Source organism: Mauremys reevesii, unplaced genomic scaffold, assembly GCF_016161935.1.
Source record: "Mauremys reevesii isolate NIE-2019 unplaced genomic scaffold, ASM1616193v1 Contig15, whole genome shotgun sequence".
NCBI classification, from domain to species: domain Eukaryota; kingdom Metazoa; phylum Chordata; order Testudines; family Geoemydidae; genus Mauremys; species Mauremys reevesii.
Window position 1 is genome coordinate 686,507 of NW_024100771.1, and position 71,199 is coordinate 757,705.

Below are 71,199 nucleotides of genomic sequence, written 5' to 3' on the forward strand. Positions count from 1 at the left end.
GCCTGGGCTCACAGCCTTGGGTGGTGGGAGGGATGAGGCAGCAAAAGATACTAAGATGCCTGGCCCATCTCACGGCGGTGGAGAGTCACAGTTCCCCGCAGAGACCCCCCAGACCCTCTCCCTCACACAGAATGCGCGGCGCTGGTGCATTCGGCTCTGTGACTATGGCCCCTACCTAAGCAGACTGCAATGCGAGCTGGGTGTGTGGGAGCCAACCCACTCTTACCTGCTGTCATGGGTGGTGTGTGAAGCTGCAGCTTGGGGAGGCCAGCTCCCCCAACTACCTCTTCTGCCTGTGGCCCCGCCCATATTCCACCCCTGCTCCACCCCAGATCCTGCCCTCTCCCCACTGTCTCCCTCCTTTCTTCACTCCCCCACCCTGCTCACCCCCTTCCAGCCAAATGAAGCAAATGACATTGGGGAAAAAAACACACTCTTCTGCAATTTCTTTCTAAAGAAAACAGAATATGTTTTCCACTGCATGCCAGAAGGTGAAGACTGGACATGCAGAAGGCATCTAATTAAAAGCACTAAATTTGGGAATAAAAAAAATCTCAATCACAGGTTTTTTTATATAACCTGAAGTTTGTCAGAGATTTATTTGCAAAAACTTTGTAGTAAGGGCAAGTCAGCTGTCCTGCTGAACACAACATTAAATATTATGGAATACATGATGCAGCTCTTCTCTGTTTTACATTTCCTTAATCAGTATTTCTAAGCTGATTTTATATTTTAAATGTACTCTTAAGCCTTCATAAAGTAATCATTCCAGATTACTACATATTTAACTCACTGAAACAAAGACATTATTTTAAATTAATCAGTCACAGAGGTTTAGTGTTCATAACAATGTTAATTGCTTTTAGAAAAAGAGAACACTAATTACCGTAACTTTGTGTGATCTCCATAACAATAGCCATGTTTATGAAATTTCACCAACTTAAAAAAATATGCCTAAAGTCTTTGGAAACATAACAAAGGATTTTATATCTTACTAGGTACTGATTTTTCTGGAGGGTTCTCTTAAAATTAGTTCATCAGATCGTCAGAAGTAAGGAAAGGGAAACTCTTTGTCCAGCTATCTGGAAGGAAATGGGGTGTTGTCCCTTTAAGGGCTATCTTCAACTGGGGCGGGGAGGGGGCAGGATGTATGTGAAGGGAGAAAGGGATGGACAGAAAGACTTTGGAACCAAGTTTTTTTTTTTAGTATAGTGATTAAAATTAAAATGTGTATTTTAGTTAAAGGTGGTATTTTGTATGTCTGAAGATCCAAGCATTTAAGGTTAAAGATGATTGTGCATCTAAAAATCTATGCAAGGATTTTTTAGAGATGTGATTTTATAATCTTCACCAACTCACTAATGAAATATTTTTAAAGCAAATTTTAAACTAAAGGTCCTGTAGACTGACATGCTCCGAGTAAATATTACAGTCCTGCACAACTGGTTTTGTCAGTAAATTCAGAAACTGACAGTAGATACCTGGGGTTTGGCAAATGTCTGTTAAATGGCATCATTACCACTTGAATGGCTCTCTAACCGTTTCAATGTTGTGCTAATAAGTCTGGCAGGCTGGAGGCTTTTTCACTTTTAAGGCCTTATCTACACTACGAAATTAGGTCGATTTTATAGAAAACCATTTTATACAGTCGATTGCATATGTCCACACTAAGCACATTAAGTCTGCAGAGTGCGTCCTCACTACCGTGGCTAGCATCGACTTACAGAGGCAGCAGTGCACTGTGGGTAGCTATCCCACAGTTCCTGCAGTCTCCACTGTCCATTGGAATTCTGGGTTAAGCTCTCAATGCCTGATGGGGCAAAAACATTGTCACAGGTGATTTTGGGTACATGTCATGAGGCCCCCCTCCCTCCCTCGACCTAACGCAGCTAAATTCGACCTAACCCCATAGTGTAGACCAGGCCTTAGTTACTAGATCCCTTCCAGAGCAGCAGCCAGCTGTGGAGGGAGCCTGCAGGAAGGGTCAGAACAAGGATAGGAAGAACCGGAAGGGTGGACACTAAGACCCAGTGGTGCCCCAAATTTTCAGGTGCCGTTCCCAGCCTTGCATGCTGCATATGCCTAAGGATGGCCCTGCCAACACTGGCAGTCAACCCTCTCATGAAGAGACGTTATACGGCTAGTATCTTAAGTCTTTTTAGTTCACTAAACTTCTACAACACATCCCTAAGAGTGGCCTTGTTTTGTTACAGCTCAGTCAATACAGCTCAGTCAATACTGCTTTTTCATGTTAAACTTAAAAAAAACCCTAATGCTTCAAATAGGCCTCACTGCATACAGAATATCCTTTAAAAAGGACATGTTATGTTACATCTCAGTCAATGCTGTATTTTCATGTTAAAAAACCTTTTATTTCATGTTAAATGTTAAGAAAACCATTATATAATGAAACACAGCGTGTTTACCAAGTGTTAAAAGTATGGGGGAAAGTCGAGGGGTGGGGTGTTCTTCAGATAGGCTACAGAAAAAAATCATACTTAAATCTAAAGTCCTAAGAAAATGAAGGCTCAATATAACTTTTGCATGGATTTGTTAAAAAGTGGGGAGGGAAATAAACTTCTCTGTGATCCACTGGATTTCAGAATAAGGGGAATCTAAACTAGCTGTTATTAAGATTCTGTGGTTTTCAATCTGGGGTGTTTCTGCATGCTCATTTTTTTAAATTGAAACACATGTAAAATGTTAAATAAAGGGCTCTGTCTTCATTTAGGATTGTCTTTGAAAGTGTTTAGTCCTTTACAAAACATAATATAACTTTCACTAGTGTTTATTAAAAAGTGGGGGAAGAAGCAGCCTTCTTATCTCTGATCCACAGACTCACAGATGCTGTTTTTGCTGACAGTGGCTTTGCTCCAGCTTCAAATTGTCCTCACTAAAAAATGACCAATGTTTGTTACTAAGGGCTTATGGTTTTAACCTTTATTAAAGCACCTATGTAAAAGTGCTAGATGGTGGAAAAGATGCTTGGGGTCTGTTTTTTTAGATCAGAATAAGGCAGTTAAAAGGGGGAGGGGAGCAGTGAGGGAGGGGAGGGAGATGGCCCTTGTTTAAAAATCTTGGAACTATAGGATTGGTTCAGAAAAAATGTATTCTATGACACAGCTGTAGAACAGCATCTGATTGGTCTGACCCAAAGGCGGTGATAACTAGCCCGAGGGGTTGAGAGCCTTGGGAGCTCCCTCTTTCCCCAGGAACAGCTGCAAGGGTAAGATATCTCTCTCTCTGACTCAACCACGTGCTATCTTTGTCCTTTGCAAAGGGTCTTTCTTTTTCCTTTTCTTGCCCTGTTCTCTCTTTTAACCTATTGTTATATGTTTCTCTTTTATTTAATGTTTTTAAATGCGCTTTTCTTAACCTACCCTTATATTTAATATTGTGATACAGCATGGCCAGAGGGCAGCAGGAGAGTGTTAGCAGGGATCCTTATTCCCTGCAAGGGGAGGAAGGTTTGCTATAGATTAACTAGAGCACCTGAAGCCAATTAGAGCACCTGAAGCCAATTAGAGCACCAGCAGTCAGTCACATGATATAAACCCCCTGCTTCAGTCAGACAGTGTGGGGGTTGGAGCAGGAAGGTTTGGTTGAAGCAGAGAACAGTTTTGAAGAGAGACAAAAGGAAAGTTTGGGAGAGTGCTGCGGTGGGCTGAGAAGTCCAAAAACCCTTGGTAAGGGGCACCTGGCTTATGTAGAAGGAAGGCAAGAAGCCCCTCCACAAGCTGAAGGGCAGGAGAGGGAAGTAGCCCAGGGGAAGGAACCACCAGTTCAAGTGATTCGCCACTAACCTCAGGGCCCCTGGGTTGGGACCTGGAGTAGAGGGCGGGCCCAGGTCTCTCCCTCTCCACTCCACTCCTCAAGGACACTAGTGGGGTAATTAAAAATACTGGTTCAGAGGCAAGCAATGGCGCCCTGAACCTTCCCCAAAGAAGAGAAAGCGTGAGACCCAGCATAACTGTACTGGCAATTTGCCACAATATTTTGAATGTTTCTTTGGCTTGTGCCACAGATCAGACTAGATGATCTAATGGTCCCCTCAGACCTTAGTCTATGAATATGCAGAGATATGCTAATGTAAACATAACTGATCAATGGACCAGGTCTTTGAAAGTCAGACACCCTGGCACTATCACTACATTCCACTCACTCGCCGTCTGGCTTCTTATTTCTCCTGTTCCCCAGACCCAGCTACGATGACAGGGAAGGTTCTCTTGTTCTCCCCCGGCTCCACAGCGAGCTCCTCTCTGCCGGGCTACGTCGCTCTCTGCCTCGCTCTACAGGTTACCAGTCTGGTGTCAGGTAGAAGCTCCAGCCTCATCGCTGGGTTTGCTGCTGTTGCTATTGCTGGTCATCACCGTCCATCTCACATCACTGCCTTGTCTTGTAAACCACTGCTCAACCTGCCAATAACCAGCAACATGGAGAAATCACAGGGCACTGCTGGGTCCCCAGTAACCATGCTTAGTATCTATACACCATCTTGTCAGGCCTATATACTGCATACATCCTACTGCTTTGGCTGATTTCTGACAGCTTCTGAAACATAGAACACAGTGAGCACCACTACAGGGCTTGCAAACTATTTAAAAGGACACTACCCAATCCTATACACTCCACTGACAGACCGTATACATCACAAATCAGACTCTTCAGCCACGAAGGAGTCCTGAATCCTAGACTTGCCAGTTTAGAAGTAACTACTCACAAGTCATTCATGCTGCACTAGGCACATCTGACTGGGGCTCAGAGCTAGACCTCATCTCACAGTGAGGAGGTGAGGATATTTGCTGGCTTCTTCATTCTGTGCCCTCAGTGAAGCCCTGAGAGTGACCCACTCCACCCCAGGGCTGGCTCTATAGTTACCTGGGCATTTTGGTTCCCTACTGCTGTGGTTTTCATCCTGTTAATTTAACCAGCTCTCTCGGTCTCTCCTGATGCTGAGTCTCTGCACCAAGACCCCCATGTCCTGTGCACTTCCACAGTGACCAGTTCCCTGTCTCTTGCACTTTTCTATCTGCCTCCTTTTCCCTCTCCATTATCTGACCTCTGACTTTACCTTTAAAGCCATCACCTGCATAGCGGTGATCTGTTCTCATATCTTTACACCTTGTCAGCCTTTACACCACCCGTCCTGCAGCTAACAAGGCCCCTGTGCTGGAGCAGCACGAAAAGGCCTTAGTGTATCAGCAAACCGGGCCCTCAGTACCATTATCCCCAGGGTGTCCATGAGAACCCTGTGTGACAGATGTGGCATTCTGAGGACTATCAAATTCACCTTATGCATGTTCTATTTGTGTACCCCCTTTATCAATGGTATCTATACATGTTATATGTATTTTTGTGGGTTTGGGATTGTAATCTATGCCATGGGGGAGGGTTACCTCATCTCCTTGAGAATTTGCAAACCATGAGGGGTAATTACTTGAGGGACAGGTAACAGCTCCAGAGAATTGCCACCCCTAGGGAGAGTTGCATAAACTGGGTTAGACCAAGTCCCAGAAGCCCAAGAGAACAAAGATTTTTGGTATAAAAGCTGGATTTGAACTGACCAAAGGCCCAAGATTTTGGGCTGCAAAGTGACAGGACCTGTTAACCAAGAGGGCAAACCCTTAGAGAAAGGTTTGAAAGACTTTGGAACCTACCAGAGAGTCCCATGTGCCAGATGAGAATCCTTTGGAATAAGTGTAACGTGTTCAGACCTTTGATTGGTTTATGGTAAATTTGCTCTGTCAGGCTTTTGTCTTTAAATAATCTCACTTCTAACGCAGGGCGCTCTCTTTCTCTGTGTCTTACTGCTGAATTAATGCCACCCCTAGCCCCTCGCTGATTTAATTTCCCTTTTTCATTGTACATTTCACAGCACAATTCACAGTGACGGGACCTGACCATCCGATCACTGCCTCCCTAGTGTGCTGGCTTTTGTGAATGACAGTCTAGAGCACCTACCTCTCCCCGTTCATTGTATGGGATCCTGGGCACTGTCACGATGCTGCTGTGCTCACAACGCCGAACTCCAGCCTGCGTCACTAAACTGAAGTTCCAGAGCGAGGGGCTGAAAGAGGAGAAGAGAAAAACATGGGTCCAGATTCAGTGAATCCCTCCCAGCCCCACACAAGTCTTCAGAGCCATTGCCCTGAGGGATGGCAGGTTCTGTTACTGCTGCCATACTCCCCACGGGTGTCTGCCAGGCCAGGAGGTGCTTCACCTCCCCTAGAGCTCTGTCAGTGGGAGTCATGGAGAGGCCGTGAGTCTGCACCCTGGAGCCCTGGTCAGGCTCCCTTCCTGGACAGAGCTGGCTGCGCTGTGGGCAGAGCTGGCCCTGGTGGCTGTCCCAGTGTAGGGGAAGTTCCAGGGAGGGCTTAACACCACTGCACAGCCTGGCAGGGGCTGAATGGTTGGGTGCAGCATGAGCCTGAGTGTCTCTAACACTTTATCTAAAGCTCTTTGTCTGTCAGAGCGGTTTGGATGTTGCAGATCCCAGGGCCACAGCCGTGCCTCATGGAATTCATCCCTGACATTGCACCAACGCTGGAGACAATGAGGGTGGGTCACCGACATGCAAAATCACCACAGCCACGTAGGGAGTTCCCCAGAGAGCCCTCACCTGGGACAGGTGTGGCTGGGAGGTGGGGCCACTTTGCCCCAACAATAACTTTATATTGAATATTGAAACAACCCCTCCACTTCCAGCTCTGGCTACTGCTCCCTCAGGCCTTGTCTACATTGGTTTTGTCTCTTAACGTGTCCCTGGATTGCTGCCATTGGTTTCCACAGGTGGTAGCCATGGTGCAAGCACTAATGAAGACAAACAGCCACTGAATGTGGCATTTTAACCACCATGTCATCTAACCCTGGTCAGAGCAGGTGCAGACAACGCCGGTTTCTCTGAATCTGTTCCCTTCTGGTTCAGCACATCTGACCTCTTCTCCACTGCTCTGTGGCGCTGTCATTGCATCCCACTCACTCGCCGTCTGGCTTGTTAGTTCTCCTGTTCCCCAGACCAAGCTACGATGACAGGGAAGTTTCCCTCATTCTCCCCCGGCTCCACAGTGAGCTCCGCTCTGCCCAGCTATGTCATTCTCTGCCTCGCTCTACAGGTTCCCAGGCTGGTGTCAGGTAGGAGCTCCAGCCTCCTCGCTGGGTTTGCTGCTGCTGTTTGTCATCACCGTCCATCTCACATCACTGCCTTATCTTATAAACAGCGTCTGCTCAGCCCGCCGTCTGGTGTGTCTTGTGCTCGTTACACAACAATCAGCAACATGAGAAACCACAGGGCACAGCTGGGTCCCCAGGAACCATGGTTACTATCTATACACAATCTCGTCAGGCCTACTACACACAGGCTGCTGCTCTGACTGGTGGCTTCTAAAGCATAGCACATGGTGAGCACCATTACAGATCTCATAGACTATTTAAAGGGACACTACCCAATTCCTGTGCACTGCACTGCTGGACCGTATAAGTCACAGATCAGACTCTACAGCCACAAACAAGTCATGAATCCCTGACTCTCCAGTTATGAAGTAACAACCCACAAGTCATTCACACTGCGCTAGGGCTAAGTGCTAAATCTCATCTCAGAATGGGGATCTGAGGGTATTTGCCAGCTTCTTCATTCTGTGCTCTTGGTGCAGCTCATTTCGTGATCCACTCCACACCTGGGGCTGCCTCCACAGCTACTCGGGCTCTCTGGTTCCCCCCCTGCTGTGGTTTCCAACCTGCTAATTTAACCAGCTCTCTCTGTGTCTCCTGATGCTGAGTCTCTGCCCTGAGACCCCCCTTTCTGTGCAGTTCCAGAATGGCTGGTTCTCTGCCTCCTGCACTTTTCTATCTGCCTCCTCCCCACTCTCCATTATCTCACCTCTGACTTGCCTATAAAGCCACCACCTGCAGAGTGGTGATAATTATTTTTTTTCACATCTTTACACCTTGCAGCCCCTTACACCATCCCTACACCAGCTAGGGAGGGCCCCGCACTGGAGCAGCATGAAAAGATCTTGGTGTATCAGAGAATCAGTCCTCCCAGTATCCATTATCCCCAAAATGCCCTTGAGAAAAGTTGAGCCCTATTCAGATATAATCGGGAAATTGTATAAAGTTCACATGTGAACTCTGTGTGACAGATATTGCAGCCACATGCGGCATTTAGGGGACTATCAAATTCACTTTATGAATGTTCTGTGTATTTTTCTACCCCCATCTATAAATAGACTTCGGACTTGCATCCGAAGAAGTGGGTATTCACCCACGAAAGCTCATGCTGCAAAACGTCTGTTAGTCTATAAGATGCCACAGGATTCTTTGTTGCATCTATAAATAGTATCTATACCTGCTATGTGTAACTTTGTGGGCTCGGGATTGTAATCTACTCCACGGGGAGGGTTACCCCATCTCCAGGGTTTACACACCATGGGGAGTAATTACTTCTGGGACAGGTAACAGCTCCAGAGAAGTGCCACCTCTAGGGAGAATTGCACAGACTAGTTCAGACCAGGTCCATAGAAGCCAAAGAGAACAAAGATTTTTTGGTACAAATCCTTGAGGCCTGGGATCTTTGGCTACAAACCGACAGGACCTGTTAACCAAGTGGACAAACCCTTAGAGAAAGGTTTGAAAGACTTTGGACCCTACCAGAGTGTCCCATTTGCCAGATGAGAATCCTTTGGGACAAGTGTAACATGTTCAGACCTTCAGTTGATTTATGGTAACTTTTCTCTGTCAAGCTTTTATACTTCTATGTTCTGTGCTTTGGAAGAGCCATTTGGTTACTGGTAGCCGCTGGCACATGCTGTTCATAGCCCTGGAAGGGAAAGCAAAGCGCAGGTGCTGGTGTTTGGTCAGGCCTGCTGGGAAAACCACAGTGAATTTCAGGGAAGGTGCAAGTGTAAAACCCCAGTGTGGAGGGAGAGGGATGTGGGTCCCTGCCAAGGAAGAGGTGATGGCTGGAGGTCTGAGACCTAAGGGGACGTTCCTTGAGCAGGCCACAGAGGGAGTCAGAGGTGCAGATACCCCAAGCCTGTGACTCTCTGCACTCACAGACATGTGTAGGGCACTGCCTGGATATGGGGTGTTCACTTCTTACAAGGTGTTCTCTTACTGTGTGTCTTACTGCTGAATTAATGCCACCCCAGCTCCTCACCAGTTTAACTTCCATTTTTTATTGTACAATTTCACAGCACAATTCACAGTGGCTGGACCTGACCATCCAATCACTGCCTCCCTAGGTGGGAGGGCCGTCCTGTCCTGCCACCTCTCCCCTAGGATGAGCGCTGAGAACATGGAGGTGAGGTGGTTCCGATCCAAGTACTCGCCAGTTGTGCACCTGTACCGTGATGGGCAGGATCAGTACGGTGAGCAGATGCTGGAATATCGAGAAAGAACTGAGCTCTTGAAAGACAACATCACCACTGGGAGAATTTCCCTGAGAATACGCAATATTCAACTCTCAGACGATGGGCAGTACAAGTGTTTTTTTAAATCCAATGTGTCTTACGAAGAAGCTTTATTGGAACTGCAGGTGGCAGGTCAGTAACTTGTTCTGATACTTTGATGTCTTCAACAGGGTAATAAGTGGAGTCAGAGGGGTCATTGTGAGATGACAGCTGATTTTTCTCATTATAGTGGGGCAGTAGCTCTGCTCTGGTTAAGGTTGATTCTAGTTTGCTGTATAACACAGGCATGCACAACTCGTAAAGCGGCAAGGGCCATATTACTCCAAAGGAAACAGCTGAGGGTCGAACCCCCCCCGGCCCCGCCGACCCCAGCGCTGCCAAACCTCCCCTACCAGCTGGGATTGATCTTGGCTGGTGCCTGGCACCTACAGGGTTATAATGGTTGATGCACAGGGTTCTGTAGCCCAGAGCCTGGTATAAGAGTGGGAGAGTTGGAGAATCCCCTCCCCCGATGGTTATAGGCAGGTGGCCTGAGCCCTGAACCAGAGAGACCAGAAGGGGACAGGTGTAGCTAGTTCTGTAATGGTGACGTGAGGTTTAGGTCAGGTGCAGCAAACACCAGACTGCTGACAATCCCCATGGCAAGGAGACACCTCTGTGCACTTCTACTGACACAGCCTACAGACCTCAGCACTGAAATGTGGCAAATGTAATCCCTCTCCTCACATTGCAGTGACAGCTCTGCCAGCCTGCTCGAATAAATCCCTCCTCCAGTCACTATAGCGACTGTGAACACGGGGGAGGCAGAGGGAGCGCAGGCAGAGAGATGCTAGAATCCAAATCCGAGAAACACAACACCAGCAATGGCACCTTCTCACAGCCCTTCCTCATGCCTGTGTATTATGGCACCGCTCTCACTGAACCGTGCCCAGCGCCTGTTGCCAGCCCAGGAGGCAGAGCTAAGGTTGCAGGGCTGGGGCACTGTGAGCCGTTACTTTGTATCTCTTGGGTTTCAGACATTTACGTTTAGCCGCTCTCTGCATTTGGGAAGTCACCAGGCCCTGCCGGGCAACCGTCATTCTGCATTGACGAGTATCTGTTGGGAACTAATATGTAATTATAGAGCCCCTGTGGCCGAGATGGAGTCTGCTCTGCAGAGCGGCTCCAGCCAGGAACAGGGGCACAATGGAGCACAGCAGGGTAACTCCCTTCCAACCCAGGGCACAGGTGATGCATTAGGGAGCGTGCAGGGTCATGTGCTCACCCAGATTTGCTGCCTGGCTTGTACTGAGCATGCCTAGTAATACTGGTGAAGCCAGCTGCCCTCTCTCTGACTCCCCCCTCCCACACACACACTGTTGGCAGGCACGAGTCATCCCAGCCCCAGAGACACCTGCTCGAAATCCTCTGGGTAAGCGCACGCATGGGAATATTACAACAAATATAGGAAGGGGAAATATTTATTTACAGAGGGGCGAAGGTAGAAAAACAACTGGAGGAACATAGGGGTGGGGGTGATAAAACAGGCTGAGATCCAACACGAGGCCCCAGTGGTACCACAACATACAAGGGTAGGCACCAAGCACTACGTCTACTCAGAGTTCAGAAGTTCTGGGCAGAGTTCCAGTCCAGTAGTGAGACTTGGGTGCTCCTGATGGTCTTTGGTGCCAGTAAACTTTCCCCAGCAAACCCCTCCGGTGCCCTTTTCTGCTGCTCTCTGCAAAGCCACACAGGTGAGTCTTGCCCACATGCTCAGGGTTTAACTGATGGCCATATCTGGGGTCGGGAAGGAATTTTCCTCCAGGGCAGATTGGCAGAGGCCCTGGAGGTTTTTCGCCTTCCTCTGCAGCATGGGGCATGGGTCACTTGCTGGAGGATTCACTGCAGCTTGAGGTCTTCAAACCACAATCTGAGGACTTCAATAACTCAGACATAGGTTAGGGGTTTGTTATTGAAGCGGGTGGGTGAGATTCTGTGGCCTGTATTGTGCAGGAGGTCAGACTAGATGATTATAATGGTCCCTTCTGACCTTAAAGTCTATGAGTCTATGAGCTACAACCTCCCCACTTACCTGCCTACAGCCTCCCTCTTTATTCCCAATGCAAGGTCACAAGCCCCAGTACTCAGGGCCTCACACAGCTCTGGGTGACAGGGATACTGGGTCCAGCTCTGGTTTGTCCTTTTCAGGTGATTCCTTCCTGTCACAATGCTCCTCCTGGCTCCTGTCCTGGGGTGTCCCCAGTCAGCTGCTCTGTCCCTCCTGGGCTTTGGACAGGTTCTCAGCTGCTTCGCTTGTTGGGAGCTACAGACACACGCCCTGTCACTGTTCCTCTCTCCACCCTCCTCCCCATAGGCACCAACTCCATGGGTGCTCCAGGGCTTGAGCACCCATGGAAAAAAATTAGCGGGTGCTTAGCACCTACTGGCAGCCATCTACCCCCTTCCCCCAGCGCCTGCCATCTGCCGGTGGCCCCACTGATCAATTCCTCCCCCTCCCTCCCAGCGCCTACTGCCCAATGCCATCAGCTGTTCCATGGTGTGCAGGCGGCGCGGGGAGGGAGGGGGCGGAGTAATGGTGGGGAGTGCTCAGGGGAGGGGGCGGGGCAAGAAGAGGTGAGGTGGGGGTGGGGACTTGGGAGAAGGTGTGGGGTGGGGGTGGGTCCTGGGGTAGAGCCGGAGGTTGAGCACCCCTCACGGAGCCTGGAGGAAGCCAGTGCCCCAGGACAGGTTTTAAAGGGGCCGTGCTCTCTAAACCCCAAGCGGGGGGTACAAATATGTTTCTAAAATTAGCTTTGTAAGTGAAAGGAGTGGAAGAGTTTAGCCTTCCTGCTCATCCGTTAAGCAGTGCTCAGCTCCTTCCAATGGTTTTTATTCAACCCTTTGTCCCTGCTGCACAGTGTATGGGAGACGCATCGTCTGTGATCTTCAAAGGGAGAACCAATCCCTTGTCCCCCCTCTCCCTCCCGCTCAGGAAACTGCAGGATTATGGAGCAGCTCATCCACCATCACTAGAGAAAATGAAGTATATGCACATAAGCTAGAACAGCACTGAATGAGAGGCAGGGTTGCCTAGTGGATAGTGCAGTGGACTGCTGCCTGGTCTACACTACAGAGTTGGGTCGATGTAAGACAGCTTACGTCAACCTAGTTATGTCAGTGTCCACACGACAGCCTTCTCCTGCGGATGTAAGTGCTGTACTACAGCTCCACGAGAGGTGTAGGGCTTATGTCTGTGTAGTTAGGGAGAGGCAGTGTCCATGCAGACAGTGGGGTTACTTACATCGACTGTTGCCTGTCTTGTCAATTTCACGGTTTCATGCTGGAGTCGTAAAATTGACAAGAAAGTCCTCACAGCTTGGGCTGTCACCCGGGGCAGGAGGGGACTCCAAATAGAGCCAAGCTGCCCCCAGGCTCCCAGCTCCCCCCTCCCAGATGGGCTTGTGCCCGGTTTTCCTATCCAGAGCCAAGCTGTCGCCAGGATCCCCACTCCCTGGGGGGTGGGGGGGTGGGGCTGCTGCTCCCTAGGACCCTGCTGTGATCCGGGCTGCTGCATGGACTCTGGGCTTCCTGCTCCCTGCTGGGAGCCCGGGTGCTGCCTGAATTGGAGCCTCGGTGCAGCTGGGCTCCCAGCAGGGAGTCAAGGGCCCAGGGTGGGGGCAGCCAGACTCACAGCAGGGAGCCGAGAGTCCAGGAGACACCCAGGCTCCGAGCGTGGGGATCCTGGTGGGGAGCTGGGAACCTCAGTGCAGTCAGGCTCTGGGCAGGCAATAGGGAGCCCGTAGCCCAGGTGGCACCTGGACTCCTGCAGGGAGCAGGGAGTCTGGACAGCCGCCTGGCTCAGATCAGGGAGCCTGGGGGTCAGCTGGGTTCCCAGTGGGGAGCTGTACATGGAGCTGTGTGCGGAGCTGAGAGCCCAGGCTCTCAGCCCTCCCCTCATTGCTCCCCTTAAGAGAGTGGAAGCACTCTTGCGGAGGACGTGCACCACCGACGGACCTTAACCCTGCATTTCCTTGTTATTCAGGGTTTGTGTTTCTGTTTTGCTGAGTGTATTCCCTGGCTTTCAGAGGTACCCAGGGTAACTGGAACAGTGTGTATAGTGGGGGTGCTGAGATCCACTGAAACAAATTGTGAACACTGTATAAGATGGAAACCACTACAGCACCTCTGGAGGTACCAGTTTTCTGCTACCCACTTATGCATTCTGGAAGGGCACAAGGCACTGCCAAGGCAACCCGAACTCCCCTATAATAAGGTTTTTATTAGTGAATTAATTTAAGGCTTCTCTACACATACATGTGCACTGGTTTCAATGCATGATGCAAACCTCTGCATCGACACTTTTAAATGCATTTGGAAATGGCTTATATTGATTTATCTTGAGTCAGTTCCTTCCTGATCTCAGAGTGTCCACACAGGGATTTGCTATTGATTAACTAAATCATTTTAGCTAAATTGGAGCAAATTTGTGCATAGAAAAGCCCTGACATTAACATTAAATCTACATGCTGTACATTAAATAGGAATCTGACCAGATTAACTAGCCAGCTGCATGCGTGGACTCACATTCAATTATTAGTTTAATAGGAAATGGCTTTTGATAACGGTGTAATGAAGCTGTTTCCTCATTATTTGGCACTGTAGAATTATCACAAGTTCATTTATTTCTTCTGTAGGGTTGGGCTCTGCTCCTGTCATCTCTGTGGAGGGACATCAGGACGGAGGGATCCGAATTGTCTGTCGATCATCTGGATGGTACCCACAGCCCAAAGCTCAGTGGAGAGATCTCCAGAGGCAGCTCTTACCATCAGCCTCTGAAAAAATATCCCCAGAGGCCAATGGCCTGTTTCAAACAGAGATTGCCATTGTTATAACGGAAGAGTCCAACCAGAAAGTGTCCTGCTTTGTCAGGAACCCCCGTCTCAACCAGGAGAGAGAGTCAGTGATTTCCATTGCAGGTCAGTGCCCGTCCATGCCACACATGGGTAGACTGAGATGCTGCAGACATGTCCAGAGAGTATTTATCATTGTGTCTCCTGTTTATTGGCCTGGACCTTCAAGGTGCTGAGCACGTCTTGTAAAGTTCTGAGCAATCTCAGTTCTCTTTGGATGTATCTACACTGCAATTAGACACCCGCGGGTGGCTTGTGCCAGCTGGCTCAGGCTAAGGGCCTCAGTCTAAGGGGCTGTTAAATTCCAGTGTAGACATTTGGGCTGGGGCTGGAGTCCAGGCTTCAGACCCCTGTGAGGTGGGAAGGTCCCAAAGCTTGGGCTTCAGCTTGAGCCCAAATATCTACACTGCAGTTAAACAGCCCCTTGGCCTGAACCCCATGAGCCTGCGTCAGTTGGCAGGGGCCAGTAGAGGGTGCTAATTACAGTGTAGACGTGCCCTTTGACTCCAGTAGGAGCTGAGGGTGTTTAGCACCTGCAGGCGGGGATGTCATTGGCAAGACTGTCATAACAGCTCAGTACCCAGCAATCATCATTCTTCTCGTTGGGGCTGGAGGAGGGAATTCTCCTTTGTTCTTGTGGTATAGAGAGGACTGTGTTGGAATTGCAAGCTATTGCTTTAAGAGAGGGGGGATTAAAGGGCTCTGTAGGAAAGTGTGTGAGCAGAATCAGGGCTTGTCTACAGGAACAGTTAGTTCACGGGGAGCTGGGGTGTAAATCTGTCTCACACTGGCCTGCTGGCCACTCTCTGTATGTGTGGACCCTGCTACATGCACTAATAATTCCATAGTGCGCTTTGATCTACTCTCCTTTGAAACAGGAACAGAGCAACGTGCACCAAGAAACGTTCAGTGCATGCCAGCAGGGTCCATATGGATAGTTAGTGGCAGCAGGCTAGTGTGAGGTGGATTTACATCCCAGCCTGCTGTTCACAAACTGTTCCTATAGATGAGCCAACATAAAGCAAGGTGGGGTGAGTTGTGCCCACTGCCTTGGGGAGCAGTGTTAGGATATAGATATTCAGGCCTGTCTGCAAAGGCCTATACTTTAAGAATGTAGGTGTATTCTTATCACTTAGCTAGTTATAGAGGTATAAAAGAAAGAATCAAAGATCAGTGTCTGTGGAATGGCCTTCTCTTACTGTGACAGGCTAAGGCCTTCAGCTAAGATGTAGTTAGGCAGCCATGAGCTGGGAAGTGTATGGTCACATCCTCACATTCCAAACTAGTCACATTGAAATAAGGTGCTATTGGGCTATTAGGAATACAATCCTGCCCTGGTATTCCTGTCACCTCCAGAGAAAGGGAAGAGCCTAGAAGCTGTAAAAGGAAACTTGGTTTGATAGCATCCTGTCTGGCAAGAACTCACTTATCAATAGACACAGCTGGAAAACCCTTATGTCTGTATAGATGTAGTTGTGAAATCCTCGCTTCTGTATTGTTTTGTATGTTTATTTGCACGGTCTTAGTCTGGTTCTGTGATTGCTTCTGTCTGCTATATAATTAATTTTGTTGGGTGTAAACCAATGAAGGTGGTGGAATATAATTGGTTAAATAACCATGTTACAATATGTTAGGATTTGTTAGTTAATTTTCAGTAAAATGATTGGTTAAGGTATAGCTAAGCAAAAGTCAGGTTTTACTATATAGTTTGCAGTTTATCAGAAAGTGGGGTGGGGTGGGGGGAATGGGAACACGGACTGGGGATGGGGGAATTAAAATCATGTCTTGCTAAAGGGGAAAATGGGAACAGGGGATGGGAACAGGAACAGGGACACAGGCAAGGCTCTGTGGTGTCAGAGCTGGGAAGGGGGACATTAAGGAAGGAAACTGGACTCATGCTTGCTGGACGTTCACCCCAATAAACATCAAATTGTTTGTGCCTTTGGACTTTGGGTATTGTTGCTCTCTGTTCATGCGAGAAGGACCAGGGAAGTGAGACGGTGAAGGAATAACCCCCCTAACAAGCAGCTCTCCCCCCACCCTCTGGTTTGGGTTCTTGTGCGTTGAGGTTCTGGATTCTAAGACATAAAGTCGTGTTATGCTGCAACCTTCCAGCAGGAGTATTTATGTTTGTGTCTAACTTCTGTGTGTGCTGTGACCATCACAGTTCTCAGTGGGGGTGGCGGAGGGAATTTGCCTTTGTTCTCAGTGAGAGCTGCAGGGTACTGAGTATTTATGGAAATCTGGCTAATGAAGTCATTTTTCCTGACTAGCACAAGAGCCCCGGTTATGCTTTGCTTAGGTGACATCTGAAAACCCCACATGAATGTGAGAGCTGCACGACGGGCCCTGTCCTGCAGTTCAGACTCTGACAAAACTCCCATTGGCTTAAATGAGAGTTTTGCCAGAGTCAGACCCTGAGGATCAGGTTGTAACTTGTATTTAATTGCACAGAAGGCAGCAAATGCAGAGCTCCATGGCTAGCATAATTCTGATCTCCCCGGTGAATGTCCATTATAGTTTTTCACTTTACAGTCACACAATGGGCCTGATCCTGCTTTTCTGCATAACCAAGTTGGTGTTGGGAGCATTGGGAATGCTGGCAACAAAGGATCAGGTCCAAAATATTCAGAAACAAAATAATATGTAAGAGCAGCTTAATTTTTAGAAAAAAGGTTAATGTTTTATGTATTATCTATCAAATAACTTTGTTAATACAGAATGAATATTTAATCACTGTAATAATAAGAATATGGCATTTGTAAAGTACTATTAATCTGACATTTCAAAGTGCTGCACATGCTTGGTATGCTCAGAATGACATGATTGTTATAGAATCGTAGGACTGGAAGGGACCTCGAGAGATCATCTAGTCCAGTCCCCCGCACTCATGGCAGGATTAAGTATTATCTACATCATCCCTGGCAGTGTTTATCCAACCTGCTCTTAAAAATCTCCAACGATGGAGGTTCCACAACCTCCCTAAGCAATTTATTCCACTGCTTAACCACCCTGACAGTTAGGACATTTTATCTAATGTTCAACCTAAACTGCCCTTGCTGCAATTTAAGCCCATTGCTTCTTGTCCTATCCTCAGAGGTTAAGAAGAACAATTTTTCTTCATCCTCCTTGTAACAACCTTTTATGTGTACTTGAAAACTGTTATCATGTCCCCTCTCAGTCTTCTCTTCTCCAAACTAAACAAACCCAGTTCTTTCAATCTTCCCTCATGGGTCGTTTTCTAAACCTTTAATCATTTTTGTTGCTCTTCTCTTGACTTTCTCCAGTTTCTCTACATTGTTCCTGAAATGTGGCACCCAGAACTGGACACAATACTCCAGATGAGGCCGTATCAGTGCAGAGTAGAGCAGAAGAATTACTTCTCATGACTTGCTTACAATATGCCTGCTAATACATCCCAGAATTATGTTCACTTTTTTTGCAACAGTGTTACACTGTTGACTCATGTTGAACTTGTGATCCACTATGACCCCCAGATCCCTTTCTGCATTACTGCTTCCTAGACAGTCATTTCCCATTTTGTATGTGTGCAACTGACTGTTCCTTCCTAAATGGAGTACTTTGCATTTGTTCTTATTGAATTTCATCCAGTTTACTTCAGACCATTTCTTCAGTTTGCCCAGATCATTTTTGAATTTTAATCTTATTCTGCAAACTACTTGCAACCCCTCCCAGCTTGGTATCATCTGCAAACTGGATATGTGTTCTCTCTATACCATTATCTAAATCATTGATGAAGATATGGAACAGAATCAGACCCAGAACTGATCCCTGCGGAACCCCACTTGATATGCCCTTCCAGCTTGACTGTGAACCACTAACTACTCTTTGGGAACGGTTTTCCAACCAGTTATACACCCACCTCATAGTAGCTCCATCTAGGTTGTATTTCCCTAGTTTGTTTATGAGAAGGTCATACAAGACAGTATCAGAAGCCTCACTAAAGTCAAGATATACCAGGTTGGCCACTTCCCCCCTATTCACAAGGCTTGTAACCCTGTCAAAGAAAGCTATCAGGCTGGTTTGACACAATTTCTTTTTGACAAATCCATGCTGACTGGCACTTATCCCCTTATTATCTATAGTTAATAAATCTGTTTGTTTATTCTACCTGAAGCCGTGTGTTTGAAACATGTCAGAGACTCCCCTTGGGATAACAAGCCCGGTACATATCAATTTCTTTGTTAAATTGATGAACTCGTATATGCTTGCAGCATCCAGTGGGCATAACTGGACACTGCAAGATGGAGGTTCCTAGGGTTGTGTATGGGACTGGAGATATTGGCTAGGGTCATTCGGTTGCAAGTAGCTGGGAGCAGCTTACATGCCAGAGGCCGTGCCTGAACAGTCCAGGAGTGGGGGTTCTCACAGCAGAGCAGGGTAAGGCTGGCTCCCAGAGTCAAGGATTGGAGCGACCTAGCAGATCACCTGTCCAGATAACATCAGAGGGGAAGGTCACAACAAGTACTGAAGTGCAATCTCTTTATCATGAAAGTTGAACTTACAAATGTAGAATTATGTACAAAAAAACTGCATTAAAAATAAAACAATGTAAAACTTTAGAGTCTACAAGTCTGCTCAGTCCTATTTCGTGTCCACTCAGACACACAAGTTTGTTTACATTTGCAGGAAATAATGCTGCCTGATTCTTATTTACAGTGTCACCTGAAAGTGAGAACAGCCGTTCACATAGCACTATTGTAGCCAGCATCACAAAATATTTACATGCCAGATGCGCTAAAGATTCATAAAATAGCAGAGTCCTATGGCAACTTATAGACTAACAGACATTTTGGAGCATGAGCTTTCGTGGGTGAATACCCACCTCATCTTCGTGCTTCAGCCACCATTCCAGAGGACATGCGTCCATGCTGATGACGTGTTCTGCTCGATAACTATCCAAAGCAGCATGGACCAGCACATGCTCATTTTCATCATCTGAGTCAGATGCCACCAGCAGAAGGTTGATTTTCCTTTTTGGTGGTTCAGGTTCAGTAGTTTCCACATCGGAGTGTTGCTCTTTTAAGACATCTGAAAGCATGCTCCACACCTTGTCCCTCTCAGAGTTTGGAAGGCACTTCAGATTCTTAAACCTTGGGTCAAGTGCTGTAGCTGTCTTTAGAAATCTCACATTGGTACCTTCTTTGTGCTTTGTCAAATCTGCAGGGAAAGTGTTCTTAAAGTGAACAACATGTGCTGTACACTTTGTATTCTGTGTTGTAATTGAAAATGTAGAAGAACACCCACAAATATTTAATAAATTTCAGTTGGTATTCTATTGTTTAGCAGTAGATTAAAATTGCGATTAATTGTGATTAATTTTTGAGTTAATTGTGTGAGTTAGCTATGATTAATCAACAGCCCTAATATTTATATTTTACCTCTATATCCTAAATATATCTGATACATTTCAGCATTGGCTACAGGAGGATTGCTGTAGCATAGCGGAGCTCCACCCTATTCCCTCCCTACCCCCGACATGCCCCCTCCAATTAATTAACCACATTCAGTAACCAGGCTAAAGCCTGGACTTTCATTGGCTTAATAATAAAGCACAGAGGAGCCACATCTCACTGTGTATTTCCCTGTGAGACTCTTTTAACTCTTTACAGTGTCACCAAAGTCACAGTGTCCTGCCTTCATTTTGCTTGTGTTTGCTCCCAAGTCAATGGCACTTTCTCTTGCAGAGCTGTTTTTCCCACGAGTCAATCCTTGGATGGTGGCTCTGGGGGTGATCCTGGCTGTTCTCCTTCCTCTGGCCGGTTACTGCTTCTGGAGGCAACACAGAGCGAAAGGTGAAGTAACAAGAGGGGGGAATTTGGTGAGAGAGAGAGAAATTGATTGATTGACTGATTGCAAAACAAAAGTAGAGATACTAGGGTTGCCAACTCTTACTGAACCTATTCCAGGAGATATTTTTCCAACATGACATAATGTCATTTTCTTAAAATATCCTATTAAAATCTCCTGGATTGCTTTCAATAGTCACTAGGAGATGGATTCTGATTCCGGGAGACTCCAGGCCAATCCTGGATGGTTGGCAACCCTAGGAGATACAGAGATTCAATGTTCGGAGGATGTGTCAGGCAGTGGGAGCTGGGCTGAGGGTGAAGAGGGAGCTGAAAAAATTATGACATTGACTGAACTGAGAAGTGTCAAGAGGTTTCATTCCTTCAGATCTCACTCAAGGATCCCAATTGAATGTGATTCTGAACTGTTCCACAGGGATCAGCCTGGCACAGATTGAAACACCATGTGGGGCTCAGTGAGCTGGGCTTGGAGCGCTGACATATATAACTTGGCTCTTTGCAGGAGAAAACAGAAAGCAAAGGAGTGTGGGGGAGTTAGGGCCAATTCTGCCCCCCAGTCGGTGCTTGCACCCCACCCATCTAGCTGAGTAGGAGCTGCAGAAGGGCAAAGCAGTGGCTGTGAAAATGGACAGGTTAGCAGTTATCTTAGCTACACTAAGGTTTGTTCAGCCTGAGATCCTGCTGACCTGAGCATCCAGCTAAACAAAGGCACCTTCACCCCATTCTTCCCCCAGCCCCCACCTACCGAGACCCTAGGATGGGGGGTCGGCAACCTTTCAGAAGTGCTGTGCCGAGTCTTCATTTATTCACTCTGATTTAAGGTTTCACATGCCAGTCATACATTTTAACGTTTTTAGAAGGTCTCTTTCTATAAGTCTATAATATATAACTAAACTATTGTTGTATGTAGAGTAAATAAGGTTTTTAAAATGTTTAAGAAGCTTCATTTAAAAATAAATTCAAATGCAGAGCCCCCGGACTGGTGGCCAGCACCTGGGCAGTGTGAGTGCCACTGAAAATCAGTTTGCGTGCCGCCTTCGGCACACGTGCCATAGGTTGCCTACCCCTGCCCTAGGAGGAGCTGTTACCACTTATCATTAGGACCAGGGGCAAGTACCACCTACAAGGCCAGGAATTGGCCTAGCCAACCAAACCCCATCTTTTATCCAGCCCAGGTCAGTGCCCCATTCCCATCGCTCACTTCCCTCCCCCATCCCCACAGGCAGGAGCTGGGAAGAGCTGGGGCCGTTCAGGGGATGTGCACAGAGGGGAGCAGCCAGATCTGACAGGAGTGTGACAGGGCCCAGGCAGCAGGGATGGGCAGCCCCTAGAGGTGATGGTCAGTGAGGCCCAGGCAGCAGGGATGCTGAGTGCAGGGATGATGAGACAGAGCTGTCTGAGTGTCCTGTTTGTCCATCTGTCTGCCTCGCTTTCATAATTACAGAAAACTTACATGAATAGCGGGAACCGCACCATAAACACGATAGTGTGAAATCTCACCTCTCGCCCTTTTCTCTCGCTAGATACCCTACAACCGGATATGGAGAGCAGGAAAGGTCAATGTCTGGGCCCATTACATTGACTGACAGTAGCGTTATCCCATAAACACGACAGGGTGAAATCTCGCCATTATTAATTAACTGTTGGAACAATTTCCCAAGGGTTGTGGTGGATTCTCCAGCACTGGAAGCTTTTAAATCAAGATTGGATGGTTTTTTTTCTAAAAGATCCTCTCCAGGAATTGTTGTGGGGAAGCCCGCGGGTTTGTGTTACAGAGGGGTCAGACTAGGTGATCACAAGGGTCCCTTCTGGCCTTGGAATCTGTGAATGGATGACCTCTCGCCCTGTTCTCTCTCTAGAGACCCTGCTGTCTGAGCCAGTTACATTAACTGATATTATCCCCACAAACACGACAGGGGGAAGTCTCATGTCTCTCCCTTTTCTCCCTCTAGAGATCCTGCGATCTGAGATGGAGAGGCAGACAGGTCAGTGTCTGGAACAGTTACATTAGCTGTGGGGTTACCGTTATAACACAACAGGGGGAATCTCACGTCTCTCCCTTTTCTCCCTCTAGAGGCTCTGCGATCTGAGATGGAGAGACAGACAGGTCAGTGTCTGGAACAGTTACATTAGCTGTGGGGTTACCGTTATAACACAACAGGGGGAATCTCACGTCTCTCCCTTTTCTCCCTCTAGAGGCTCTGCGATCTGAGATGAAGAGACAGACAGGTCAGTGTCAGGGACCAATGGGATGGGTTGAAGTTTTCAATACATTTCAGTAGAGTTAGCTCACTTGAGCCAACTTAACTCTATTGAAAGCCACTTTTAATGCAGTGGAGTCTCAGTTTAACACTTTTAGCTCAAGTTTAGCAGGTGGAGTTACAGCCTGTTTTAATGGGTGATGGGGAACATCTCCCTGTCGGCACCAGAGCCCAAGCAGGGAGCTCAGGGGCTGCTGTGCTGACACAGATGGGCTCTGAAGGGGAAAGGACCATTTGTCCTAATAAACCCCACGGGAATTACAGAAATGGAACCTTGAGCCCAGAGTCATGAATACACCAGCCCAGCTTGGTCAGCCTCATTGATGGAGACTGTGGGCACATCTACTGTGCAAAAACCCACCTGTGGCTGCGAGTCTTGGAGCCTGGGTCAACTAACTGGGGCTCGCGCTACAGGGTTAATATTAGCAATGTGACATTCCTGCTCAGGCCGGAGCCCAGGCTCTGAGACCCTCTCCCCTTGCCGGGTTTCAGAGCCCAGATGCCAGCCTGAGTGGGAATGTCTATACTGCTCTTTTTCAGCCCCATAAGCCTGAGACAGTTGACCCAGGTTCTGAGACCCACTGCTGAGGGTTTTTTTGCAGAGTAGACGAACCCAGAGAGACTTGTCCAGTATTTAACAGGATCCTCAGATGGGATTCCCCTGTGTTCTGGCCCTTCCATACCCTTGTAATGTGGGAGGGGGCAGGATTTCACCCTCAGCTCCACCCTGCAGCGACTCCATGCAGTAACCATACAGGTCTGACCAATGCAGAGCATTCTTTGAGGTTCTACATTAAATAAAACTGATTTTTAAAGGCACACAATGTTTTCCAATTTTCTCTTCATGTTGTTACTACAGGGCAGAGTTAAGGCTGTTTAGGTGCCTTAGCTGCATTTCTAGAGACCAGCATGTTTGGATTTTTTAAATTTAACATTAGTTCTGTATTTCCTGGGTGTATAACACTTTAGGGATAATTACAAGATCCCTGTAATGTGTGTTACCCTTAAGTTACAAGTACGCATCCTCTCAATCTTAACTCTATATTAAGAACAGGAGTACTTGTGGCACCTTAGAGACTAACAAATTTATTTGAGCATAAGGTTTCATGGGCTACAGCCCACTTCTTCGGATGCATAGACTGGAACATATATTGAGGAGATATAACTTTAGATAATGTTTCTTTTCATATACACATACAGAGAGCATGAAAAGGTGGGAGTTGTCCTACCAACTCTGAGAGGCCAATTAAGTAAGAGAAAAAAACTTTTGAAGTGATAATCAAGATAGCCCAGTACAGACAGTTTGATAAGAAGTGTGAGAATACTTACTTGTATTCTTCTTATCAAATGGGGGATGAAGAGGAATAGGTGGGTGGGGGGTTGCAGGGATCAGTGTGGGAGGGACATAGAGTCGTGACGTGAAGCCAGGAAGCCCATGTTGATATGTGCAGTATCTGAGGTGTATAACAAGTAAATGTAACAGCTGGGGCAGGACAGATTTAGGGTTGCCAGGCATCTGGTTTTTGATGAGAACACCTGGTTGAAAAGGGACCCTGGCAGCTCTGGTCAGTACTGCCGACTGGGCCGTTAAAAGTCTGGTCAGCAGTGCAGTGGGGATCCTGGGCCAAGGCAGACTCCCGGAAGTGAACACCAGGTCCCTGAGGCGCTTAGGTACATGGACAGCCAGGGAAGCTCCATGCGCTGCCCACACTCCAAGTGCCGGCTCTGCAGCTCCCATTGGCTGGGAATTGTGACCATTGGGAGCTGCAGGGGCAGCAGCTGGGGCCACGAGAGTAGTGCACAAAGCGTCCCTGGCCACCCATGCACCTAGGTGCCTCAGGGACATAGTGACCGCTTCCGAGAGCTGTGGTAAGCGCCTCCAGGACCCCGCACCCCTCCCATACCCCAACCCTCTGCCCCAGCCTGGAGTCCCCTCCCACACCCAAACTACCTCCTGGAGCCTGCAACCTGCACCCCCTACACTCCAAGCCCCTGCCCCAGCCCTGAGCCCCCTCTTGCACCCCAAGACCCTCATCTCTGGCCCCACCCCAGAGCCCACACCCGCAGCTGGAGCACACACCCCTCCCACAACCCAGCCTCCTGCTAAAGCTCGGAGCCCCTCCTGCACCTCAATCCCCTCATCCCCAGCCACACCCCAGAGGCTGCACCCCTAGCCAGAGCCCTCACTCGCCCCACACCTCAATCCCCTGCCTCAGCCTGAAGCCCTCTCCTGCACCCTGGATCCCTCATTTCTGGCCCCACCTGCAGCCTGAACCTGTGCCCCAGCCTAGAGCTCTCTCCCCTACCCAAGACAACTCATCCCTAGCCCCAACCACAGCCCTCAGCACCCTTCTGCACCCCAAGCCCCTGCCCTAGCCCTGGGAAAGTGAGTGAGGGTGGGGGGACAACCAGCAATGGAGAGAGGGGTGTGGGGAGCAGGGCCCTGTGGAAGGGGCGGGGCCTCAGGAAAGAGGTGTTGGGTTTTGTTCAGTTAGAAAGTTGGCAACCCTAGACAGGTTGGGTCCCTGCCTCCATAAGAAGCCGGCTCCTGTGCTGTGCTCTGCTTAGCGTCTTATGGACAAATCTTGCAAAACATTTATATCACCAGTGAGGAAGCTGTCGCTGATAGCTTGACTATTGTGCATTAAATTTTGAGACTCAACGTTAACTCACAATGTCTTTTACTTTCCGGCGGAATACGAGGCAGTGAAAGGGATGTGTGTTTTTACTAGTTTTGATTACGCTTTAAATTGGAAAAGGAACACTCAGAACTGTGTGTACAAAGAAATGTTAGTGTAAAAAATTAATGTGTTACTGTTACAAGTAACGTACACAACAAGAGGAAATCCAGATATTATCCAGACCTAATGGATGGGAAAATTGTGGTATTGAAATATGAATATTAACAGTTTTATTTTTCACAACATCAACGCTTGGAAATACTCTTAAACACAAACTAACAAACTTACTTCATTCCCTGACACTACAGACACCCTGTAACAAGAACAATAATTATTTATACTAATAGGGCCCAGCAGTGTGAGTGCTCCACCGACAAGCTCCCATGCCCATTGGTTTGCTTGGAGCAGGATTGGGCCCCCTGAGTCCTGTTGGCTTCCATACACATCAGCTGTAGGATCAAGCCCATGGGTCAGGGGGAGGAGATAGCTCACTGGTTTGAGCATTGGTCTGCTAAACCCAGGGTTGTGAGTTCAGTCCTTGAGGGGGCCATTTGGGGATACTGGGGTAAAAATCTGGGAATTGGTCCTTTCCAACCCCAATATTCTATGATTCCCTCTGCCATAGGATTTCTCTAATATGCAGGGCCTGGTTCCTGTCAGTCTGCACCACCCCAGCACACAGTGATCAGAGCAGAGGAGAGAACTGAACCCTTTATCACTATGGGCCCCATTCTGCCACCCTGACTCACATGAGTGATCCTCACAGGTGCAGTCCCATTGATTTTTGTGGGGAGGATTTGCAGGGTCAGGTACAATAAAGCACAAGCCCTAACTACTGATCAGGAGCCTAATCCTGGTGTCCTTACTCAGGCAAAATTCCCACTGAAGCCAATGTAATTTGGGTTTAGAACTGGGCATTTATGTAGTTGAGAATCTCTCCTATTGATTCATTTATGTTCTTTTTTCCCTTTTCTCCTCTCTCATTCCCACGGACCCTCTGGCAGAACTGGGTAAGCTCCGTTTCTGGTTTGTGGAGTTTGTTTTTCACGGTGTCTGACTTGTCAAGTCTGTATTTCCATTCTGTAAATTCTCATGTCTCATTATTTCAGGACTCATCAGAGCCCGAAGCTACGCAGGTAACTAACTCCGATACTGCCACAGTCACTCTCAGTTCCATTTCCATTTCCCTGGGATATTCGGTCCCTGCTCAGTCCTCTTACAGGTCTCACAATAACTAAGGGGTCGGGCAAAATGTCATTGTCCCTGTGAAAGTCTGAGGGTTTGGTTAGTCACATCCCCGCTAGGGTACCTGCTGGGGGTGGGAGGGATCTGGTGCAAGCAGACAACTGTTTTCCTGCTCTCTGTTGCTATGATATAGCCTCCAGTCAATGAATTGTTTATTTCACTGCTGACCATTTTTGGCAGAAACATCCAGTTGATGAGCTTATCCAGCCCTGTTGGATGCAGTGGCAGAGCGTGGGTGGAGGGCAGAGGGGCAGCTGGTGGCTCTAGAAGGGTTGCTGGGGTGAGGAACAAGGAATTTACAAATCTTCTCCTCACACTTAGGACTTGTCAGCATTGGGAATTCCTGGGGAAGAGCTCAGGGTAGCTAGTGTGGAATATTCTGCACTCAGATTCCTCCAATGTGGATTAACACAAACGAGACAAGGACACTCTTGGTATGGAATCAGAGTGTTCGCACAGGCAGCCAGTGCTGACTAGCTGTTCTGCACTAGCTACTCAGGGCTTTTCCCCATGTAGAAAAGCCCTTAAAGTTACTCCCAGGGGAAAGAGGAGAAGCATCCCCTCCAGTCCCCTCCCGGGGACCACAAGCCCTGACAACCCTCTGCCGTGGCAAAGCTGTGCCTAGTCCTGCTGGTTCCTAGGTCAGCACTTTACCCACAAGAGCATCCATTCACTACCCCGATAACAGACAGGACACTGGACTGGATGTGGAGGGGCAGTGACAGGGGAGGGCTTGGGGAGCAGAGCCCTGTAATGCCAGGGAACTGTCACAGAGCGTGGATTTAATGTGCTACCATAGGACATGGACCTTGCACATATGCACTGTGCTAGTGCCCAGTGCCTGGGTGAGTCAGTGTGAATTAAACCGGCACAGGAGTGGGATCTGTGCTGGGAAGTCAGGTGAGAGCAGGTGGTTCTGAGGAAGGAAGGAGGAGGTGGCGGTTGGATGATCCTCAGCAGCAGGGAATTTATTCCCTTATCCCACCAGCTCCCACTATGCCTGGAACAAAGAGAGAAAGTAGGTGAGTGGGGTTGGTAGTCGGGAAGCAGCAGGAGGTGTCGGGTGAGGGGTGGGCAGGGCAGATCCTGGGGGTGGGGACAAGGAGTGGAGCCAGTGAAGGGGATGGCAGTGGGTGTGAGGGGGCTGTGACAAGTTTGGTCACAGAGATCCCTTGGGAATGTCACCTGATGTGCTGAAATTATCTCTGAGCCCATTTTCCCTGCCAGCTTGGGACTGCAGAACCCTGCCTTGTTGAGCCAGACACACTAGCCTGCTGCAACACAGAGCCAGGGTCTGGGCCACGCCCCAAAGCTGCAGACTTTAACTAAAAACAGCTCAGCGTCTGTCTCCAGCACCCAGACACCAAGCTCCCAATGGGATCCAAACCCCAAATAAATCTGTTTTACTCTGTATGAAGCTTATAGGGGGTAAATTCATAAATTGTTCGCCCCCCTATAACATTGATAGAGAGATATGCACAGCTGTTTGCTCCCCCAGATATTAATCACTTACTCTGGGTTTATTAATACACAAAAGTGATTTTCTGAAGTATAAAAAGTAGGATTTAAGTGGTTTCAAGTAATAACAGACAGAACAAAGTAAGTCACAAAACAAAATAAAACAAAACACACAAGCCTAAGCCTAATACATTAAGAAACTGATTACAGGTAATATCTCACCCTCAACGATGTTCCGATAAGCTTCTTTTGCAGACTAAACTCCTTCCTAGTCTGGGTGCAGTTCTTTCCCTGGTACAGTTTTTGTTAGGTCCAGCAGTCATCTCAGGTGGTTAGCAGGGGTTTTCTCATGACTGGCAGCCTCCTTTGTCCTGCTCCACCCCCTTTTATAGCTTTGTCACAAAGTGGGAATCTTTTGTCTCTCTGGGTCCTCACCCCTCCTTCTAAATGGAAAAGTACCAGATTTAAGATGGATTTCCTTATGAGGTGACATGGTCACGTGTCACTGTAAAACCCCTAGTCTCCATTCCCCATGGACTGACTCACACATACACAGGAAGACTTTGAAGTAACTAAGGCCATTTACAACTAATTGTTTCTGGAGCACCCTTAATGGCCTCCACTTAATATGGTTACATCAGTGATACAAGTTTATATTTGAGGGTATGGCTACACTTGCAGCTGTACAGCGGAGGGAGTTCATAGAATCATAGAATCATAGAATTCAAGATCAGAAGGGACCATTATGATCATCTAGTATGACCTCCTGCAAGATGCAGGCCACATAAGCCGATCCACCCACTCCTTAAGCAAGTGACCCCTGCCCCATGCTTCGGAGGAAGGCGAAAAACCTCCAGGGCCACTGCCAATCTACCCTGGAGGAAAATTCCTTCCCGACCCCAAATATGGCGGTCAGCTGAACCCCGAGCATGCGGGCAAGACTCTCCAGCTATACCCTCTGGAAAAAGGCTAACAATATCCTATCATTGACCCATTGTACTAATTACCAGTGTGGCACTTAATTGACCTATTGACTAAGCCCGTTATCCTATCATACCATCTCCTCCATAAACTTATCCAGCTTAATCTTAAAGTCATGGAGGTCCTTCGCCCCCACTGTTTCCCTCGGTAGGCTGTTCCAGAATTGCACTCCCCTGATGGTTAGAAACCTTCGTCTAATTTCAAGCCTAAATTTCCTGACTGACAATTTGTATCCGTTTGTCCTCGTGTCCACATTAGCACTGAGCTGAAATAATTCCTCTCCTTCCCTGGTATTTATCCCTCTGATATATTTAAAGAGTGCAATCATATCTCCTCTTATCCTTCTTTTGGTTAAGGACAACAAACCGAGCTCCTCAAGTCTCCTTTCATACGACAGGCTTTCCATTCCTCGGATCATTCTAGTGGCCCTTCTTTGTACATGTTCCAGTTTGAGTTCATCCTTCTTAAACATGGGAGACCAAAACTGCACACAATACTCCAAATGAGGTCTCACCAACGCCTTATATAACGGGACTAGCACCTCCTTATCTCTACTAGAAATACCTCGACTAATGCATCCCAAGACCGCATTAGCTTTTTTAACGGCCACATCACATTGCCTACTCATAGTCATCCTACAATCAACCAGGACTCCTAGGTCCTTCTCCTCCTCCATTACTTCCAACTGGTGCGTCCCCAGCTTATAACTAAAGTTCTTGTTAGTCATCCCTAAATGCATAACCTTACACTACTCACTACTGAATTTCATCCTGTTACTAATACTCCAGTTTAAAAGGTCATCCAAATCTCCCTGAAGGATATCCCGATCCTTTTCCGAATTGGCAATACCTCCCAACTTCGTGTCATCCGCAAACTTTATCAGCCCACTCCTACTTTTGGTTCCGAGGTCAGCGATAAATAGATTAAATAAAATCGGACCCAAAACCGAACCTTGAGGAACTCCACTGGTAACCCCCCGCCAACCCGACAGTTCACCCTTCAATATGACCCTCTGCAGTCTCCCCTTTAACCAGCTCCTTATCCATCTCTGGATTTTCATTTCGATCCCCATCTTTTCCAATTTAACCAGTAATTCCTCATGCACCTTACTGAAATCAAGATATATTAGATCCACCGCATTTCCCTTGTCTAAAAAATCTGTTACTTTCTCAAAGAAGGAGATCAGGTTGGTTTGGCATGATCTACCTTTCGTAAAACCATGCTGTAATTTGTCCCAGTTGCCATCGGCCTCAAGGTCCGTAACCACTCTCTCCTTTAAAAATTTTTCCATGACTTTGCATACTACAGATGTTAAACTAACAGGCCTGTAGTTACCCGGGTCACTTTTTTTCCCCTTCTTGAATATAGGAACTATATTAGCTAATCTCCAGTCCAATGGTACAACCCCCGAGTTTAGAGATTTATTAAAAATCATCGCTAACGGGCTTGCAATTTCACTCGCCAATTCCCTTAATATTCTAGGATGAAGATTATCCGGGCCCCCCGATTTACTTCCGTTTAGCTGTTCAAGTTTGGCTTCCACCTCAGATACCGTAATGTCTACCCCCATATCTTCATTCCCATCAGTCCCTCTACCACTATTCCTTAGCCCTTCATTAGCCTCATTAAAGACCGAGGCAAAATATTCGTTTAGATATTGTGCCATTCCAAGATTATCCCTAATCTCCACTCCGTTTAAAGTTTTAAGCGGTCCCACTTCTTCCTTCTTGGTTTTCTTCCTATTTATATGGCTAAAAAACCTTTTGCTATTGGTTTTAATCCCCTTCGCTAGGTCCATCTCCACCCCGCTCTTTGCCTTTCTCACTGCTTCCCTACACCCTCTGACCTCAATAAGGTAGGTTTCTTTGCTGATCCCTCCCATTTTCCACTCCTTGTACGCTTTCTGTTTTTTCTTAATCACCCCTCTAAGGCGCTTGCTCATCCAGCTCGGTCTAAAACTGCTACCTACGAGCCGTTTTCCCTTTCTCGGGATACATGCCTCTGACAACTCCTGCAACTTCAACCTGAAGTAACCCCAGGCATCATCTGCCTTTAAATCACTAAATATGTTAGTCCAATCCACTTCCCTAACTAGTCGCCTTAATTTAGTAAAGTTAGCCCTTTTGAAATCGTAAACCTTAGTCTCAGATGCAATTTTGATTATCCTCCCATTTATTATGAAACGAATTAGCTCATGATCACTCGAGCCAAGGTTGTCCCCTACAACTATTTCCCCCACAAGGTCCTCGTTACTCACCAAAATCAGATCTAAAATGGCATCCCCCCTCGTCGGTTCAGCAACTACTTGATGAAGGAATTCATCGGCTATCACGTCTAGGAAAAGCTGAGCCCTATTATTATTACTAGCATTTGCTTCCCAATCTATATCTGGGAAGTTAAAGTCCCCCATGATCAAACAGTTCCTATTAGTATTTACCTCCTCTATCCATATCCAGGCTAGATCCCGGCGGTCTATAGCACACCCCAATCACTATCCCAGGGGAGGCTCTAGTAGTTTTCTTCCCCAATGTGACCATTGCCCAAACAGACTCCATATTATCCATTGCATTGCTAGTTATTTCATTACATTTCACCTCATTATTGATATACAATGCTACTCCCCCACCTTTACCTTTGCATCGGTCTTTCCTAAACAGCACATACCCTTCCATACCTGTACTCCAGTCATGGCTACCATTCCACCATGTTTTGGTTATTCCTACGATATCAGGTTTCAATTCTCGGACCAGGAGCTCCAGTTCCTCCATTTTGTTACCTAAGCTTCTCGCATTGGTGAACAAACATCCTAATTTTTGCTGATTGGCTCCTCTCACCCTTTTCACCCAACTTGGTAGGGACACAGTACTACCAGTATGACCTGTCGGTCTAGTATCCGTCCCCCCCCCTCTTCCTTATACCTAACCGTCCCCCTCTGGCTATATCTGTTGTTATCCTGTTGTTCTCACTCCCCATGTATAAATTTGGCGTGGAGAGTACCTGGACCTCTCCCAACCGTCTCCCCACAGTGTCTAGTTTAAAGCTCTTTTAATCAGATGAGCCAGCCTCCCTCCTAGAAGTCTACTTCCTTCCCTACTTAGGTGGAGCCCATCCCGTGAGAACAGCTCTCTGTCCCCAAAAGCCTCCCAGTGTCCATACATCCCAAAGCCCTCCTTGTAACACCAGTCCCTCAGCCAACTATTTATCGCCACGATCCTGTCACCCCTTTGGCGCCCTTCCCTAGGGACAGGTAGAATACCACTGAAGATCACCTGAGCCTCAATTTCCTTGAGCGTCTTACCTAACCTGGCATAGTCTCCCTTGATTCTCTCCAGCGAGAATCTAGCCGTGTCATTTGTTCCTACATGAAGGATGATCAAGGGGTTCTTACCTGCTCCTCTTAGTATCCTTTTTAACCTCAGGTCCACATCCCGTATTTTAGCGCCTGGTAGACAGCACCCTTCTGTTCTCCGGATCAGCCCTGGTCACAGGCCTGTCCAACCTTCTCAGTATGGAATCCCCAATCAGATAGACCTGCCTTTGCCTGGGGACAGTGCGGTCCTCTAACCTATTCTCCGTCCCCCCTGGTTGCAAGCTCCTTCCATTCCTTTCATCCCTTGTGGTTCCCCTTAAGCCATCCTGTATCCTCCCTGGGCCCGAACTTGGTGCTGCCTCCATGGACTCCTCCCCTCTTTCTATCGGACTAGCCGCTCTTCTCTTTTTCCTTGGCCTCCCACCATCAGCTATCACCTGCTGTACCCCTTCCTCATTCTCCAAACCTTCAAACCTGTTCCTTAGCTCTATTTCTCCCTCACTGGCTCTCCTTTTCCTCGGCCTGCTTCTCACGGTCACATGCTTCCACCGCCCATCTTCCTTATCCGGCTGTGCCCCCTCACTGGCCTTAGCCCCTGCTTCCCCCTGTACTCCTGGGTGTTCCCCTTCGGTTACTGCTTGCCATTGCTCCATCAGCTGCTCAAACCCCCTTCTATGCTCTACCAGGGTTTCTACCTGCAACTCTAGACTCTGGATCTTTTCCTCCAGCAGCTCTATTAGGCGGCACTTCATGCATACATAGTACTGTTCTGGGTCCCCTGCTAGGACCATGTACATACCGCAGCTGCTGCATGCTCTCATCCTCGGTGTTAAACCTGTCTTCGTAGAGCTGAGTAGGGAAAGCGCTGCAGTCTGGCCACACTGAGCTGCCAGCGCACTGTTGTGGCCACATTTGCAGCATCTGCAGCGGCATTGGGAGCAGTGCATTATGGGCAGCTATCCCAGCTTTCAAGTGGCTGCAACGTGCTTTTCAAAAGGGGTGGAGGGGTAGGGTGGAGTGTGACAGGGAGCGTGGGGGAGAGAGAGAGTGGGTTTTTGGAGCTTACACTGTGTCAGCAGCTGCCTTGCAAGTTCCGACCCCCTCCCCCAGCCCTCTCTCACTCACTGAAAGCAAACAGCTTTTTTTCCTCACAGACCAGATAAGCAGCTGCTCCGAAATGGACACCTCCCCCTCCCACCTGCTGTGCTGCTTCTCTCCTCAAGCCCCTTCCTTCCCCCTCTCTTCAAGCAAACACTAGCTGTGGGTGTTCCAAAGGGAGCCCCCCCCCTGCCTGCCTCTGCTCATTCACAGCAAACAGGAGCTGTGTTTGTTTTTTTAGATAAGCAGCTCCGGGAGCCCCGAGTTCACAACAAAACAAACAGAGGCATCACAACAAAACAAAGAGTGTTATCTTTATTTAAAAGCATTATGGGAAGGTTCTGGAGGTCAGTTACAGCATAGTAAGATTATTCCCTGTTTACACTGGCACCCCAGTGCTGCAGCACCAGCACTATTCTCTTTATTCCTCTCGTCGAGGTGGAGTACAAACAGCGCTGTAGCTCCCTGGCTACAGCGCTGTATGTGCCTTGCCAGTGTGGACGGGGAGTGAGTTACAGCGCTGTAAAGCCACCACCTGTGCTGTAACTCTCAAGTGTAGCCAAGGCCTTATTCTCCGAACTCCAGATATAGAAATAATACATGCAAACAGATGGGATGAACACACTTAGTAGATTACAAGCTTTCTAATGACACCATACGAGGGGTATTTAGCATAACACATATGCCAGTTACATCATCTGCATAAGCATACTTCCATAAAGCATATGGAGTTCAATGTCACAGGTGTTTGTAATCCGATCTATAGATTCTATGTTGATTACTTAAGAATTTTTAGTTATCACTTTGAGGGTTAACTGGCTTTTGTCCCAAGATCAGGCCCAGCATTATTTAAATTATTATATAGCTGGGAACCCCGGTGGGCACAGCTGCAACACTCACACTATAGGAACTCTTTTATATTTACAAGTCATGTATTCATATATTTAGCAAAGTCACAAACATCCCAGCCCAGGAAGGTAGATAGAGATACTACACAATGTCCATTTGCACATTCATATACTTACATCAGTTTTTGCAAAACAACCTAAAATGTTAGCCATTGTTTTTTATATGATGGGCCAGAGTTAGGGGGCAGCGATGAGAACAGAATGGCAGGGCAAGACCCTGAGCCACTCGCTGGCTGCTCCAGGCTGGCCAGGCCCAGGGTCTCCAGCAGGGCTGTTGGTGCTGGCACCACGCTCGCTGCCAGAGCTCCCAGCCCCTGACCCAGCCCGGCCTGTTGTCCCAGCACTGACGCCTCCCCTGCAGCTGGGGACGCTGCTGCTCTCAATGGCTGAGCCCCTCTCTCTGCCGCTGCCTCTGCTGCTGCGCTCGCAGGCACCTGGGTTCTCTGTGTCTGGGGCAAATGGCAGGTGAGTGGGCAGGGATCTGCTCAGAGAGACATGCCCTGTGCTGCACCCAGAGGGCAGAGATCAGGCAGGGCCGGGCAGCAAAGTGGCACTGTGCTGGGATTAACCCTTTCCTTCCACTCACTCCAGCAGCACTGGCTGGTCAGTGCCACTCGACTGCCTGCGGTCTGACTCCAGGGACCCGGGTCCGGTAGCTCAGGGGAGTCACTGGGTGAATGTGTGGGGCAGAGTAACCAGGGCTTCCTTCACCCCAGGGTCCCTGTGTGCAATGGGGAAGGCCCCACGCTGTCATGCAGCCCTTAAGGGCTGGGCAGTGAGCGTTATTGATATAGCGCCGAGTGAGCCAGGCGCTGCAGAGACAGAACAAGGGGCTGCCGGCCCCACAGGGCTCCTGGTCTGAGTGCGGACAAGGCCCAGCAAGGACAGGAGCAAACATTGGGGGAGGGGGCACGAGGGTCCCATTGTTGGGCCAGCCACTCCCTGAGCCCATCCTGTGCCTGTCTTCTGGGTGTGGTAGACAGTATTGTAGTGACCCTGATGGCTCCATGCTGGGCCCTGGGTCACACCCCAGGGAACAGGACAGGGCAGAGGCAGCCTGAGGATGGCGGGAGCTGGAGGCTGTGGGGGAGTGAAAGCAGCCAGGGAGCTAGGACAGGGACACTGGAAGCCAGGTGGGTGCCCAAAACCCTGTGCTGTGTTTGGTCCAGGTTCCCACTCTGTGATGCAGGCTCTGTTGGGGTCAGATGCTGCGGTGAGGGGCCCACACAGACAGACTGAAGAGAGCGAGGCTCTGTCTGCATGGGGAAGGGGCAGCAGTTCTGTTAAATGGGTTCCAGTTATGTAGACTCATCATGGGGTGGCAGCCTCAGATAGCACCCTCTGCCATTTCAGGGTGTCTTGGCAAGGATCCTGCCTCAGTTTATCCTCTTCATCACTCCTTAAATTACACCTCACAGTCTAAAAGATCTGAGAGAAAAGTCCCCTGCTGGGGTCCACTCTGAGTCCATGTAAACCCCCAAATAAAATCTTTTCTTTCACTCTGCTCCAGCTTCCAGCTCTCACTCCAGCTCCTCACTGTCCTCAAGTCAGGAGTCCTCAGTCCTTCCCAGAACTGGGCTTGAATTAGTTTCCATCATGCAATCAGATGACTGCAGCCCTCCCTCCTGGAGCTGGGTTCATTTCATACGGTGCCCTTATTCTCTGCATCCACTTTCTCCAGCCGGGGGCAGCTCTCCAGTGTTCTGTCCTGCTACAGCTGCTGCTGTCATTGTCATCTCTGCAGCTCCTCCCTCTTAGGGGAGCTGCTCTGCCTAGAGCAGTGGTCCCCAAACATTTTTGGTCATGTCCTCCCTTACCTGGTTTGTGCCCCCACCCTGGGAGCTGCGGTCAGGAGCTTAGCCAGGAATGGGGTTGCAACTGGGGCCAGGAGCTGGAAGGCGTGGCTGGAAGTGGACCCGCAGTTGGGGCCAGGAGCCACAGACTTTAGCCAGAATTGAAGCTGCTGGTGCAGCCCGAGCTGCAGCTGGGGCTTCAGCTGGGGCCGGGAGCTGGGAGCTACAGCCTTGGGCGGAACCACGGTTGTGGCTGGAGCTGCAGCTGGGGTCACATCCTGGAGCAGGGCCAGGAGTCGGTGGCAGAAGCCGGGGCTGGAGCTGCAGCTGGGGCCAGAGTGGAGCTGGGGCCAGAGCAGGGCTGGATGACGTTCCCTTCCCATCACCCATGAGGGCTGGTCCAGGCCTTGCCCTGCCCCCCCAAATGTTCCTCCACACCCTCTAGTGGGTCACGACCCCCAGTTTGGGGACCACTGCTCCAGGAGCTCCCCTTCCAGACTCCTTGCTCTGGTGAGTTCTCCTGGGAGCTCCTCTCCTCAGCAGCTTCCTGTCCCTAGGATCCCTTCAGTTGAGCCCTGGTTACCCTTTATCAGCCTCATTAGCTGTTTCTCTGCCAACTAGCCACCTAGGGATTTAATTACTTCCAGGTTGGTCTGGGTTGTCTCATTCTCCCTTACAGGAGCCTGTCACAGGTAGTCTGGTCCCTGACTCCCATCTTGACACATCCCCCCCCGCCTCCCCCACGAGAGCCAACCTGTATTCAAAGGGAGGCTTGACCATGGCTGACACTTGGTTATGTTCTGCAGCCGGGGTGAGGTGGGGGGGAGTACTTCCTGCCCTGCTGCCACAAGGAAATCTGCAAGGCCCTTGGCCATAATTTTATTCTCGTCACTGAAGAATGAAAATACCAGGAGTTTGATTCCTCAACTTTCTATATAGCTCATGTCATGGGTAAAATCCGCCATAGTCTTCAGCATGTCATAGTTCAGAACAACTCTTTGGCCATAGCAGAGGTAGTCAGTAGTACTGGGCTTTCATCATTGGTGTGATGGTCGTGTAGCAGATATGGGCTGGCTACAGAGCTTCTCTCTCAGCCAGATACACACCAGGTATGTTCATCACAAAATCTTTTCATGCTGTGCCAAGTATGGCTGAGGTCAGCTTAAATATGGTGTTTTACACACAGCGTTACCTAGTGGTTGAACAGCATAATACAGTTTAGCGTTCCATTATATCTCCCTCTTTAAGTTCTACATTCCTACCATTTATATTTACATTATCACACTGTCTTTGAGGTTCAGCGTGGATCAGTCTGTTATGTGTCTTTGAATGGTGCTGGTCTTCTAATTACATGACACAAACAGGTAATAGCTTGGTCATCTGGCTGTCCATTAGTGCCAATGACTGACTATGGTCGGTCTGGAATCCTTGAGTCATCTTCTTGTTCTGCATCCACCATCTGTACAGTTTGCTCAGTTGATTGTTCTTTATGAGGTACAAAGTGTAGATGTTGACAGTTTCTGTTGAACTGTCTCTTGGTCTTGATCACATAAAACCTGGGTGTTGAATTCTTTTTCTTTACAGCAGCTGGAGCATTCCATTCTTTTTCTCCATCCAGTTTGACACAAACATGGTCACCAGGTTCTAGTCCTGGTAGTTTTCTAAGTGATGTCTGTTGTAAAAGTGTTCGTAAGCTCTTTTTGCCTTTTTATTGGATTTGACTGTTTTCTACATGTCTGGCAACGTTGGAGACAGATTTTTTTACAAAGTTGGGAGGGTCATTCTGAGCTGTCTTCCCATCAGGAGTTGTGCTGCACTATATCCAGTAGCTGCTATTGGTGTTTATTGGTTTTATTCCACCACCACCCTAGGTAACCCATTCCAGTGCTTCACCACTCTCTGAGTGAAAAGTTTTTCCTAATATCCAACCTAAACCTCCCCCACTGCAACTTGAGACCATTACTCCTTGTTCTGTCATCTGCTACCACTGAGAACAGTCTAGATCCATCCTCTTTGGAACCACCCTTTCAGGTGGTTGAAAGCAGCTATCAAATCCCCCCTCATTCTTCTCTTCTGCAGGCTAAACAATCCCAGTTCCCTCAGCCTCTCCTCATAAGTCATGTGCTCCAGCCCCCTAATCATTTTTGTTGCCCTCCACTGGACTCTTTACAATTTTTCCCCATCCTTCTTGTAATGTGGGGCCCAAAACTGGACACAGTACCCCAGATGAGGCCTTACCAATGTCGAATAGAGGGGAATGATCATGTCCCTCGATCTGCTTGCAATGCGCCTACTTATACAGCCCAAAATGCTGTTAGCCTTCTTGGCAACAAGGGCACACTGTTGACTCATATCCAGCTTCTCGTCCACTATAACCCCTAGGTCCTTTTCTGCAGAACTGCTGCCTAGCCACTCGGTCCCTAGTCTGTAACAGTGAATGGGATTCTTCCATCCCAAGTGCAGGACTCTGCACTTGTCCATGTTGAACCTCATCAGGTTTCTTTTGGCCCAGTCCTCTAGCATTCTGTTCGCTGTTTTGACTGCCGCTGCACATTCAGTGGATGTTTTCAGAGAACTATCCACAATGACTCCAAGATCTCTTTCTTGAGTGGTAACAGCTAATTTAGACCCCATCATTTTATATGAATAGTGCATTCCTGAATCAGGGCCTTGGCTATCGACATAGCACTTAGATGAATTTATACTGTCTTTCTAAACAAAACTTTTTATTTCCAAGAGGCAGAATAATTAGCTGATAAGAAACACTGCACAGACCTTGCACCCTGCATAACGTAAATACTATGAATTTTGTTTTTCATCAACATAAATCACTTGAATAGATACAGTATTTTTAAAGCTCATCAAAACGATTACATATTATGGTATTTCTCTGCCTTTGCATTATACTATCATGATGACAGTGCTAAGTACTGTACAGCTATGCAGGAAAAAAGCATCATACTATGCCAGAATATCCATACTAAACTCATTAAATAGACACAAGTAATTGTGGCCACAGTTGGGGCTAAACAAACTGCTCATTCTTTTTAGGCTTCATTAAGTGGTAAGGCTTATGATTAAGCCTACAATTTAGTCATGGGCATTTCTAGTAAAAGTCATGGACAGGTCACGGGCAATAAACAAAAATTCATGGCCTGTGACATGTCCATGACTTACACTATAAATCCCCCTGGCCAAATCTTGGGGGAGGGGGGAGGGGCGCTGCTGGGGGGAGCTCCGGGGAGACTGGGACTGGGGCCAGTGGCTCCAGCTGCCGGGAATCGCCAACAGCAGCTTCTCTGGCCGCCTGTGCGGGCTGGCTACCAGGTAAAGATGTCATCTGAATTCACATAAATCTACAGCTAGTCTCTTCCAAGGTCTCTTTCATTCAGACTAGCTCCTTGTTAGTGTCACTAATTACTACTGGTCACATCTTTTTTCCAGCAGCCTTCAGTAAAAGAGCTATGGGAGCCTGAGGGGGAATTTTTCTACCAATGGCAAATTTAACAGCAGCTCTAGAGTGTTTCATAGCTGATGTCCTGAGCCTGGCCTGTCCGTACCTGTGCGTTTCTGGGGATGTTGACAGTCACTCAATGCATGCCACTGGGATTTGGGCTCCTCAGTTGCTGGGACACCTTTGAAATAGAGCTGGGTGTAATTTTGGGGGTAAATAGTTTATTTGCTGAAAAATTATATTTTGAGTCGACTGAAACTATTTGTAAATCCATGTTGAGTTTGCTGAATAGTTTCAATGAACAGAAAAAGGTGCCACCGCTTCCCTTCTAGCCTTTAGCCCAGTGGCTGGGTCCTCAGCTGGGAGTCCCAGGTTTAATCCCCCTGGGTGATGTGGGAAAGAATTGGAATGTGGGTCTCCCCACCCCCCAGGTTAGGGCTGGAAGCGCTGGGCTCTGGGTGTCTGATGTGGGGCTCCCTCAGTCTCTCCTGCTGAAGACGCCCCCTGTGTCTAAACGCTGACATGGGCCCTGGGCCAAAGCGTGGGAGTGAGAATGACTCTGCAGCCCAGTGGGTCTGGCCCAACCTGGGAGCCCAGAGTCCAGAAACCCTGCTCCAGTGACCCTGTAATTATTGATCCATAATCCCGGTGGGGGGAGGAGTTACAGCCCCTGGCACAGCAGTGCCTCAGCCATGTCGATGCCCCAATGCAAACCTCTAGTGCAGATGTGCTGCACAGGTGTGAATTGGGACTAGCCCCTGGTGCAGCTTCTCCCAGATGGAGGGGGCAGCAAGTGGGGAAATGACCCCTCCTCTCCCCACTGACCCAGCCTCATTAGCAATGGCCCCTTTCCCCCCCAGCACCCCTCAAGTCCCATTCCCCACTACCCTGCCCTCTTTCAGCAAGCCCAGACACCCTGCCCATGCCCTAGCATGGAGAGTCCCAGCTGTGCCCCATGGGGCAGGGCTGCACCCCCAGTGCATGTGGGGATGGCACCAACCTGCTCTTAGTAACAAGCCAGCCACACACGACCCCAAAGCAACACAGATTCCCTGGGGCCTGCCCCCTTCACCTTCCCTCCTGCCCCCTTCACTTCCCCTGGCACCTACCTCTCCCTTACCCTTTCCTCAAATCCTGTGCTGACCTGACCCCTGCCTCTATCCTGTCCCCTCCTCCTCACCCCAGCGCCTGCTGCTCCTATGGACCGCTGCCCCTCTCCCCCACACTTTGTCTCCCTGCATGTGCACCTGCCAATCTCCTCATGGCCCTATGCCCCCTGGATCCTGCTCCACCCTTATCCTTCCTTCACCTCTGTGCCCACCTGGCCCCTGCCTCTATCCTCACCCCTCCCCCTTGACCCATCCCTTGTTCTCATCCCCTTTTTGCTCCTCTGGGCCCCTGCCCCTCTGCCCCCACTTTGGGTTCCTGGCATGTGCCCCTGCCCTCCACCCATCTCTGTCCCCTGTAACTTACCCCTCCTTTCTCCCCCTGCCGTCCTGGCACCTGCGCCTCTCCCCCAAACATCCTCTGCACCCTGGAGCCCTCCCATCACTTCACCCCCCGCTACTTCTTGGCATGAACCTCTCCTTTCCCCCTCTGCTGCCATGTCTCCCACCCCTCACCTCCACCTGCCCCCCTGGTGCTTGCCATTGACCTCACCCCCTCTGCCCCTTCATGCCCCCCACCCCTCATCCTCCTCTGCTGTCTTGGCTCCTGCCCTTCTCACTCCCCTCAGCCCTGCCGGGTACCCGTCCCTCTCCCCCCCCTCTTTTACCCCAGGGACCCGCCCCTTCCCTAGTCCGCCTGTGCCCACCCCTCCTCTAGCCCCACTCTGACCCTCTGGCTGCTGCCCCTCCCCATTCCCCTCTCCTAACACCTCCCTCTGCCCACCTGCCCCTGCCTCTCTCCTTGTCCCACTACTATGCCCCCTGGTGCTTCTCCCTCCCCTCCTCTGCCCTCCCTGTGCCTGCCCTTCTGCTCAACCCCCACAATCCCCTGGCACCTGCCCTTTCCCTTCCCCTCTGCATCCTCTTGGTGCCAACCCCTTCCCTCACTCCCCCTGCCCTCCGGCACCTGCCCCTCCCCTCACCCCCTTCCTCCCTAGTGCCCACCCCCCTCACTCCCTCTGCCCCTCTGACTCCACTCTCTTCACGCCCCACTGCCCCCATCACCCATGAATTTTCGCACCCCCTGCCTTTCTCATGACCACCCCTCCTTTAACCCCCCCCATCTCCTGGCACACACTCCTCCCTACCCCCTTTCTCTCCTTTTGTCTGTCTCTTTCTTCCCCCCTTCTGTCCCCCGGCACCTGCCCCTCCCCCTGCCCCTCAGGCACCAACATATTCCCTTGCCCCATTTTACCCTAAATACAGCCTCTTACCTCTTGTTCTCCCTGGCGCCTGCCCCATTCCATGCCACACCACTGTCCCCCTGGTGCCTGCCCCTACCCCTACCCATTGCTGCCTGCCCATCTGCTCTCTCTCTTGTGTCCCCGGCGTTGACCCTCCTCTAGCCCCCTGCACCAACCCCTTGCCTTGCCCTCCCCCCCACTGATGATCACACCTTACCTCACCCCCCCATTTCCCCCTGATGCCTTCCCCGTCCCACGCACCACCACTGTCCCCCGGCATTTGTCTCTCCCACACTCTGCCCCCAGTTCCTGCCCCTTCCTTCTCCTGCCCTGGCCCCCACCTCTCCCTTCAGCACAAGCCCCTTCCCTCAACTCCACTCCCTGTTGGTCGCCCCTTCCCTTGCACCCCCCACTGCCACCTTCCCCTTAGTTCTTCCCCCTCCCTGCACCCTCTGCCTCCCTGAAACCTGCACCCCTCACCCCCCTCTAGCCCCCTGGGACCAGCCCCTTTGTTCAGTCCTCCTCTGCCCCCCTGAGGCCCATCTCTACCATTGCCCCCATCTGCCTCCATGGTGCCTTCCCCTTCCTTTACCCCCTCTGCCTGCCTGGTGCAAACCCCTCCCCTTGCCCCCCTTTGGGCCGCTTGGTATTTGCCCCTCCCCTCCTCTCCCCCTCTCCTAACCTCTGGGTCCCTCCCCTCACCCACCCTCAGCCCCCCTGGTGCCCACATCTCCACAGCCCTCTTCCCCTAGGGCCTGCCCTTCTCCACACCCCACTTTTTGTCCCCTGGTGCCCGCCCCTCTCTTCTCTCTACCCTCCTTGCATCTACCCCTCCGCTCATCCCCCCCATCCTTCCTGGTGACTATCCCTTCCCTCCTCCTACCTCTGTCTTCCTGGCACCCACCCCTCATGTCCCTCTCTCCCTTTATAACTGCCCTTTCCCTCGCTCCACTGTTGCCCCCTGGGGTCTGCCCTACACTCTCCCCCATGTTCCTCTGACACATGTACTACCGCTCACCCCTCTTTGTCCCCTGCACCTTCTCCCACCCCCTCCTTTTCCCCTGGTGCCAGCCCCTCCTTCTACTCTTTCTACTCTTCCTCTGCCTCCCTAGCACCTGCCCAGGGGCGGCTCCAGGCACCAGGCTTTTTTTTCTTTTTGGTTCGCTGCTCCGGCTGCCCTGTAGGGGGCGGTGCGGAGGAGGGGAACACCCTGCTGGGAGCGGGCTGCGCGCTCCGTCTGCCCCAGCCGGTGCCAGGTCTCCAGCAAGCCTGGCAGGGCAGCCCGCGTCCTTCCCTCCCCACCGACTGGAGCGGCGCGGAGCCCTCTGTGGTGGGAGGGGCCGCAAGGCGAGTGCCCTGCTGAAGGAAGCCCTGGCCGCCCCCCTTCTCTCTCTCCCAGGAGCGCCACCAGCTTTTTTGCCACCTTAGGCCACGGAAGGTCCCGCCCCCGAAATGCCACCCCCAACAGAGGCACCAGAAGGTCCAGCCACCGCGGTCGCTGCCCCCCAAAGGTTAGCGTCCTAGGCAACTGCCTAGGTCGCCTAATGGGTTGTGCTGGCCCTGCTCTCTCCCCCCCGCTCCCTCCCCTTCCCCCATGCTAGCTGGGGCGCGCATCTGCTGCCTGGGGCATATCTGCAGCACATGGAGTCTCCCTCCGGCCGCCCTGCGCCTGTTCGTTTGGAGCGGCAAAAAAGCCAGAGCCGGCCCTTCACCTGCCCCTCTGTTCATCTCTTGTGTCCTCTGCTGCAAGCCCTCCATCCCCCAGTGCTGCCCGCCCCTTCTCCAGCCCACCCTCCCCTCATCTCTCTCTTTCCCTTGGCACCAGTCCTGCCTCTCACTCATACTCTATGGCCCTGATGCATTCCCCTCCTCTTCCCTCTTAGCTCCCCCCAAGTGCCCGCCCCTCAGATCACCCCATTCTGTCCTGGCACATGCTCCTTTGCTCACCCCCATCCCCACAACTCCCTGACACCTGCCCCTCCTTCACCCACACCCTCTGCCTCCAGGCTCCGGTATCACTCCACCCCCCGGGGGCCTGCCAATTCCTCCCCCCAACCTTACAGTCCTGCCAGCTGCCCCACTGCTCATCCCCCTCACCCTTGGCAACAGTCCCTCCACTTGATTCCCTCTGCCCCATTGGAGCCCCCCGCCATTTCCTCACATCCCTCTGCCTCCTGTGGCCCACTCCTTGTCAACATGGTTTCTGTAAAGTGAAATCATATCTTACTAATCTATTAGAGTTCTTTGAAGAGGTCAACAAACATGTGGACAAGGGGGATCCAGTGGACATAGTAGACTTAGATTTCCAGAAAGCCTTTGACAAGGTCCCTCACCAAAGGCTCTTACGTAAATTAATCTGTCATGGGATAAAAGGAAAGGTCCTTTCATGGACTGAGAACTGGTTAAAAGACAGGGAACAAAGTGTAGGAATTAATGGTAAATTCTCAGAATGGAGAGGGGTAACTAGTGGTGTTCCCCAAGGGTCAGTCCTAGGACCAATCCTATTCAAGTTATTTATAAATGATCTGGAGAAAGGGGTAAACGGTGAGGTGGCAAAGTTTGCAGAAGATACTAAACTGCTCAAGATAGTTAAGACCAAAGCAGATTGTGAAGAACTTCAAAAAGATCTCACAAAACTAAGTAATTGGGCAACAAAATAGCAAATGAAATTTAATGTGGATAAATGTAAAGTAATGCACATTGGAAAAAATAACCCCAACTATACATACAATATGATGGGGGCTAATTTAGCTACAACTAATCAGGAAAAAGATCTTGGAGTCATCGTGGACAGTTCTCTGAAGATGTCCACGCAGTGTGCAGAGGTGGTCAAAAAAGCAAACAGGATGTTAGGAATCATTGAAAAGGGGATAGAGAATAAGACTGAGAATATATTATTGCCCTTATATAAATCCATGGTATTCCCACATCTCGAATACTGTGTACAGATGTGGTCTCCTCACCTCAAAAAAGATATACTGGCACTAGAAAAGGTTCAGAAAAGGGCAATTAAAATGATTAGGGGTTTGGAGAGGGTCCCATATGAGGAAAGATTAAAGAGGCTAGGACTCTTCAGCTTGGAAAAGAGGAGACTAAGCGAGGGTATGATAGAGGTATATAAAATCATGAGTGATGTTGAGAAAGTAGATAAGGAAAAGTTATTTACTTATTCCCATAATACAAGAACTAGAGGTCACCAAATGAAATGAATAGGTAGCAGGTTTAAAACAAATAAAAGGAAGTTCTTCTTCACGCAGCGCACAGTCAACTTGTGGAACTCCTTACCTGAGGAGGTTGTGAAGGCTAGGACTATAACAGCGTTTAAAAGAGAACTGGATAAATTCATGGTGGCTAAGTCCATAAATGGCTATTAGCCAGGATGGGTAAGGAATGGTGTCCTTAGCCTCTGTCTGTCAGAGGGTGGAGATGGATGGAAGGAGAGAGATCACTTGATCATTGCCTGTTAGGTTCACTCCCTCTGGGGCACCTGGCATTGGCCACTGTCGGTAGACAGGATACTGGGCTAGATGGACCTTTGGTCTGACCTGGTATGGCTGTTCTTATGTTCTTATGTTCCCTTGCTTCCCTGTACCCCCTGGGGTCCATCCCCTTCTTCTGCCCTGGTGCCCACCCCTGCCCCACCCCCTGAAGCCTCAGGAATCTGCCCCTCCCTTCACCCCCTCTGCCCTCCTGGTGCCTGCTCCTCTTCCCCCCCCCATTGCCTTTGTGCCTGCCCCTCCCCTCTGCCCCACCACCCTCTATCTTGTCACCTACTCCTCCCCTTTCCTCTCCCAGTGTCAGCCTGTCCCTCCTCCCCACTGACACCTTCCCACCCTCCCCCGTTCCTCCTGCTCTTTCCTCTCATTGTCTCCTCCAGGCAGAGGGGCCCTGACTCCCCTCAGGCAACAACCCTCCTCCCCACAGTGATTAATGGGGATGCACGTAAATTTCCCTTTGATCCCAGTGACCAGCCCCTGCCCCCGGCTCTGACTCTGTGACTCTCTCCCCAGTGGACGTGACTCTGGATCCAGACACGGCAAATCCCTGGCTAGTCCTGTCTGAGGATCGGAAACATGTGAGACGTGGAAACACACGTCAGGATCTGCCCAACAACCCTGAGAGATTTGATCACTGTTACTGTGTCCTGGGCACTGAGAGGTTCACAGGTGGGAGGCATTACTGGGAGGTGGAAGTGGGACACAAGATGAGATGGGACCTGGGAGTTTGTAGGGAATCTGTGCGCAGGAAGGGGAAGGTCACATACACACCTAAGAATGGATACTGCGTTGTGTGGCTGAGGGGTGGGGAATACGCGGCCAGCACCTCCCCCCGGACCTCCTTCCCTGTGACCATCAGACCCAACCGGGTGGGGATTTTCCTGGACTATGAGGCGGGCGAGGTCTCGTTTTACAATGTGACTGACAGGTCCCATCTCTTCACTTTCACTGGCACCTTCTCCGGGACGCTCCGCCCTTATTTCCATCCCTGTCACTCGGGTAAAAACAAGGAGCCCATGATAATCTGCCCGGTCCCAACTGAGGCCGGAGGGAATCTCTGTCCCTGACACTGACCCCGCGGCACAGACTGGCCCCTCCCAGCCCTGCTGCTCTTCCCACCCCCAGTGGTGGGGGCCAGTTACTGCAGCAACTGGACTTTCTGTGCTGACCGGACGCTGCCAGTTTCCCTTTTCACCTGGAGGTTCCAGTCGAAAACCGGACACCTGGGAACCCCCAGCCCCCACCTTCCCCATCTCCTGCCCCAGGGGTAGCAGATGGAGGTGGATGGGGTCATTCACTCCTGTCAGAATTTTTTACCGCTGTGAAATCTCAGTGTAAAATATGAAAGAAAAATGATTATTCCAATTTAGAAAATATTATTGTAACAAAGTGTAAATACAAGAATATTTTAATTTACATTTCATCAGTATTTCAGAAAGAAGCATCTAAACATCACATGGCATTACCGGGACTATTTTTTTTGTTTTAAACGTGATGTGTTATGAACATTTTCAATATAATAATTCAGTTTTGAAGATTTATTCACAATATGCCATTCATGTCAGCGTGCCCTAAACTTACCTTGATTATTTGAAAATAAATACCCTAAAATTATCTTGTGATGGATTCTTTTGTGGTTTTATATCCAGTTTGCTGGTGTCTAGCTGGCATGGGCTGCTGAAGCTATGTGTTTTTCCTAGTTTCTAACAGAGGGAAATGTTAATCTAAAAATAGATAATTTCCCCCTAAAATTTCCTTCAGAAATATCTGTGTTTCTTTCCCTATTTCTCACTGAATTATGTGTAATTATTGTGGTTTCTTATCCAATCTTATTGTGTGATTAACTGGGAAAATATGTTGGCATATAGATTAACATACAACATGGTTGTATCCATGTATCTATGTATACTATCTGACAAGACATAAAAATGTGTTGTTACTCACAATTTACACCATGAAGTGTCATGAAGAGATTGCAGGCAATGTTCATTTTAAAATGTTTAGCTATGAATGGGCTCCCCCATCAGTTCCTGCAACTCCTGGCTGGCAGACCTCTGTGTGAATTAAGCAGCCTGCAGTCTGCCAGGGAACCTCCACCAAGTGTCTTTATGATTTTTTACGGTGCATCACAACATAGCAGCAGTTACAAGGAGCCCCCTTCCTGCTCCCTGATTCAGACTTTTATACTGCTGCTTTCTTCTCAGTGCTGAGCTAGTGACCTCATCAGGCTCCCTACAGGTGCAAGTGATCCCCTCTGCCCTTCCAAACCCAAACTACTCAGTCCCTCCTCCTCTAACTGCACCCGATGCTCTGGGTGTCCTCAGTGACCAGGGTGCTGGCTTGCAAAGGGCTCAGTTTGTAGGTGTTAACAGCCCCCATCACACGGCCATGATGGTGTAATTGACCATATAGTGAAAATGACACCAAATGTAAACTGTTACCTCATTCTGCCTAAATCTGCCAGTATCTGCTCTGCACAGCCAGGCTGATATATATTTTCACATGTCGTCTTCTCCACCTCATGTGCTGTCATAGTTCTAAGTGGAAATTCTTCTACCTCTTTTGAAAAATCATCTGTAGCTGTCAATACATACTGGTATCGCTTCTGTGGTACTGGATAGAACCCGATTAAATCTGCTCTCAGCAGTTCCCAGGGTTTAACAACCTCTGTGCAAGAACACAGGCTAGAGTTCTCATTTGGATCTTTCCTATGACATTTTTATTATAATCCCATCTGTAGTAAGCAAAGTAGAAGTGATAATGTGGTTTCTATAATAGTTGCTGTCTCCACACAGTCAGAATCTAACTTTTGGTGTTTTTCAGAGGTAAATAAATACAGGCCAAACTTCTGCAACTGAAAATTTGCATAGATACACTGTGCCAGCACAACATGCAATAGAAGTCATTGCTCCATTAGTTCACAGGGGCACTTGTTATAGCTGATTAGAGGTTTTATTGTGCAGCAATAATAAATACAGATAATGATAAACAATTAGCTTAGCTAATGTTTAAAAACACTTCAGATGTATTTAACATGGGGAAAGATGCAAAGTGTTTGATTTAATGGAGAGCCATCCGCTCAGGTCCACTTCATTGCAGGGGTTATAACATTAAGTCCAATCCAAGCAGGACATTTGCCTGGCATGATATCCTGTAGGAACTGCTGCAAAGCATATGACAGAGACAACAGGGTGATCAGAACCTTCTGTAACTCCCTGGGTTCTCTGCTGTCTTTCCAATGAAACCAGAGAATGTGACCCAGAGCCCTCAAAGGTCTCCTTGGAGATGTAAGAGAGACTCAAACCAAGCAAGGGAAACACAAACTGCCTGATGGAACCAGCACAGGATAATTGAAAAGGCCTCAAATACCACAGCTCTGGACAGTTTCTTGTCCCTAAAGAAGTCAACCCTATTTTAATCTACAGTCTGAGCACTAAGAATTTCTGACTTACCCAGTAGGGCAAAAATAGAACCCAGGTCTCCTGATTCTTAGTCCAGTGTCATAATCATTACGTTTCTTTACATCCTCCACCATGTCTTTGATGTCTCTGCTACTCTCACCATATCCTTCCATGCCCCTGGGGCCATCACCCTTTCCACACCACTATCTCCTGTCTTCATATCTCCACATACTTATCATAGGTGACAGTGTTCTTGGGCAAAGAGGCCATCACTGCCATTGCCACACCCCCAGGTACGCAGGTGGCTGACTCCCTGCATGCATTGCATTCATAGCTGAAGGCTTCAGGATCATTGCATGGGAAGTGGAGAAGAGATGGGCAGACAAATAACTGCTCTGAAGCTGCCTGGTGCCTGTCTCCCCGCTCCCCAGCAGCAATGGGGGCTTCCTGCAGTCAGGGAAAGTTTCTGAGGTCCCCCAGCTCCTGCTACTCCTCTGCTCTGCCTTCCAGAACAGACTAGGTCTCTCCGCAGCAGTAGTTTCCACTCCTCACATTTCACATCACCATTTCATCCAGATCCTGGATCCTAGGGTTTGACCCCTCCTTGCCAAGCATCACATGGCTCCCAGGCCTCTCTGTATTGTCTTCAGAAACCCAGTAGCACTTTCCCCTGTGTGACAGCCAGTCAGTGGGCAGGGTCTGCACCTGGAGTCCCCTGGATGGGGAGACAGGAAGGGACTCCCCCTTTGGTTTGTCCAGAAGAGGTTTGGGGCCTGTTTTAACTCAAGCTCATTAACTGTGAATTAACACTTTAATCACCACAACTGTAAATGCTGTAAATCACAACTGTGAATTAACACTTTAATCACCACAACTGTAAATTCGCACCTGTTTAACTAACAGTGTCTTTTAAAACCAATGTGATTAGCAGCCCCTCCACTGCAGGCGGAGTTATACCTGTACAAAGGTGTTTATATCAGTGTAGCTGTTCCCTTATGGGGAGGTGAATAAGTTGTACCATGAGGATTCACTTATATACTGATCTAAATGCAGCCGCACTAGGGTTTGTAGTGCTAGAACTATTTAGGTAGAAAGTCACATCTCTGACCAAAATAGTTATACTGGGACAAACACAGGCCTAAGAGGGGCTCATGTTGATTTGGCTTACATAGATTTCTCACTGGCTTAAGCTAAAGCAAAATAGGCCTGTCAGGGTTCCTTCCCCACTCTGAACACTAGGGTACAGACGTGGGAACTCGCATGAAAGCCCCCGAACTTATTTCTATCAGCTTAGGTTAAAATCTGGTACGCTGCCACCACCAAGTGATTTAACAAGAAACAGGGAAAGGATCACTTGGAGTTCCTCTTCCCCCAAAATATCCCCCCAAGCCCTTACGCCCCCTTTCCTGGGGAGGCTTGAGAATAATATCCTAACCAATTGATACAAAGTGATCAAAGACCCAAACCCCTCGGTCTTTGGACAAAGGAAAAATCAGTCAGGTTCTTAAAAGAAGGGTTTTATTAAAAAGAAAATGAAAAAATTATCTCTGTAAAATTAGGATGGAAAATAACTTTATAGGGTAATCAGATTCAAAGAGCCCAGAGGAACCCCATCTAGCCTTAGGTTCAAAGTTACAACAAAACAGGGATAAACCTCCCTCTAGCAAAGGTAAAATTCACAAGTTGGGAAAACAAAGATAAACTAACACGCCTTGCCTGGCTGTTACTTACAAGTTTGAAATATGAGAGTCTTGTGCAGAAAGATTTGGAGAACATGGATTGATGTCCGGTCCCTCTTAGTCCCAAGAGCGAACACCACCAAAACAAAGAGCACAAACAAAAACCTCTCCCCCCCGCCCCCCAAGATTTGAAAGTATCTTGTCCCCTTATTAGTCCTTTGGGTCAGGTGTCAGCCAGGTTACCTGAGCTTCTTAACCCTTTACAGGTAAAAGGATTTTGGTGCCTCTGGCCAGGAGGAATTTTATAGAATTGTATACAGGAGGGTTCTTACCCTTCCCTTTATAGTTATGACAAGGCCACTCTGGACCAAGATAAGTGTGTCCATACTGGGTTTTACACTGGTTAACTAAACTAGTGCAACTTGGAATCTAGGCAAGGCCTCAGGCCTTGTCTACATCAGCCAGTTGCACCAGTTTCACTAAAATTGTGTTTTAAACCAATTTAGTTAAACCAGAGCAAATCCCTGTGTGGATGCTCCTCTTATTTCATGTTAAAAGCAGCTTACTTCAGTTTAGATTAACCTGATTCCTAATTGATTTAAGATGAACTGAAATAAGCCTTGTTCAAACCAAAATATGTGTCCACACAACCTTTCACTCAGGTTTAACTAAGCTGGTTTAAAAACTTATTTAAGATGCATCTCAAGACAGGCCATTTGTCCGGTTTTGAGTCGGGCAGTGCTGTTTATGGAAAGTTTTGTTTCTGTCCAATACCAGACGTGGTCTTGTCTGGTATTATTATGGAGGATGCCATTCTGCAGAGCTTGCCACCCTGCTCCTGCCAGTCTGACCTCGGACACACTGGTGGGGGTGTTAGCCAAACAGCCCAACCCTGACAAAGTTCCCTCACTCTGTTAAGCTTTTTTGGATTTATTAAGTTAGCAGTAATTTGTTTTAGAAGCTAAAGTAGTGATATGAAATGCATCTGCTTCAAAATCATGATGTTCTGTTAGAAGCCTGCTTGTTAGAAAATGGTTTAACAGCCCCTGTGCTCTTTCCTCTCATTGCTTGGTAAAAGAATGGACAGCTGTTCTGTGTGTGAATGAGGTCTGTGTGTGTAGCAAATAAGAGAAAGGATGTTAGTAGCCTAATAACTGAAGAAAGAGTGAAGGAAACAGAGACACCAGTATCACCCTTGCCATGATGATCCAAGGAGGGCAAATTGACAACCCTGAAGCCCAAAGGCATCTGCCCCAAACTAAGAACAAAGTATAAGATAAGGAGCAGCTGTGTAAACATCCAGTACCCAGTTTGTGATTAAGGATCCAAACATCAGTGATGGAAGGTGACTGTGAGAACAGCAAATTTGTAATTGACAAATCCCAGCTGACACAGCAAAATCCACAGATTTACATGAGAGGCAACTGCTATAAAGATGGGCAGGAGCAAGGAGACTTTGGGTTCGTTCTGCACCAGCAACGACGCATAGGACGTGTCCGATGAAGGTCCAGGTCCCACTCGTGTTCGGTCTAGCTGGCCACTAGGCTGACTCGAGGAATGATAAGAACTGGTTTGGTGTGTGTGTGCACACGTGTGTGTGTGTGTGCGTATATATTGATTTTAATACATTTAACATTTTACATAAACACGGCATATTGACTGTTCCCTGAAAAAGATTCTGTGAGTTTTTAATAAACATAACATTTCTGGTGGACAATTACAAGTCTGGGATGACGAGCAGTGGCTGCAGAAGTTTTGGATGAGACAAGCCTCTTTTATGGGACTGTGTGAGGAGCTTGCCCTCACCTTGCGGCACAAGGACATGAGATTGAGAGCTGCCCTGACGGTGGAGAAGCGGGTGGCTATTGCAATCTGGAAGAATGCATGATGATGTGATCCCACCACTCAGTGCTTGTTTCCGGAGCCCAAAAATGTCATTCCACTGTGGTGAGCATTTCTGTGAATGCCACAAGCAGTCTCATGGCGTATGCATTACTCGAGTCGATATCATCATCGAAGTCGTCACTGTCAGTTTGGATCTTAAGGAGTAACTCAACTGCCAAACGTGACATGCTGGCGAGATTCGTCAGCATGTTCCTCAGCACTTCAGGCTCCATTCCCGCAGACCAAAAGGGAAGACAGAGCACACTGCACAAAAACCATTGAAAGATGGTGCCAAGTGGTCCACGGAAAAAAAAGTTTGAGAATCACTGCTCTCATTGATCATCACCTTAACAACAAAACAACGTTAATCAGGACGACTTTAAGTGAGGAGTTAGTGTATATTGACTTACAAGGCTGGGGGTGGGGCAGGACTTGGACATTTCTGGGCAGCACCAAAAATTATACAAACCTATTGCCCCTGCATGGAGACATGTTGTCTTTCTCCCATGGCACCTTCCAATGGAGGGAAGAATGTGACACATGAGTTGGAGTCTCTTCCTGGCTTCCAGATAACCAGTGATGACCTGTACCTGCCAATAGTGGGGGTGGGGGGCAGAGTGAGGGCAGCTGGCTTCAGCAGTGTCACTGAGCATGCTCAGTCCATGTGAGCGTGCTGAGTACAAACCTAGCAGCAACTCGGGGCGGAGGGGGGCAAAGGATGTGACACTAAGTGCCTCCTCCCCCACACAGCGCCTCTACCGATAACCCTCCTGCAGTAACACAAGTGTGTGCTCAGGAGAATGCTGTGCTGCAGTGTACATGCCCTGCAAGATACTCACTGGAAGCATGAAGGGAAGTAACACTGGAGTCTAGGCAAGAAGGAAGAGAAGCTGGAAATTCTCATTGTGGAGGGGAAAGTGGATAAAACGGGGAAATCTGGTGGGACGATGTGTATTACTGGAATGTTAGTGTCACTGGTCACAACCCGACTAGGAAGGGGAGAGATGAATAACGGTGAGCTCCAAGACACTTGAAATTAGACATGTCATTACCTGTTTAAAGTTATGGGTTATAGAGACCCCCAGGACCTCAAATGAACAGGGGGCGGGAACCAGTCCCTGGGGCAGCCCCGGGCTCTGCGGACACCAGCCCCGGAGCCCGCAGCTGAGGGGGGAGACCCGGGGGAAGGGCTGGGGCCGGGCAGGAAAGTGACTCTGCACCACCGGCCCCTCCTCGTCCCAGCTCTGCTCCCGGGGGGCCTGCGAGTCCCAGAGCTGCTGCCCGCCCTGACCCGCCCCCCCCCGGCTCTGCTCCCCCCAGCGCCTGCAGGAGCCGAGCCAGCTCCAGCCGGGCAGTGCCTGGGTCACATTCAGTCCGTTCTGACCCGAGCCCCTACTGATCAGCTGTTGCTTCCCGCCCCATCCCCCACTCAGTGACTCCGGATTTCTGCCCCCCCCCGCAGCATCCCCCCATCCTCCACCTTCCCCCGTCTGCCTCCAGCGAGGGCGGGCTGAGAACTGGCTGCGCGTTATGTCCCCAGCCGGGCAGGGCTGTGGTGGGCGGTGCTGGGCAGGGGAATTACTGGGAACCCAGCGATCCCGGGGGGGGGGGGGCAGGAACAGCAACCGGGGGTGGGGCAATGACACCCCTACACTGGCTCACCCTGCAAACTGCCCCTACCAGGCCCCTTCCCGCCAGCCAGCCCGGGACACGAACGGTGACTTACATTTTCCAGCGACTTATTTCCGTTTGAAGCACGCGGAAGGCCCAGGCCGGGGGGTGCTCGGCCCAGTCCATTCAGCTACAAGTTTCACACCAGTAACGCTGACGGGTCGGGTCTCAAACCCTCCGGCTCGGTGACCCCGTGTGCGGAACTGGGGCTGCAGCCTCGGTAAGTGACCTGGGTGCGGGTCGGATCAGCGCGGGGGGGGCGGGGGTGTAAGAGAAGCTCGGGCCCGCCCCGCACGTGGGACACGATGTGGGGGAACTGATGCCAGAGCTGGCTTGGGGGAGTGCAGGGCTCGGGCCAGCTCTGAGCGATGGGGGGCTCGGGCTAGTCCCAGGAGCAGGGGCGGCTCTACGGTTTTGGCCGCCCCAAGCAGTCATGCGCGGGAGGCGCCCCGGCGCCGCGGGAGGAGCGGACCTCCGGCGGGCATGACTGCAGAGGGACCGCTGGTCCCGCGTGGCTCGGCTGGACCTCCCGCGGCTGCGTCCGGGGGCTCCGCTTGAGCTGCCGCAGTCATGCCTGCGGGAGGTCCAGCCAGGCCGCCGGACGAGCACCCCCTCCGCAGTCATGGCTGCGGCAGGTCCAGTCATCCCGGGGGCTCCGGTCGGGACACCCCCTAGATTTTGTTGCCCTAGGCACCAGCTTGTTTTGCTGGTGCCTAGAGCCGCCCCTGCCCAGGAGTGTCCCATTGCCTTTTGAGGAAATATGGTCACCCCAGGCAGCGCGCCCATGGAGATGAAGGGGCAGGCGCCTTCTGACAGCTGGGCCAGACCAGGGGGCCACGTGGAAGGAGGCTGGATGCTCCCCCTGTCCATAGAGCCCTGTGACCCAAGGCAGCTTCTCTGCTCTGCCCTGCCTTGACACCCCCCCTCCAAAGCCCCAGCACCCAGACACGGGGATCACACCAACCCCCCCCACCACCTCGGGGGGGCTGTGGCCAGCCACAGCTGGGGGCGGGAGAGTGCAGCACCTTGGCACTTAGGGTTGCCAGGTGTTCAGTTTTCAACCAAACACCCAGTTGAAAAGGGACCCTCCCCAGGCCGGTTAAAATTAGTGAGGGTGGGTGGGGGAGAGCAAGCAGTGCTGGGTTTACGATGGCACCAGTGGCTCTATCAAGCCGGGCTCATGCTCAGAAGGATACCCGTCCAGCTTGCTCTGTGCCCTGAGAGCCCACCAGCTGGCTGGCTCCCCTCCACCCATCACTTGCTCTTCAGACCAAGGGATCCTCTCAGCCCCCTGGCTCCAATGCCCTGCTCCTCTCTGCCACTTGGCTGGACCCCAGCACACCTCTGGCTCTGAGCAGTCTCTGCTTCCCACCCTCTGTGGGGCCCCACCTGTCTCCCCAGAGCTGAGCTGCCTGGGACTGATGCAGAAGCCTGGCCAGTCTCAGCCAATTGGGGTGGGGGTGAGGGTGGGGGACTTGCCTGGGCCCCTCCATGCAAGTGCATCATGAGAGAGCCCAGCCCGGGCAGGCCCTGGCCTGGCTGATCGTACCACTCCCGAGGGCCAGAGTGATTCCTGGCCCCAGGGTCAGCTCTGGCGGCACTGCTTGAGTGGGTCTCTAGGGGGTGTTGGGCTGTTAGGTGGCGGGGAAGATGTGTGTGTGTTGGGGCACTAGGGAGTGTGGGGTTCTGTGCGGGGTGCTGGGCAGTTGTGTTGGGGCTGTGGGCAGGAGGGCACTGGGCGAGAGTGGTGTTGTGCATTTGTGGGAGGGTTGGAGGAGGTGCTGGGCATAGCAGTCTGGGGGAGCTCTGGCCATAGGGAATCGGGGGATGTTCCAGTCTTGGGCAGGGAGCCTGTGTGGCATGGCATAGGCCCACCCCCGAGGGGAAGGGACATACTGGCAGCACAGGGCTGGGCAGGCCACTGTGCATCTGGCAACTGCTGGTTTATAAATAGTGCCCTGGGCTGAATGGAGTGGGGCCGCCCCTTCAATGCCATACCCCATTGCCTCTGGTTGGCCCCTCGCTCTAGGGAGTGATGTCCCTGTGCCATGCTCCATTGCCTCCATGGGGACCCACATATATGTTTGGCGCCGGGCCCACAAAAAGTTACATGACCTGGGGACCAGGGCCAGTGTAGTGTAGGTAGGGTGCCCAGACATCCCAATTTTATCAGGACTGTCCCAATATTTGCTTGTTTGTGTGATGTTCGGTCGGGACACTGGACAAACAAGCAATTTTGCCCTCCACTCCGGCGCACAAGCAGAGCCCGGAGGGGCTCTCGCCCCCCCTTAGCCCTGCCCCCTCCTTCCCCCATTGGATCTCTCCCCAAATCCCCACCCTGGCAGCACAAGCCTGGAGGGAAGGGGTGGCCCCCAGCATACACCCTGCGAACTGCTCCAGTCCAGCTTCTCCAGTTCTTGTGTTATGTGAGGGAGTTTTTCACTTTCTCCACATGGTCAACAGTTTATAGACCTCTATCATATCCCCCGCTTAGGTGTCTTTTCCAAGCTGGAAAATCCCCTAGTTTTTTTACTCTCCTCATATGGAAGCTGTTCTATCCCCATAATCATTTTAGTTGCTCTTCTCTGTACCTTTTCCAATTCCAATATATCTTTTTTGAGATGGGGTAACCAGCACTACACATAGTATTCCAGATGTGAGCATACCATCGATTTATATAGTAAAAGTGAAGGAGCTTGGTTTGCCAGACTAATCAGCAAAGCCAATGCTGACAAACTTTGTGAAAAGACTTCAAAACACCAATCCACAGGACTGCATCGACATGCAGAAAGCCTGATAAACCAGTCATTGTCAAAGCCAATCTTAGAAGTACTTAATGAGGCTGTTAAGAATGCTGGAGACACAACACAGTTTAGGTGAACAAACATGGCTGTCACATCATAGTTTCTCTTTAAGAAAGAGATACCACATGTTACAAACCAGAGGCCAGTGTTAAGTGCATTGTCATTTGTTAATCCAGAAGTTGGACACTGGTTCCGATGAAGACCAGCAAATGCTCACTATCTTTCTGCAAGAAACTCAACTGACTGGTTAGAAGCATGGAGTGCAACAGTGAAAGACTCAGCAGTTGAAAAAGTGAAGAACTCTCTCACCACATTCAAAAAAAAATGTGCATATATGGCTGATGAATGCACCTATGCAATGGGTGTCCAGTATTAAGTCACTGCCTATGTTCTCTTGATATCAGTGGTAGGTAAGTGATGAATTTCTAGATGTTCAGGTTATAGAAGACATCTTGGATGCATCTGTGAAACCCACATCTTAGAGTTAAATGCTTGTCAATTCAACCCCAAACAGATGGCTGCTTGTGCATTTGATGGAGCTGGAAACTTCTCTAGAAGATATAGTGGAGTACAGAGAGAAAAGTGCAACCCTAATCTCTCCAATACAAACCGCAGAGGCCATCTATTCCAACTAGCAGGGCAGGTCCAGGCACCAGCGAAGGAAGCAGGTGCTTGAGGCGGCCAGTGGAAAGGGGTGGCATATCCGGGTCTTTGGTGGCAATTCGGCGGCAGGTCCCTCAGTTCCTCACTTCCTCTTTGAGCTGCCACTGAAGAGGAAGAGAGGGAGTGAAGGACCTGCCGCCGAATTGCCACAGCAGAATGAAGCGGAGCAGCTGAGCTGCCTCCAAAGTGCTGCCGATCAGCTTTTTTGCTGCCTCAAGAGTCGAAGCAGAAAAAAAAAGCCAGAGCTGGCCCTGCCAACTAGCATTAGTACAAGCTGCAGAATCTTCAAAAGGCATTTAAAAAGCTATAAATTTAATGTCTTCATTATACTCTTTTTCAACAAGAGTCCAAAAAGGCTGATTGGCTTGGAAAATATAGAAGATACATTGGGACAGAAATTCATACTAGTCCAACCTGGGAAAATCCACTGGCTTTCTCATGAGCAATCCTTGGCTGTTGTCTTAAAATTACTGTAACCATTATTATTGGCTTTGGAAAGTATCTACTGAGATGGGATGGATCTAAAAAGTGAGGCTGGTGGACTCCTTTTGCTACTAAATTCAGATAACACAATTGCCATTCTTTCTTGTAAGTCTACTGTTGAAACCACTTGGGTCATTATACAATGCCATCTAGGCAACTGCCAACAGTAGTAGATCTCCATCCAGCAATAGAAGCTACACTTGGATTAGAGAGATATTCACTGAAAACATACTGGAAGAAGCAAAGACTTCAGTTCAGAAGTTGATTAATTAGGCACTGATAGTAACTCCTTAAATGAAGAAGACAAAAATTGTTTGTTAGCCAGCTGAAAAAGTAAAGTACACTGACTTGATTCTTACAACAATTTTTGGATTCCATCCACCTCTACATAGCTTTTACAGATGCCTGTCTTATAAAACACCAACAGTTGAGTGGAGTGAGGCACTACCAGCAATGGGGCTGCCATGTGATCAGGACAGAATAGAGAATTTGAACACAGAATGGAATATCATATGATGAATGAATGTAGATTTAATTTCAACTTCTTCTTTATCATCACTAATGGTTCAACCCGATGTTTGTGTTCTGTTTCCTGGGCTGAAAGAAGTAGGAATTCATCTCTTTCTACTCCCAATCACGACAGCTATAGTTGAGCGTTCTTTTTCCTCATTGAATAGAATTTTGTGGTCTGAAACAAATCGCCATATGCCTGATCATGAGCATATCATGAAGGACTGGAAGTATCTGACACATGTGAAGCCACCAAAAATGAATGCACTGTATTCAAGAAGTTCATTAACAGAGTTGTGCAAAATCACAACAAGAAACCAAGAAGGATGTAGACGTAGTGCTTCATAGTAGGCTTGTACAACCAACTTTAATTTGGGTGAGGATTTAAAAACATGAGTTAAATCTAATGGCCATGAAACATTTTTAGTGTCTACTATAGTGCCATACAGACCACCTTCCCTCTTACAGTCTCACCTCTCGTCGGTCCTCATCCTGTATTTTTGACACACACACCCCCATCTCAATATCTGGGGAAAACACTGCAGTGAAATATTTTTTCTGTGCAAAACTGTGCAATCACATTCTGTCAGCTGCAGGATTCAGCATCAATTACACTGGTCTACAATTTCTGAGAAGTCGTCTGCTTCAGAGATAAAATGTCCTTTTTATTATGTATTTTGATGTGCTGAATTCAAATATGACAATTTAAACAACTGATTGGCTACTGTTTCTAAGATATTTAAGTTTTTACATTTTATGTCTATGTATATTGTGTAGATAGAGTTTTAATCATAAATTGTAAAGCTAGGTCTTTTCATATGTTTATGGTTGCTTTACATGATAATATTTCACCTGTCCTGTTTATGTAACACTTTAAAAATCAGCAAAAGGGTTATATAACTAAAATTTATTATGAAACAAAAGGCAAAAAACTATTATGTACATAGTTTAGTCCTATTCAGTGTCTACTCGGCGCTTCTTGGCTTGTCTCTTGTATTCATTAAATGGAGCATCTCTTGTCACTGTCCAGCAATAGTCTGCAAGCATTGATGGACTCCATTTGCCCTGATAGCGTTTCTCCATTGTTGTAATATCCTGGTGAAACTGCTCGCCGTGCTCATCGCTCACTGCTCTGCAGTTCGGTGGAAAAAAATCTAGATGAGAGTGCAAAAAATGTATCTTTAGTGACATGTTGCAACCAAGGCTTTTGTATGCCTTGAGGAGGTTTTCCACCAACAACCTGTAGTTGTCTGCCTTGTTGTTTCCGAGAAAATGTATTGCCACTAACTGGCAGGCTTTCCATGCCGTCTTTTCCTTGCCACGCAGTGCATGGTCAAATGCATCATCTCGAAGAAGTTCACGAATCTGAGGACCAACAAAGACACCTTCCTTTATCTTAGCTTCACTTAACCTTGGAAATTTTCCACGGAGGTACTTGAAAGCTGCTTGTATTTTGTCAATGGCCTTGACAAAGTTCTTCATCAGACCCAGCTTGATGTGTAAGGGTGGTAACAAAATCTTCCTTGATTCAACAAGTGGTGGATGCTGAACACTTTTCCTCCCAGGCTCCAATGACTGTCGGAGTGGCCAATCTTTCTTGGTGTAGTGGGAATCTCTTGCACAACTATCCCATTCGCAGAGAAAACAGCAGTACTTTGTGTATCCAGTCTGCAGACCAAGCAAGAGAGCAACAACCTTCAAATTGCCACAAAGCTGCCACTGATGTTGCTCATAGTTTATGCACCTCAAAAGTTGTTTCATGTTGTCATAGGTTTCCTTCATATGGACTGCATGACCAACTGGAATTGATGGCAAAACATTGCCATTATTGAGTAAAACAGCTTTAAGACTCATCTTCGATGAATCAATGAACAGTCTCCACTCATCTGGATCGTGAACGATGTTGAGGGCTGCCATCACACCATCGATGTTGTTGCAGGCTACAAGATCACCTTCCATGAAGAAGAATGGGACAAGATCCCTTTGACGGTCACGGAACATGGAAACCCTAACATCACCTGCCAGGAGAGTCCACTGCTGTAGTCTGGAGCCCAACAGCTCTGCCTTACTCTTGGGTGGTTCCAAATCCCTGACAAGGTCATTCAGTTCACCTTGTGTTATGAGGTGTGGTTCAGAGGAGGAGGATGGGAGAAAATGTGGGTCCTGTGACATTGATGGTTCAGGACCAGAAGTTTCATCCTCTTCCTTGTCTGACTCAAGTGAGAATGATTCTGGTGCATCAGGAACCGGCAGTCCTTCTCCGTGGGGTACTGGGCGTATAGCTGATGGAATGTTTGGATAATGCACAGTCCACTTTTTCTTCTTTGACACACCTTTCCCAACTGGAGGCACCATGCAGAAGTAACAATTGCTGGTATGATCTGTTGGCTCACTCCAAATCATTGGCACTGCAAAAGGCATAGATTTCCTTTTCCTGTTCAACCGTTGGTGAAGATTTGTTGCACAAGTGTTGCAGTATATGTGTGGGGCCCACCTCTTGTCCTGATCTCCAATTTTGCAGCCAAAATAAAGGTGATAGGCTTTCTTAACCATAGTGGTTATACTGCGCTTTTGTGATGCAAAAGTCACTTCACCACAAACATAGCAGAAGTTATCTGCACTGTTCACGCAAGTACGAGGCATCTCTGCTCACTTTGGCTAAACAGAAATGTGTCCCTTTGCAAAATCAAACACTGACAAATAAGAGAGCACGACACTGTATGATTTCTAGAGCTGATATAGGGCAATTGGTTCAGCAGAGTGATGTAAGCTTCATTATGATTGCATCATCCATGACTTCTAGGAATAACATGATGCAATTCATATCAAGTATGACGCAATACCAGCTTCAGATTGCATCATTCATTGTTTTGCCTAAAAAGCAAGTACTGTCCAAACCCAGTCATAGATTTATTCATAGATCCAGTCAAAGATGTATTTTAGTCATTTCTGGTTTAAATTGAGATCCCTTCCCTTTATAACTCACTTATCCTCCGCTATTCCCAAGTCAAGGGTCGTTTATACTGACCCAATAGCATAACTTGAAAACTAGAGCCAATCAACAATTTTAAGCATCATTTTCATTCTCAGTGACCCAGAATTAGTAAAGTTTGACTATATTTATTTCAGAAGCATTTTGGCTGTAGAGCAGTGTTATCCTCCTAATGTAAATAGAAGGGTACGTATGTTCATTTTGCTAGAAGCCTGAACCTGTAAAGAGCTATTCACCTCACTGAAAACACCACATCAGCTTTTCAATAGAACTCTTTGCCTCCGCACTAACATTTGTCTGAGTTTGAGATTCTCATTAGTAACAATCATAATCAACCTATGTCATGTTTTATAGAGATCATGAGCACTTTACCAGCTGCAGGCTCAGCGATGGATCTAAAGCTTGAGCAATGGTGGGGAGGAGGAGGAGAAGGTGGTACATCTCCAAGCAATGGTGGTAGGAGCAGTGTTTGTGCTGGTGGAAGCCAGGGGAAGCCCTGGGGCCACCAAGAGCACTGGGGATTGAGGGTTGCCCTCACCAGTACAGAACAGGTGTAGCAGCATACACTGCACAGAGTGCCTGGCTCCTCTGGGGTGCTCAGTACAGCTTGCAGGGCCTTCTGTCCCTACCCATTTGCCATCAGGGTATTTAGGAAGCAGCAACATTATGGCTTCTATCTGCATTTGGGCGTTTGGGGGAGGGAAATGACTTTTTCTTCCTTGTCTCACCTCCACCCCCACTAATGCCTCTGTGAAGGCAGCCATATTTTGATCCTGTAATAGACAGACAGGAACTGCTTCTGCCAGGGAAAATTTCTGGTGAGCATAGATGGCCCTCAGTAAGGGAAATAGGAAATCCAAAATACTTCTGTAGGCGTGTGGACTCACCCCTGCGATACCTTCTGTTGGTTGTATCTGGGAATTAGCTCATCCAGCCTCCAGAGTGCCTATTGCAGGCTGGTGTCCCACTGCCACTTGGCCCCCATGTCCCTCCCAGACCCAGTGCCCTGTTATGTGGGGTGCTGCCCCCTGGCAGCACACCCCTCAGTCTTGGGGTCTCCCCTTCTCAGGGAACCCCTAGCCCCACCTCACCTCAGTTGTAGGCTAGTGCCGGTCACCAACTAGCCCCCATGCCCTGGGGCAGACTGCAGTATAAGCCACTCATCACAGGCAAGGTTGGGATTAGACCTACTGCCTCTCTCTGCAACCCAGGGTCTCTATGGGGGCCTTGGACAAGGCCCTGCAGCTGGGGGAGTTGCCAGCCTGGAGCTCCCCAGCCCCTCTGGCCTTTCCCCAGCCCTGTGTCATTCTAGGCACCCTGAGCTTCCCAGCAGCCAGGCCCCTCTCTCCCTGAAGGCAGAGAGAGACTGTTTTGGGCTCCTGGCTCACAGCCTCTTATAGGGGGCAGCTGGGCTCTGTTTGGGGCGTGGTCCCAGCTGTGCCTGCTTCTCCCTAATTAGCCCAGTGGCTGCTTCCTCTTGCCAAAGCTCTTTCCTAGGGCTGTTTTAAGCCCCTCCGGGCAGGAGCAGGTGTCCAACTCGGTACAACTTCTCTCTCCTTTCTACCCAGCCCCAGAGAATAAAGTATAGCTGCATGGAGACCTGGCTCATCTTTACCCTCCAGAATTCAAAATCTCTTTCTGAACAAGCCCTTTCATCTCCAATGAGATATTACCCCAGAAGCTGGCTGGAATCTAGGCTCCCTTTCATCAGGAAATCTTTCTCAGTCAAGGCAAGAGGTCAAGTGCATTGCTGTCTGTGCCTGCCCGCTGAGCTGATGAACTGTAATGATCAGAGATCACACCAGCATAGAAGTATATTGAAGGTGAACCCTAATGAAATTAAGAGTTTAAAGTATCCTCCACACGTCCCGTGTCCCGCTACAATGAATCCAGACAGGGTCATTTGGAAGCTGAACACTTTAGGCTTCCATCCCACACCACTGTCAAGTTTTAGCAAATTAGGACAAGTCAGCACATCAGAACAACTATATGTATGAGTAACTGCTAATGGTAACAATTCATTACCTCTCCCTGCTATAGGTAGCAAATTCCTACGGATAGTAGTTTCTCATATCCTATGATATAAGAAACTGCTATCTATAGGAATTAGCTACATCAGATAGCAGTTTTTAGCAAAGTAGGACCTGTCACTGCTCCAGGTAGCACATGCCTACAGATAGCAGCTTCACTCACAGTATAATGTATGAAGCTGCTATCTGTAGGAATTAGCTACATCACAGCAATGCTACAGGTAGCACATTCCTACAGATAGCAGTTTCCTACACTAATGAGTGTGTGAAACCCTATCTATAGGTATTAGCTACATCATATAGCAGTTTTTAGCAAATTAGGACAAGTTCGCAGATAAGAACAGCCTTATGTTCTTGGTGGTGATGGGGGTCTTCAACTACTCAGACATCTTTTGGGAAAATAACACAGCAGGGCACAGATTATTCAACAAGATCTTAGAATGTATTGGAGACCATTTTTTATTTCAGAAGGTGGAGAAAGCTACTAGGAGAGAGGCTGCTTTTACACTGATCTGACTTTTTTTTAATGTGATTTTGCAGGGATAGGACAAAATCAGACTAATAAAGAAAACACATTTTCAACTGTAATTGAATGGCTGTTCTAACTCCATAATATGAAACAGTTCACTTAACAATGTGGTTTTTTTTAATTTAATGTGTCCTCTTTAATTTTGACTTTAATGATTTAATGTTAGTCAGTGTTATGCTCACTATGATAAGATTTTTCCTCCTTCTTCCTGTTGTCTAGATCAAATAACAGTGAAGATGAAGATTCTCTCGTCCTGTCACAGCTCCAGAGCCAACTCCCCTCTCCCTGGTTTTATTGTTTTCTTCCTTACTTTTTATGTTCACGATATGGAATCAGGTAGGAATCCGCCCTGTCTGCTGTTTCTGAGAGGATTTATTTAGGCCCCTGAAGTGTCTTAACAACATGCTTCACTCAAAGTCAGTGGAACTACTCACAGTTTGTAAACTTAACCACCCAGCAAAATCAGCACCTTCATTAGTCAGTTTTTGCCCTGATTGTGTTGTTGCTGGATTATTTTATTTGATCCTGGGACCGTGCCCAGGTCTATTTCTTCACACAAGTATTTTTAAAAGATTGTCAAAGATGCCCAAAGCATTGGGTGGACACTTATTGAAGAGTTTAATAATAGCAATAATAAATAATAAAATCAAATAACTTAGTGGGTTTCAGATTTTAAAAAGATCAGAGCCATCGTCTGAGTCTAATGTGCACAAAAACATAAGAAAAACCAGAATATATTGATATCATGTGACTTTTTTAATTGGGCCTGTTCGCTAATACATATATGTTAGGTGTAGTATACACCATGTTATTAGGCATTATGTGCACGGTAGTCCTATAATATACATTAAAGGGAGAGAGAGAGGGAGTGTTGGGAAGTTAAGTTAACTGAATGTATTATGCTCTTCCCACAGTTCTGTTCACCAATATCTAATATCCCACAGCACTTTACAAATCTGATGTCAGCATTCACAATAGAAAATAGGAAGCCTATCAAAGCCATGAAAGGTGTGTCCTAGCACTTGTTGGGATCATGTACCTCTACACCCACCTGGTTTGGAATGTGGTCTCCAAAACAGGGGTAAGGAAGGTACAGAACAACAAGTTAAGAAACTGGTGGGTTGGATCTTAGGTGATATATAAAGTGCTTTCTCACTTGTGAACTGACATGGTATAATTATAAGTGGGTTTGGGGTGTATTTTTCAACCACACCTTCTGTGTAAGGTGAGCACGCTGCAATATAAGAATTGCTTTTCAGGAGGAGGGTACGGATGTCTCCTTTTCATAGCATACTGTTTTGTCTTTAGGCAGTAATTTTTGCTACGTTTGGTTATTTGATCTCTTGAGTATGTGATGTATTGAACCATAAGAGTAAAAAATTGGCTCTAGCAATATGGCTATGTCTCAGGAACACCTTGGTGAAAGAACACCAAATATGGCCCATCAACCCTACCCTTATTCCTGCTGAGGCCCAGCAAATTTCATGGCAGTATCAGTAAGCGTGTCAGTTTGAGAGCACTTACAAAAACGGGCTGTTAAATAGTAAGTTTGTTTCAACTATACACTGAGCATGTCCATTCCCAGTTTCTGCCTCAGTTTCTCTGATGTGTGACTGTGACATGGACTGAACACACCCCTCTTCAGCTTCCCACCCTGTGTCAGCACTGTGTGCCTCTGTCATGCGCTGCACCTACCAATTCTCACCTCCCCACTCTGTCCCATGCTCTGTGCCTGGGCCATGCACCAAACTTACCTGTGATCTGCTCCACCCTCCATCTCAGTGCTGTGTGCCTGTGCCATACACTGAGGCTGAGTGTTCTTATAACAGAGCTCCAGTCCTACTGCCCATGAGCGCTGCTCTTTCTTAAACATTCAGGCTGAAATGTTCCTTGTCCAGTGTCTGCCTCTGGCTGAACTTTTTGAAAAGCTTGTCTGAAATGGAACCGGTTGGATGTGTCCTTCATATCAAATTACCACTCTCCTCTGAGCTGCTTTTTGTTGTTGTCCTGGTGTATTTTCCAGCAAAGTTCACAGTGATTGGACCCGGTGACCCTGTCACAGCCATCCTGGGTCAGGAAGCTGTGTTACCTTGTCACCTGTCCCCCCGGATGAGCGCTGCAAACATGGAGGTGAGATGGTTCCGATCTGAGTTTGCATCCTTTGTGCACCTGTATCACGATGGGAAGGATCAATATGATGGGCAGATGCCAGAGTATCAGGGAAGGACAGCGCTTTTGAAAGCCGGACTCACAGCTGGACATGTTCCCTTGAGGATTCTCAATATCAGACGCTCTGATGAAGGACGATACATCTGTTTTGTTCAAGACGATACTTTTTATGAAGAAACAGTATTGGAACTGCGGGTAGCAGGTCAGTAGCTTGTGTCAGTTTTAGTTTTGTGTGGCCTGCAGACTTTATTCTTTCCTATTACAGTAACTGTGACTCTCTGCTTGTGATATATTTTACAATAATGGAGTTTATCTAAATTTCAGGAAACAGCAACTTTAACACTAGGGAAAATATGCTGGAAACTTTCCCAACATGTATTAAAAACATTTTCAGCATGGCCAAGGTACTTTCTTGCCCAATCTTGATTAACTCCTGAAGGGGTCTTTAGATAAGAGGGAAAGGACTTCTGGATGCATATGGCCTTCCAGTTGCTCTCTATGCATTTCTAGGATGTGGGCTAAGGTGAGACTGCCAGATGTTTATGGCTTTCTTACTGGTTCACTGTTGGTTGTTACTTAGGGGTGTAGTTAAAATCAAATGCAGTGTTCTTATTTGCTGAGACTGTATAAAGGTACTGGTGCTGGTGGGTGTGACAGGTTCCCCCTGGGGTGTCACCTGGAACTGAGGGACAGCTGAGCCTTCTGTCTCACCAGTCTGGGTTCCCTCTTGCACTGTGACATTGTGACTAGCTGCAAACCCCTCCACAAGTGCACTCATGCCAGCACTCACAGGCAGGGACCCCACACCCATCTGTGTGCATGAAGGCATCTGGCCAGGCACTCATGAACCCACAATAGCGAGGCTTCAGCCAAAACATCCTCCAGCTTCCCAGCCTAGGACCCTGGAGCTGTACCGTCCTGCCCTGGCCAAGAGCCTGACCAGCAAGATTATCACAATTACCCAATTTGCCCCTCCCTCAATGTGGAGAGGAATATGCACAAAACTTTTGTTAACTGAGCTGAGATTTTTCCCAAATGCTTCACTCAAACCACACTGTTTTAGGTAAAAGTATAAAATACATTTATTAATGGCAGAAAGATAGATTTAAGGTGATTATAAGTGATAGCAAACAGATTAAAGTGGATTATCTAGTGTGATGCTCTGTATCTTGGGGGGACACCATACACCCCCATATTCATCTTTATAAAATGATTGTGTGGTATCCAATGCAAAGTTTGTCATGTTGGGTGTCTTCGGAAGGCTCATAATGCACTGAGCATGGTTGTTATAGAGATGTTATAGTAATTGTTACAGTAATGTTATAATAAGGTTATAGGTTATAATTTCATGTATATAGTTATGAGGCTGAAAATGTATCCTTGTGGCTTAAAGAAGCCCACGCAAAAACTCTCCAAGAACAGAGGGGCAGTTCACACCTCGTCAGGGCATGGATGGGACAAACCCAGCCCAGCCTCTCAGGAACAATGGACACTGGCTCATGCAGCAACAAAAGAATCTGTTAGACCCTCGAGGGAGTCACCCCCCTTCCTTCGGTCAGTTTGGAACTGTGATGAGGTAATGCTCACCTGACTCTGAAGGGGGAACAAAGCCAGGAGGAAAGAAAGGACATGATAAAAGGGAGAGACATTTTGCCATGCTCTGTCTCTTCTGCCTACATCTACAGACACCACCATCACCACCAAGCAACTGAACCATTGATCAAAGGGGAGAGCCTGGCTGAAGAGCAACCAGCCAGCCTTTGGTGAGAAGCATCTAAGGCTGTGGCTACACTTAGCGCTTCAAAGCGCTGCCGCGGCAGCGCTTTGAAGCGCTAAGTGTAGTCAAAGCGCCAGCGCTGGGAGAAAACTCTCCCAGCGCTGTCCGTACTCCACCTCCCTGTGGGGAATAACGGACAGCGCTGGGAACCACGCTCCCAGCGCTGGGGCTTTGACTACACTGGCGCTTTGCAGCGCCGCAATTTGCAGCGCTGCAGAGGGTGTGTTTTCACACCCTGCTGCAGCACTGCAAATTTGTAAGTGTAGCCAAGCCCTAAGTTTGTAAGGACATTGAAAGTGTTAAGATCAGCTTAGAATGCGTTTTGCTTGTATTTCATTTGACCAAATCTGACTTCTTGTGCTTTGACTTATAATCACTTAAATCTACCTTTATAGTTAATAAATCTGTTTGTTTATTCTACCTGAAGCAGTGCATTTGGTTTGCAGTGTGTCAGAGACTCCCCTTGGGATAACAAGCCTAGTACATATCAATTTTTTAATTAAATTGATGAACTTATATAAGCTTGCATTGTCCAGTGGGCATAACTGGACACTGCAAGATGGAGGTTCCTAGGGTTGTTTCTGGGACTGGAGATATTGGCTAGTGTTATTTGGTTGCAAGTAGCTGGGAGCAGCTTACATGCCCGAGGCTGTGCGTGAACAGCCCAGGAATGGGGGTTCCCACAGCAGAGCAGGGTAAGGCTGGCTCCCAGAGTCAAGGATTGGAGTGGCCTAGAAGATCAATGGACCAGACAACACCAGAGGGGAACATCATACCTAACAAATAAACAAAAACTCAATCTAAGCCTAATATACTACCCAGGATTTCAATCAAACAGTGTCTCTCCCTGTTAGATAGTACAAGCAGTTTGTACATGTTTCATACACAGGGTTTCCTTCTTTCCTTCCTGGTACCAGCACTTCCACAGTCCAAAGTCTGTGCTCTTCCAGAGATATATCCAGGTGTTGAGTTGTGGAGAAAGTGAGTCCTGTTGGTGATGTCACTTCCCCCTTTTATAGTTTCTTCCATATGGTGGGAACCCTTTTGTTCCTAGTCAGGTTCCCAGCCCAGTTTGTGGAAAAATACAAGTAGCAAAATGGAGTTCACTATCATGTGATCTAGTCACATGCCTCTGCATGCTTGATGGGTTATGGCAGCCATTATCCATAGGCTGTCTGAAGTGGTCCCCAGTGAGGACAAGATTTTTCCATTTTTCCATTGTTTTCACTGATGGGGCATTAGTATTGTCTAGCTTCTTCACTATTGTACCTGAAAGGCTAGTTGTGGGTGTTACCCAGGACAAGCACATTTGAAATACAGATGCATAGTCAATATTCATAACTCCAGATACAAAAATGATACATGCATACAAATAGGATAACCATACTCAGGAAATCATAACTTTTCCATTGACACCTTACTTGACACAGCTTGTACAAATTGCAACATCATTATATCATAATCATACCATAATCATATTACTATGGTGAATGTGGAGTGCAGATTGTCACACTGGGGAAGGGAAATTATTTATTTACTACTCTAAGGGCAGGTCTACACTACGTGGGAAAATCGATATAAGATATGCAACTTAGTGAATAACTGAAGCTGAATAACGTAGCTGAAGTCGAAGTATCTTATATCGAATTACCTACCATCCTCACGGCGCGGGATCAATGTCTGCGGCTCCCCATGTCGACTCCGCTACCACCGTTCGGGTTGCTGGAGTTCCGGAGTCTACAGGAGTGCATTTGGGGATCGATATATTGCGTCTAGATGAGACTCAATATATCGATCCCTGAGAAATCGATTGCTACCCACCGATACAGCGGGTAGTGAAGACGTACCCTTACACAAGACTAAGTATTTCTCCCCTGCTGGTTTGACACTGCAACCATGAAGCCAATTCGATTTTTTTAAAATAAATATGTCTATCCAATGCACTAATGATCAGATTTTCAAAAGTTCAGATCCTGTTCAGGTATCTACATTGTCATATCTCCAAAGGTGTCAGCACCCATTTGCTCATGTGTTGAGATGACAATATCTCCTACTGACTCAGTGAAATTATTGTAAATATTTGTTCACATTTTTGTGTGTCCGTGAGCAATGGGAGTTCAGAGATTCTATTATTCATTTACCCCTTCTACTGACTCTCTTTCTCATGTGAGTTGGGGATCCACAAACTGTCCCTATCCCTTCTGCTTTATAAATTAATGCATGGAATTGACACCTTTATATATTTTCCCCTTAGGTCTGGGCTCTGCTCCTCTCATCTCTGTTGAGTGTCACCAGGATGGAGGGATCCGGGTGATTTGTCGATCAGCTGGTTGGTACCCAGAGCCTGAGGTGCTGTGGAAAGATCTCAATGGACGACATTTACCATCACTCTCTGAAACAAAATCCCAAGGGGATAACAACCTGTTTGAAACAGAAACTGCGATCATTGTAACAGAGCATGCAAACCAAAACTTGTCCTGTTGCATCAGGAACACTGTTCTCAATCAAGAAAAGGAATCAGCAGTGTATATAGCAGGTCAGTTACCATCCAAATCCCATGCTGAACTCACCACCACTAGAAACAAAAAAAACATAGGAAGAAAAGAACTGAAACATCTGTGGTGGATTTTTCATAATCCACAAACAAAGAAGATGGGAGTATTCAGATTATCAAAGTTTTGTATTTCATGTAAATTTAATCTTAAGGATGACTTTCCTGATATTCTAACGTGCGCGCACGCACACACACACACACACACACACTTGCAACATTTTTTAGAAGAAACTTTCACTCAGTCCACTGACATAGTATGTTCCTCTAACCTTAAATTCACCTTAATGATTTTTTTGAATGTGGTAAATTTTGTAATCTGGCTTGAATGTGATCTGTAAAGCCCTGCAAATTGCAGATATCCGCTTTATATCTGCATATATCATCATCCACAGATACGGATATCTGTGGATTATTTTGGGGGATTGCAGATTGGATGCGGATACAAATTTTGTATCCATGCAGGACTCTAGTGATCTGTTCGCTTCACCAACTCAGTCTTCATTACTTGTGTGAAATGTCACCTAAGTCATGTGATGTTATTTCTACTGACATTCAGTGGGACTTGTGCTCCTTAAGTCACTTTGGTCTGGATCCACAAAGGGACTCATTTTATACACGTCTATCCACAAAAGTTGCACCGATTAACTATTTAGTTAATTAATGCCACTTACTCATGTGAACACTCTTGTATAAGTTTCAGAGTGAACTACATAGATTTAGCTTGAGTCAATTCCTTACCGACTTCAGCTAAATAGATATAGGGCACTATTAAGCTGATTTATGATTTAAGGCTTCGTGCATCAATTTATTTACATTGGTGCAACTCTCATATGTTATCAACTCTTGAACCAATTTAAGAATGGCCACATAAGACGGTTGCCCCAGTTTCA

At 48.3% G+C, this 71,199-nt stretch overlaps 2 protein-coding genes and 1 long non-coding RNA gene across 6 annotated transcripts in view; 2 read left to right on the forward strand and 1 right to left on the reverse strand.

Moving 5' to 3' along the window:
* Window positions 1–4,296: 4,296 nt before the first annotated feature.
* LOC120393142 lies at window positions 4,297–7,026 on the reverse strand. The gene is made up of 3 exons (XR_005591923.1): window positions 6,936–7,026; window positions 5,962–6,067; window positions 4,297–4,415 (listed from the first exon to the last, which is right to left on the reverse strand). It is a non-coding gene; the product is annotated as an uncharacterized LOC120393142 (long non-coding RNA).
* On the forward strand, window positions 7,007–46,576 carry LOC120393129 (butyrophilin subfamily 1 member A1-like). 4 transcript variants are annotated; one of them, XM_039517729.1, is made up of 11 exons: window positions 7,122–7,131; window positions 7,218–7,397; window positions 9,192–9,539; window positions 14,081–14,362; window positions 20,005–20,112; window positions 22,080–22,112; window positions 22,202–22,234; window positions 22,324–22,356; window positions 26,074–26,079; window positions 26,179–26,205; window positions 45,677–46,575. In XM_039517729.1, the coding sequence occupies exons 3-11, from the start codon at window positions 9,278–9,280 to the stop codon at window positions 46,228–46,230; spliced, it is 1,338 nt and encodes a 445-aa protein (XP_039373663.1). In that variant the 5' UTR covers window positions 7,122–7,131; window positions 7,218–7,397; window positions 9,192–9,277; the 3' UTR covers window positions 46,231–46,575. The 4 variants fall into 4 exon arrangements, with proteins under 4 accessions (XP_039373661.1, XP_039373662.1, XP_039373664.1 ...); XM_039517727.1 differs by lacking the exon at window positions 7,218–7,397 and having other exon boundaries at window positions 7,007–7,131; XM_039517728.1 differs by lacking the exons at window positions 7,218–7,397; window positions 20,005–20,112 and having other exon boundaries at window positions 7,007–7,131; window positions 45,677–46,576.
* Window positions 46,577–65,933: 19,357 nt separating this feature from the next.
* Window positions 65,934–71,199, forward strand: part of LOC120393126 (butyrophilin subfamily 3 member A3-like) — a 16,723-nt gene continuing 11,457 nt past the window's right edge. The window contains exon 1 of the mRNA XM_039517723.1: window positions 65,934–66,180. Within this exon, the coding sequence (XP_039373657.1) occupies window positions 65,934–66,180 (247 nt within the window). The remainder of the gene's footprint in view (window positions 66,181–71,199) is intronic.

Coding starts and splice junctions, on each gene's coding strand:
- LOC120393129 (XM_039517727.1), top strand. CDS start 7,026: ATGACAGGGAAGTTTCCCTCATTCTCCCCCGGCTCCACAGTGAGCTCC. Junction 14,363..20,004: donor GTCAGTGATTTCCATTGCAG/GTCAGTGCCCGT, acceptor TTTCTCTTGCAG/AGCTGTTTTTCCCACGAGTC. Junction 22,113..22,201: donor TGAGATGGAGAGGCAGACAG/GTCAGTGTCTGG, acceptor TTCTCCCTCTAG/AGGCTCTGCGATCTGAGATG.